Here is a 72,089-nt window from a genome sequence, read left to right as displayed (position 1 = left end):
GTGCTCTGGGGATCAGAGCAGATGATTTAAAGTCTCTTTCTATATAACTGTGTGTTCTTTGGGAGAAAAATTGGGGTGGGGGAGCAAACTGATTTCCAAAAATCTACACTAAAGAAAGTTAAACAGCTTTCTTTAGCCTTTAGTATTCTGGTTTGATTGCAAATCTCTATGAGGGGGAAATAAAAAGGAGCTTTTCCGAAATGTTTTTCAACTGGGATTCTCTCTTCACTGGGAATCACTCACATTTCAACATGCACCAATGCCCTCCTATGCCCCCGCCCCAACCTTGTTTGGAAAATGCCAGCTGGAGAAGTCAGGGAATCTCCCACTGTCCAGAGTTGCTGGCTCTGCTGAGACTCAGCTCCCAGGTCAGTGGGAGTCAGCTCCCAGACAGTCCAAAGTGGTCGCCTTCACAATTGGACCCCCACAGGCATGGTGGTATGTGAATACTTGCTAAGGTTACATCAATACATGGATTAAAAATAAATTGAAGATCCACAGCCTGCCTGTGCACCCTTTCCAAAGGTTGCTCTGCTGAGAGCTGAGTAGCAGTGAGCAGTCCCAGGTGGGCGGAGAGTCTTGCTTTCTACAAAGACCTCTCCATAAAGGAGAGACCTGCCCTCTCTCCCTCTGCTTACTATGATGAGTTTCTCCAGGGCCCACAAATTTTTTGAGTGCCAGACAAAATTGTGTTTTTTGAGAAAGTGAAAGTCTGTTGATTTAGTATTAAGTCTTTTTCCAACTCAGATGATTTCTAATACTTTGCTTTTATTAAATTTGAGGGAAGACCAAATTGAGCTCTGTCAAAAGTTAGATCATTAAAAATCATTTTGATGATAGATCACCCTATCAGAGGGAGCTAGGTAATGGACATAACTATGATAAAGTTCCTTTCATTTTCATGAAAAATGTTTCATAGTGTGTATAATAACTGTAACAACAATAATTATAAAATGTTGGTGAGGATTGCCATCTATTTTAGGAAATAGATGCATCTTAATTTAGCAAGTCTGATGAAAACTGGTTTTTCCAATAACATTGTACTTTTTATATGTAATAATTATTTATGAAATCCTGTTGTGATAAATTACATATTAATAGTACCTATAATGACAGTTCAGTCTGGAATTATTTCTTTAATATCTAGAGCTACTTGGTTACAGGATTTAAACATTACCTTCAAATTAAAATGTACAAAATTAAATTCAATTTATATACATACTTTTGCTGCAGATAAATGTGAGTGATCAATGAAAGGATTTTAGGCATAAAATGTATCATATTAACATAAAATTATGTGAAAAAGTACAGTGGAAATACAACATTAAGGAGTAAATGAAATAACTTTTGCCCACTAAAGATGAACTTGTAGGTGTATATTAAAACGAATTAAGGTGGATCTCAAATTGCTGTGGCATTAGATTGTCCTGGAAACAGTGAAGAAGTCATATTAGGATTTTACTTTTAAATGTTTCCTACTTCTGTTTCACCAGAGATTATATCCTTGGCAACTACTTAGACTGAGGAAGAAATGTTTTAGATGTTAACTTAAACACGTGTGAAATGTCATATAGTGTTTTTTTGTTGTTAAGATAGTGTTAATATGTATTTTGAAATATGCACAAATGAATAATTTGAAAAGAAATATAGTTTAAAGAATTATTTTAAGGGGTAACCAAGCAGGAAATTGAAGGTCTCTATATCCAAAAGCACATAAGGAGAATGAAAAAACAGGGGTCTAGAAATGGCTCCATTTGGTCTGGTTCAAGCTCTTTCCACACTTCCTCCCACTGCCCTCCTTCTAGTGCAGGATCCAGGTCTAACAGGTCCTCAGCTCCAGCTTGATTTCCCACGTTACCACTACTCTCCTCCTCCCATCCGTGGCACTCATTTCTTTCACACTTAACAACAATCATGTTGACTTGGCCCTGGGACCACCTCATGGAATATCCAGGCAGTCATCGTCTCCTGGCTCACACTCCCTCCCTCACTCTTGCCTCAAATCCCAGAAACCCTCTTTATGCTTCCCTCTTTATACTTCCTCTTTTCTTCTTTAGCACAACCTGCTGTGATAGATGAGGGTAGAAGATGGATGGATGGATGGATGGATGGATATGTAAGTATGTAGAAAGAAGAAACTGGGGCTCAGAGAATTTAAATGGTTTGACTGTGAAGACACAGCAAGAAATGGTGGAGTTAGTATTTGGAAGCAGGTCACCTGTCTTCAGACTCTTTGCCTTATGCACGACATCACTGAACCCAAGTCCAAAGTCAAAGAAAACCAATTGGAATCTTTCGAGCCTGGGGTGGCCCACTCAAACCTTACTGATCATGTAACCCTGGAGACAGTGGTGGGTGTTAGCATGTGGTCCTTGTCCGATGGCCACTGTCTGGGGCCTTCACACTTCATCTAGGTTCCCTGCCAGACATTTGGAAAGGACTTACAGCCGGGGAAATGAACACGTATGTGTACTTCCACGTACTGTGGGACAAGATTACTTAGAACAGGACATGATGGTGTGGAGCTAAGAGAGCTGAGTATAAACAAACATTCACATAAAAATGGGCAAGTTTTGCTGCAAGTGGTGTTTTAGTCTGGATAGTTGTACCGGAAATAAAACTTGGTTGGATGTCAAAACACCAGTCATCTAACTTTAGCTTTATTTTTAATTAAAGACACTGACTTTTTTTTTTTTTTTAATTTTATTTTATTTTTAAACTCCACATAATCGTATCAGTTCTGCCAAACATCAAAACGAATCCACCACAGGTATACATGTGTTCCCCATCCTGAACCCTCCTCCCTCCTCCCTCCCCATACCATCCTTCTGGGTCGTCCCAGTGCACTAGCCCCAAGCATCCAGTATCGTGCATCGAACCTGGACTGGCAACTCGTTTCTTACATGATATTTTACATGTTACAATGTCATTCTCCCAAATCTTCCCACCCTCTCCCTCTCCCACAGAGTCCATAAGACTGTTCTATACATCAGTGTCTCTTTTGCTGTCTCGTACACAGGGTTATTGTTACCATCTTTCTAAATTCCATATATATGCGTTAGAATACTGTATTTATGTTTTTCCTTCTGGCTTACTTCACTCTGTATAATAGGCTCCAGTTTCATCCACCTCATTAGAACTGATTCAAATGTATTCTTTTTAATGGCTGAGTAATACTCCATTGTGTATATGTACCACTGCTTTCTTATCCATTCATCTGCTGATGGACATCTAGGTTGCTTCCATGTCCTGGCTATTATAAACAGTGCTGCGATGAACATTGGGGTACACATGTCTCTTTCCCTTCTGGTTTCCTCAGTGTGTATGCCCAGCAGTGGGATTGCTGGATCATAAGGCAGTTCTATTTCCAGTTTTTTAAGGAATCTCCACACTGTTCTCCATAGTAGCTGTACTAGTTTGCATTCCCACCAACAGTGTAAGAGGGTTCCCTTTTCTCCACACCCTCTCCAGCATTTATTGCTTGTAGACTTTTGGATCGCAGCCATTCTGACTGGTGTGAAATGGTACCTCATAGTGGTTTTGATTTGCATTTCTCTGATAATGAGTGATGTTGAGCATCTTTTCATGTGTTTGTTAGCCATCTGTATGTCTTTTTTGGAGAAATGTCTATTTAGTTCTTTGGCCCATTTTTTGATTGGGTCGTTTATTTTTCTGGAGTTGAGCTGTAGGAGTTGCTTGTATATTTTTGAGATTAGTTGTTTGTCGGTTGCTTCATTTGCTATTATTTTCTCCCATTCTGAAGGCTGTCTTTTCACCTTGCTAATAGTTTCCTTTGATGTGCAGAAGCTTTTAAGGTTAATTAGGTCCCATTTGTTTATTTTTGTTTTTATTTCCAATATTCTGGGAGGTGGGTCATAGAGGATCCTGCTGTGATGTATGTCGGAGAGTGTTTTGCCTATGTTCTCCTCTAGGAGTTTTATAGTTTCTGGTCTTACGTTTAGATCTTTAATCCATTTTGAGTTTATTTTTGTGTATGGTGTTAGAAAGTGGTCCAGTTTCATTCTTTTACAAGTGGTTGACCAGATTTCCCAGCACCACTTGTTAAAGAGATTGTCTTTAATCCATTGTATATTCTTGCCTCCTTTGTCGAAGATAAGGTGTCCATATGTGCGTGGATTTATCTCTGGGCTTTCTATTTTATTCCATTGATCAATATTTCTGTCTTTGTGCCAGTACCATACTGTCTTGATAACTGTGGCTTTGTAGTAGAGCCTGAAGTCAGGTAGGTTGATTCCTCCAGTTCCATTCTTCTTTCTCAAGATCGCTTTGGCTATTCGAGGTTTTTTGTATTTCCATACAAATTGTGAAATTATTTGTTCTAGCTCTGTGAAGAATACTGTTGGTAGCTTGATAGGGATTGCGTTGAATCTATAAATTGCTTTGGGTAGTATACTCATTTTCACTATATTGATTCTTCCAATCCATGAACATGGTATATTTCTCCATCTATTAGTGTCCTCTTTGATTTCTTTCACCAGTGTTTTATAGTTTTCTATATATAGGTCTTTAGTTTCTTTAGGTAGATATATTCCTAAGTATTTTATTCTTTCTGTTGCAATGGTGAATGGAATTGTTTCCTTAATTTCTCTTTCTGTTTTCTCATTATTAGTGTATAGGAATGCAAGGGATTTCTGTGTGTTGATTTTATATCCTGCAACTTTACTGTAGTCATTGATTATTTCTAGTAATTTTCTGGTGGACTCTTTAGGGTTTTCTATGTAGAGGATCATGTCATCTGCAAATAGTGAGAGTTTTACTTCTTCTTTTCCAATTTGGATTCCTTTTATTTCTTTTTCTGCTCTGATTGCTGTGGCCAAAACTTCCAAAACTATGTTGAATAGTAATGGTGAAAGTGGGCACCCTTGTCTTGTTCCTGACTTTAGAGGAAATGCTTTCAATTTTTCACCATTGAGGATAATGTTTGCAGTGGGTTTGTCATATATAGCTTTTATTATGTTGAGGTATGTTCCTTCTATTCCTGCTTTCTGGAGAGTTTTTATCATAAATGGATGTTGAATTTTGTCAAAGGCTTTCTCTGCATCTATTGAGATAATCATATGGTTTTTATTTTTCAATTTGTTAATGTGGTGTATTACATTGATTGATTTGCGGATATTGAAGAATCCTTGCATCCCTGGGATAAAGCCCACTTGATCATGGTGTATGATCTTTTTAATGTGTTGTTGGATTCTGATTGCTAGAATTTTGTTAAGGATTTTTGCATCTATGTTCATCAGTGATATTGGCCTGTAGTTTTCTTTTTTTGTGGGATCTTTGTCAGGTTTTGGTATTAGGGTGATGGTGGCCTCATAGAATGAGTTTGGAAGTTTACCTTCCTCTGCAATTTTCTGGAAGAGTTTGAGCAGGATAGGTGTTAGCTCTTCTCTAAATTTTTGGTAGAATTCAGCTGTGAAGCCGTCTGGACCGGGGCTTTTGTTTGCTGGAAGATTTTTGATTACAGTTTCAATTTCCATGCTTGTGATGGGTCTGTTAAGATTTTCTATTTCTTCCTGGTCCAGTTTTGGAAAGTTGTACTTTTCTAAGAATTTGTCCATTTCTTCCACGTTGTCCATTTTATTGGCATATAATTGTTGATAGTACTCTCTTATGATCCTTTGTATTTCTGTGTTGTCTGTTGTGATCTCTCCAGTTTCGTTTCTAATTTTGTTGATTTGATTTTTCTCCCTTTGTTTCTTGATGAGTCTGGCTAATGGTTTGTCAATTTTATTTATCCTTTCAAAGAACCAGCTTTTGGTTTTGTTGATTTTTGCTATGGTCTCTTTTGTTTCTTTTGCATTTATTTCTGCTCTAATTTTTAAGATTTCTTTCCTTCTACTAACCCTGGGGTTCTTCATTTCTTCCTTTTCTAGTTGCTTTAGGTGTAGAGTTAGGTTATTTATTTGACTTTTTTCTTGTTTCTTGAGGTGTGCCTGTATTGCTATGAACTTTCCCCTTAGGACTGCTTTTACCGTGTCCCACAGGTTTTGGGTTGTTGTGTTTTCATTTTCATTCGTTTCTATGCAAATTTTGATTTCTTTTTTGATTTCTTCTGTGATTTGTTGGTTATTCAGCAGCGTGTTGTTCAGCCTCCATATGTTGGAATTTTTAATAGTTTTTCTCCTGTAATTGAGATCTAATCTTACTGCATTGTGGTCAGAAAAAATGCTTGGAATGATTTCTATTTTTTTGAATTTACCAAGGCTAGCTTTATGGCCCAGGATGTGATCTATCCTGGAGAAGGTTCCATGTGCGCTTGAGAAAAAGGTGAAATTCATTGTTTTGGGATGAAATGACCTATAGATATCTAGGTCTAACTGGTCTATTGTATCGTTTAAAGTTTGTGTTTCCTTGTTAATTTTCTGTTTAGTTGATCTATCCATAGGTGTAAGTGGGGTATTAAAGTCTCCCACTATTATTGTGTTATTGTTAATTTCTCCTTTCATACTTGTTAGCATTTGTCTTACGTACTGTGGTGCTCCCGTGCTGGGTGCATATATATTTATAATTGTTATATCTTCTTCTTGGATTGATCCTTTGATCATTATGTAGTGACCTTCTTTGTCTCTTTTCACAGCCTTTGTTTTAAAGTCTATTTTATCTGATATGAGTATTGCTACTCCTGCTTTCTTTTGGTCCCTATTTGCATGGAAAATCTTTTTCCAGCCCTTCACTTTCAGTCTGTATGTGTCCCCTGTTTTGAGGTGGGTCTCTTGTAGACAACATATGTAGGGGTCTTGTTTTTGTATCCATTCAGCCAGTCTTTGTCTTTTGGTTGGGGCATTCAACCCATTTACGTTTAAGGTAATTACTGATAAGTATGTTCCCGTTGCCATTTACTTTATTGTTTTGGGTTCGAGTTTATACACCGTTTTTGTGTTTCCTGTCTAGAGAATATCCTTTAGTATTTGTTGGAGAGCTGGTTTGGTGGTGCAGAATTCTCTCAGCCTTTGCTTGTCTGAAAAGCTTTTGATTTCTCCTTCATACTTGAATGAGATTCTTGCTGGGTACAATAATCTGGGCTGTAGGTTATTTTCTTTCATCATTTTAAGTATGTCTTGCCATTCCCTCCTGGCTTGAAGAGTTTCTATTGAAAGATCAGCTGTTATCCTTATGGGAATTCCCTTGTGTGTTATTTGTTGTTTTTCCCTTGCTGCTTTTAATATTTGTTCTTTGTGTTTGATCTTTGTTAATTTGATTAATATGTGTCTTGGGGTGTTTCTCCTTGGGTTTATCCTGTTTGGTACTCTCTGGGTTTCTTGGACTTGGGTGATTATTTCCTTCCCCATTTTAGGGAAGTTTTCCACTATTATCTCCTCAAGTATTTTCTCATGGTCTTTCTTTTTGTCTTCTTCTTCTGGAACCCCTATGATTCGAATGTTGTAGCGTTTAATATTGTCCTGGAGGTCTCTGAGATTGTCCTCATTTCTTTTAATTCGTTTTTCTTTTATCCTTTCTGATTCATTTATTTCTACCATTCTATCTTCTAATTCACTAATCCTGTCTTCTGCCTCTGTTATTCTACTATTTGTTGCCTCCAGAGTGTTTTTAATTTCACTTATTGCATTATTCATTATATATTGACTCTTTTTTATTTCTTCTAGGTCCTTGTTAAACCTTTCTTGCATCTTCTCAATCCTTGTCTCCAGGCTATTTATCTGTGATTCCATTTTAGTTTCAAGATTTTGGATCAATTTCACTATCATTATTCGGAATTCTTTATCGGGTAGATTCCCTATCTCTTCCTCTTTTGTTTGGTTTGGTGGGCATTTATCCTGTTCCTTTATCTGCTGAGTATTCTTCTGTCTCTTCATCTTGTTTAAATTGCTGAGTTTGGGGTGTCCTTTCTGTATTCTGGCAGTTTGTGGAGTTCTCTTTATTGTGGTGTTTCCTTGCTGTGTGTGGGTTTGTACAGGTGGCTTGTCAAGGTTTCCGGGTTAGGGAAGCTTGTGTCGGTGTTCTGGTGGGTGGAGCTGTATTTCTTCTCTCTGGAGTGCAATGAAATGTCCAGTAATGAGTTATGAGATGTCTATAGTTTTGGGGTGACTTTGGGCAGCCTGTATCTTGAAGCTCAGGGCTGTGTTCCTTTGTTGCTGGAGAATTTGCTTGGTATGTCTTGCCCTGGAACTTATTGGCCCTTGTGTGGTGCTTGGTTTCAGTGTCGGTATGGAGGCATTTGATGAGCTCCTGTGAATGAATGTTCCTTGGAGTCAGGAGTTCCCTGGAGTCAGGGTTTGGACTTAAGTCTCCTGCTTCCGATTATCGGTCTTATTTTTACAGTAGTTTCAAAACTTCTCCTTCTATACAGCACCATTGATAAAACATCTACATTAAAGATGATAAGTTTCTCTACAGTGGGGGTCACTCAGAGAGGTTCACAGGGTTACATGGAGAAGAGAAGAGGGAGGAGGGAGTTAGAGGTGACCCAAATGAGATGAGGTGAATCAATAGTGGAGAGAGTGGGCTAGCCAGTAGTCACTTCCTTATGTGCACTCCACAACTGGACCACTCAGAGATGTTCACGGGGTTATACAGAGAAGAGAAGAAGGAGGAAAGTAACAGAGGTGGCCAGAAGGATAAAAGGGGGGAATGAAAAGGAGGGAGACAGATCCAGCCAGTAATCAGTTCCCTAAGTGTTCTCCACCGTCTGGAACACACAGAAATTCACAGAGTTGGGTAGAGTAGAGAGGGGTTAGGGAGGAGACACAGGCGACCTGGTGGAGAAAAAGGAGGGTCCAAAGGGAGAGAGAGCAGTCAAGCCAGTAATCTCACTCCCTAGTGAAAAATGGGTCCTGAAGATTGGGTCCCTAAAGGTACAAAATTGGTAACAAATACATAAAAGCAAAAATTAAAAATCTAGAGTAGAGTTTGGAATTTCAAAAATACGATGTTAAAGAAAAGAAGAAGGAAAAGAAAGAGAGAAAGAACGAACAAACGAAAACAAACAAGGTCGCGAAAATTATAAAGTACAGGTACAAAATTGATAACTAATACCAGAAAGCGAAAATTAAAAATCTAGAGTAGAGTTTGGAATTTCAAAAATACGATGTTAAAGAAAAGAAGAAGGAAAAGAAAGAGAGAAAAAATGAACAAACAAAAACAAACAAGGTCGCGAAAATTGTAAAGAAAGTACAGGTACAAAATTGATAACTAATACCAGAAAGCAAAAATTAAAAATCTAGAGAAGAGTTTGGAATTTCAAAAATATAATGTTAAAAAAAAAAGAAGAAGAAAAATAAAGAGAGAAAACAAACAAACAAATATGAACAATGTCACAAAAATTATAAAGAAAATACAGGTACAAAATTGATATCAAATACCAAAAAGCATAAATTAAAAATCTAGAGTAAAGTTTGGAATTTCAGATATACAATGTTATATAAAAGAAGAAGAGAAAGAAACAGAGAAGAAGAAAAAAAAAAAGTCACAGAAATTATATATAAAAAAAAAAAAACTATAGGTACAAAATTGATAACATATACAAAAAAGTGAAAATTAAAAATCTAGAGTAGAGTTTGGAATTTCAAAAATACAATGTTAAAGAAAAGAAGAAAAAAACAAAAACAAACAAACAAAAAAACCAAGGTCAAAAAATTATAAAATATATATATATGAAGTTTGCTGAAGAAGAAAAAAAATAGGGTCTTTTTTTTTTTTTTTGCAAAGTAATAGGTTATAAAAGTGAAAATTAAAGGAACAATAGAGGACTTAAAAAAATTTTTTTTTAATTAAAAAAAAAAGAAAGGATGATCGTAAAAATAATAAAAATATATCTAGGACTTTTTTTTTTTTTTTTTTTTTTTTTGGGTGTTGTGGGTTCAGTTCATTTTTGGCTAGTTCCTTGGTCAGATTTATATTTCTCAAGATCTATAGGCCCCTTCCTATGTAGTCCGTAGTAACCACAGGGTTTTGATCTATTGCCTGTAGCTTCCAAGGCGTTTCCCTCTGTTATATCTTCTTCTGTTTGCTAGTCTCTTCAGTATCTGGTTTCCGCCCTGACTCAAAGGGCACGGTGGAGGACGCTTTTTTTTTAGGCTTACTTGTTCAGTTGCGCTGTGGGGAGGGAGGGAGGGATGCTGCAAACAAATAACACTGGCGTGGGCTCGCAATGCCTCAGCCACCCTGGGTCTGCCCCTGCTCACGGCGCGTGTAGCTTCCCTGTCCACACTGCTCGGACTCTAGGTTGTTCCGCCGGGAACAATCCGAGGCTGGCCCTGGGCTGCATGCACCTCCCAGGTCCAAGCCGCTCAGGTTCAGGCACTCGGGTAGTCCTCAGAGGCGCAGACTCAGTTGGGCCTGCGTTTTGTGCTCTTCCCAGGTCCGAGCGCCAATTTGCTCTTCCCAGGCGAGCGCCAATGCTGCGACTTATCGCCTCCCCGCCACTCGGTTATCTGGATGTAAAACCGGCGCACCTTCTCAGGCAGATGTTGACCGTCCAGACCCCCAAGAAGTTTTAGTTAGCAAAGAAGCCTGCTTACAATTTTATAGATAATGTCTCTCTGGGGCTGCGATTGCCCCCTTCCGGCTCTGGCTGCCTGTCACCGGAGGGGGAAGGTCTGCAGCCGGCTATCTCTGTTCAGTCCTTTGTTCCGTGCGCGGGCCTGGCGGTCTTAGGTTAGGGCTGGCTTTTCGCGTGGTAGGTATCCCACAGTCTGGTTTGCTAGCCCAAATTATTTCGCTCAGATAGCGCTCAGGGTATTCAGGCCAGATTCTTACTCTCAGTGATGCAGCCCACGCCGCGCCTCCCTGCCCAGCCCCGGTTTGCTAATGGCGGATGCAGGCGTCTGCGCTGCTTCTCTGCTGGGGGAGTTACCGTAGGGCTCACAATCTGCGAGTTTTAAATTGTTTATTTATTTTTCCCCCTGTTATGTTGCCCTCTGTGCTTCCAAAGCTCGGCACAGATTCGGCAGTGAGAAGGTTTCCTGATGTTTGGAAACTTCTCTCTTTTTAAGATTCCCTTCCCGGGACGGAACTCTGTCCCTCCCTCTTTTGTCTCTTTTTTTTTGTTTTTAATATTTTTTCCTACCTCCTTTCGAAGAGTTGGGTTGCTTTTCTGGGTGCCTGATGTCCTCTGCCGGCATTCAGAAGTTGTTTTGTGGAATTTACTCGACGTTTAAATGCTCTTTTGATGAATTTGTGGGGGAGAAAGTGTTCTCCCCGTCCTACTCCTCCGCCATCTTGGCTCCTCCCCCCGACACTGACTTTTAGAAACCAAGAAAATACTAAACCTGTTTCAACTTACCGCAAATTTCCCAAATTAATAGTTATTTCTGGCTAAGTTGACTTCACCTATGCTTTTGGGTCATTTTTTGGAAAACTTTTGAGGATACTTTTTTTTTTTAAGTGCATTCAGACATACAATTTAAAAAATAATTACTCCTACTATGGAGCTTGATATTTTTATTCTTCATTGTGATGTATTTCATTTGAGGCTGAGCCCTTAAAACGTTTTAAAGTTAGTTGGGATTCAGGGTCACAAAAACTTCAGACAGAACTTTAGCAACTAAACAGCAACTGAACGACAGAGTAATTGATTCCCTAGAAGTTAAAGGAGTCCATCTGTAAGTCAGATACACAGTGAATAATTTTAGTTCACTTAGCACACACAGAACATAATTTGCTAAAGAAAGGACTATGGCTTTATAAACAGCCGAAGGTTGCTCTCCAAGACCACATGGAAGTTCAAGTGTGCAGATGGCCAGGAGTTTAGCAACCTGGACTTATTCTACCTGTCCTCGTGGATTGGCTCCAGTTGTTTCCTTCTAAGCACAACTCAACTTGTGAGTAGTCAGGCTCACTGTCAGTGACCAATGTTCGTATATTGTCCAACAGGAAAGGGTGGAAAAGACCAGTGTAAATGACCTCCCCTGGCATTTAGGGCAGGAAAATCTATTTCTGTGAAACTTTGCTGTACAGGAGAAACAGCATCCAGACCCTTGGTGTCTACATATCAATAATGCTTCTGTTTCTATTAGGATGAATAAAAGTCACCTCTCCCAGCATTTCAAATACTGAGGATCATTTTATTTTTAGTTGCCAGTGCTGCATACAGAGAGGACACAGGGTTCCAGGGAGGTGGAGGGGCTTGCCTGAGATCATAATGCAAATTATTAGTGGTAAGTCAGAATATTTTCTGTTATCTCTTGACTCTAAACACCCACCTACTACTATCCACCTGTGAACTTGGAATCAATTCACAGATTAATTTCCTATTCGTGGCCAGTGTTTGTGAAGTGTTGTAATGTCCTGTGCCAAAGATACTTGTGTGCATGCTCAGTCGCTAAGTTTTGTCCAACTCTCTGTGACCACATGGATTGTGGCCTGGCAGGTTCCTCTGTCCATGAGATTTACCAGGCAAAAATACTGGAGTCAGTGCCCATTCCCTCCTCCAGGGCATCTTCCTGAGCTCTCTTAAATCTTCTGCATTGGCAGGCAGATTCTTTACCATTCTGCCACCTGGAAAGTCTTCAAAGATGCTAATGGTATTTTCTTAGTATGATTTGATATCTATTTATAGTGTAAGGCAGTAGCAACAGAATATAAGCTATAGAAGAAAAATTTAAGTTGGAATCCATTCTGAAAATAGTTGAAAAAAAAAAAAAAGAAAAAAATAAGAGATGGATAGAACACAACTGTGCCCAGACAGACAGCTTTGGGAGGAGTGGGATATTCCAGTCTGGAGTATTCTGGAATATTCTCCATGTACCCCAGTGCCAAGCACCAAACCTTGGCTCAAACTGACAGCCAGCCAGCATGTGTTCATCCAGACTGAAGCACGTGCATGTTTGCATTTGAGCTGCTCTCTTAGCTCATCAAAAGGAGTATCTTAGAGTTTTTCATTTCTGGTTCCTCCAGGGGTTCCTATCAGGCTCCCCTGGATTATTGGGAGGAAACTGGATCCTGAAAGTAGCCCAGGTGAGTGGGAACTCAGAAGGCATGAGTTCTTGCCTTGAAGTTCAGAACCTTGAAGCAGCCATGCAAGATGTGGCCAGGACGAGCTGCCAGTGCTGCTGGGCTGGTGTGTAGAAGAGGACCCCTGGCCAACTCATCAATCCTCATGCCCAGGAGCTCTAGCATCCAGAGCAAGGTGCTGGCTCCCAGGTGCTCCGAGCTGTGGGCACTTCATCCATATTATTGTTTCTAACCTGCTGATGCAGGCTGCGTGTAAGTACAAAGAAAGGAGCAACTTGGGTTCACACAGAAATCCACCAGAGCCCCCCAGCCTGCTGCTGCCTTCCAAGAAGAGATGTGGCAGCTCTGCTGCTGAGCCTCAACAAGTCCTCTACATGTGTTTGTGATAGGAGCTTCCTCTTCCAGAACACAGACACTGTTGGCTGTTTGTTTTCCTGAGACAATCAACTTTTGTTCTTTCCCAGCAGAGCACCTACACAGCCCTAGACTTCTGTTTCTATGGATTGTGGGAACACTACTCTCCTTTTCAGCTCTCCTTGGAAATCCATTAGGGACCTCCTAGAGAGGAAAGCTATTGCTTGGTGTTCTAAGTGGATCCAGGAGAGGAGTAGGGTGGTGTGGGCACAGATGATACATGCATCAGTTTCACCAAATGAGACAATGAAGACTGTCCACAATATCAAATGTTACGCCTCTGGAAATCATAGCTGGCCATGGGATTCAGTTTAAGAAATGGCTTTGAAACATGTTCAAAATGTGGCAAGTCCTTCAGTATTCTAAGCCCAGTATTTTCTAGCTACTCAATGACATGGGAAAGGAGGGGGAAATGTTCTAATGTGAAAGAAATGTAAAAGAGACCTAAGTCACATAATAGTAACTCTATATAGTGTCTCAAAGAAGCCTATGGTAAGAAAAAGTTTTTTAGGTATTTAAGGAACTTTTGGATATTTGAGAACAAATTGGAATTTGTCTGTATATGCTAGCTTTTCAGATATTTTGATATATAATTGTTCATCAAAGTCTATAATGATCCTGTTCTTGTATCTTATCATTTGTAATGTCTTCTCCTTCATTTAGAATTTTATTTCAGTCCTTTGTTTTTCCTGATGAGTCTAGCTAAAGATGTGTTTATATTTTTTTATAAAACAGAGCTTATTAGTTTCATTGATTTTATGTTATTCTTTTAGTTTCTATTTCATTTATTTCCATTCTGTTCTTTGCCTTTCTAATATTAACTTTGGGCTGGGTATGTTCTTATTTTTCTGGTTCCTTATTAGGTTGCTTATCTGAGAGAATTCTTTTTTCTTAATGTACACATTTATTGTTATAAACTTTCCTCTGAGAACTTCTTTTGCTCCATCCCTTAAGTTTTGGTGGTATTAATTTTGGTGGTATTAATTTTCTTTCTCTCTCTCTCTCTCTTTTTAATTTAAATTTCTAAACAATATCTTGATGAGCACTTGTATAGTGTTTCTAAATTTGTAGATAAATCAAATATTTAAAAATTGTAAATGAAGCTCACTTTTGTCTTTGTCTTGACATCACCTGGATGAATGATGACTGAGATAGCAATGATGGAGAGTCTTTAAATTGCAACTAGTTTTCATTGTGTAGTCATTGTGATTAAAATATCCATTTCTGTCAGTGCACACGGGTTTATCATTTTGATAGTGTTTTCATGATGTTTATGGTTCAGATAGGAGAAGGCAATGGCACCCCACTCCAGTACTTTTGCCTGGAAAATCCCATGGATGGAGGAGCCTGGTAGGCTGCAGTCCATGGGGTTGCTAAGAGTCGGACACGACTGAGTGACTTCACTTTCACTTTCCACTTTCATGCTTTGGAGAAGGAAATGGCAACCCACTCCAGTGTTCTTGCCTGAAGAATCCCACGGACGGAGAAGCCTGGTGGGCTGCAGTCCATGGGGTCGCACAGAGTCAGACACGGCTGAAGCGACTTAGCAGCAGCAGCAGCAGCATGGTTCAGATAAAAGTAGCCCTTTTTAAATGCAGTCTCAACCTGTTTTCTCATTTGACTTTTTGCCATCATAGAAGAGCAGTCTAAGGTTTCTTCAACAGCACTGCAACTATGTTGGGTCTTATATGTGAGAGTCATGAAACTGGAGGAAGTGCTTTAGCTGTGCGGTCACAGCGGGCCTCTGAACACTTCATCCCAAGTCAGACACTTCCTCATGCAGGCCTAAGGGGAGGAAGCAAATACTTGACCCCTGTCCCAGGGGCAGGCTGCCTACTGCACACCCAAGTTCACGGTGCCGTGGGCACCTACATCTTTTCAAAGAAGAGATTTGGAACCAAGCAAGCACTTCTTAGTTCCTTGTCCCAAACTCACCCGTTAGATAAATCTCCTCTCTTCTCATATGGAGGGTAGGAGTATAAGTCCTCCCCTTGAAACTTCAGCCTGAAGAAATGAAGTTCAACTGTAATTTCTGACCAGATTTAGATTATTAATTGAGATTACACTCATGCTTTTTGTATGTATCAACTAATGATGAGAGCTTTGGATAGAAGTATGCTAGACAGTAAAGAGAGATCTGTTGCGTGTTTTAAATTTTATCCTAAATAACCCAAAATGTGGATAATTCATTTGTTGACTTATTTTAAAAAACCAGGTTTTATCTGGAGGGAGCAAACATCCTTTTAAGGATGAATCTCTTCAGTTTTGGCCTGCTTGATTCAAATAAAGATTTTCTCCTTCAAGTTCCCTTTCCTGTGTTAAAAAAAAAAAAAAAATTCATGCTTTATAGATTAAATATATCCACTTCTCCAAAGGAGTTTGAGAAATGATTGACTGATCACAATGTATTACATACAATGAATTTTGAATACCACAGAACTAATTGAATAAATGAACGGAAATATTAATATTGAATTAATAGGAATGATCAGAGTGAATTAAACACAGCGGGCCAAATTCTGCCCCTGGATATGCATGTACAATTTCCATTGACTTCAATGGGAGTTTTGTTGTGTGTATCCAAGGGCAGAATCCAGCTTAATGAATTTTTTTTAACCGTTTTTAAATGGTGAATGAAAGCACCCGAGATGATTCTGTAAATATTGCATATATTTCTGTTTTTTTTCCCCCATATGCTTGAAATCTTATGATTCACCACAAATGTCAAATTTTAAAGTTGGAGAAAAAATATAGGGAATAAAATCATTGCTGTTACATCTTCTTCGTAAAAGGCTAACACATACACATTGCTGCAGGCTTCTATTTCTGTATATTAAATTATAATACTTTCATGTATTAATAAACCACTGAAAGAAATCTGAAAAAAATAATTTATTCTAATTCATGCCTTTAAAACATATGATTTAGTTAGAAAGTTACTACGTCATGTCATGCCATAAGCGTTATTGAATTTTAAACAAGGTTTTACATATTCATTTTCTCTATGTTATAGTTAAAAATCTATGTGTTTTTCTTAATCTGAGGAAGTAGCTGGAATAGGACTCAGTAAGAAGGCCATTGCCTTTGTTACTTCTTTTGTAGAATTCGGAAATTTGACTAAATCAATGTCTCGTACCTTACAAAAAGTTTTTTTTTTTCCCCCAAAGAAAACAACCTTTCTTTCAAAAAAAAAAAAACTTTTACATGGAACCATATTATATAAAATAGAGACAAGTATAGAGCCTGTTAGCTAAAGGAACGACCAGAGACCCTGCAGCTGTGATTTCTCTGTTCTTCCACTCTGCAGTGACCCCTGTGGGACCTTCTACTTTTATGGGACATAGTTTGGAAGCTAACAGTCATGAGAGAATCCTTCTTACTAAACATCTTTAGAATTAAAACTTGCCGGTACCTTGTTTTCTTGTGTATAATTTTCTCGCCATTCTGTGTTTTTGTTAAATGGAAAAGTTTAAAGAAAATCACAGATGTGTTCTCCTTATTAACAGTTTGATTTCAAACTACTTCCTCCATTTGAACTCGATCCTCACCTAGAAATCAAAAGAAAGGCCTCAGAAGTATATATTTAGGGCAGGAGCTTTTAGGGGAGAAATAGTAATCTTGTGGGTCATTTCTAGGACTATGCATGATTCCCTAATTCTCTGAAACTGTGTGTTCTCAATAGACTGGTATTTATTGTACATTTTATCAGATTAAATAGCATTCCATATATATGTTCTCTGTTATCTAAAAGCAGAATAAGTGGGAATTCATTTTCTTTTATTTATGTGATTATTTTTCTACTTAAGTAATCTTCAAGTTAGGTCTAGTCTCTAAAAGTATTATTTAAATGTCACATTTAGTCAGTTCTGTGTCATTCCTATGACAATATCTCTTGCTTAACTTAAATATAAATAATATTTGACTTATTTCAGATGCAGCAGGAATTAGCCAGGAGTATAACTAGAGAACTAACAAAAGGTATGTTGCCAAAACTTATGAATTAAATTTAGACATTGATTTCTGAACTACACTGAAAACAGTAAATGGAATCTTTTGCCATTGTTTGGATAACAGATGCTATATTAAGTGATTTTTCTTATACATAGCTAATGAAAAATGTGAACGCATGAACAGTCATAGTAAAAAATATCCTTCTTCCTCATTTACTCATCATGTTCCATAGCTTTAAAAAAATCTCAAAAGGTCTGTGTAGTGCTAGTTTTTTTTTTTAATTTTTTTTTAAAATATTTATTTATTTTAATTGGAAGCTAATTACTTTACAGTATTGTGGTGGCTTTTGCCGTACATCGACATGAATCAGCCATGGGTGTTCATGTGTCTGTCCGTCCTGTATCTCACCCCCCAACCCCCACCTCCAAAGGACTCCCTAGAGTCTTCTCTAGCATCACAATTTGAAAGCATCTTTCCACTTTGAGGAACTTCAGTCTTTGCTCTGATAGCTGTTAACTGATGATGCCCCTGGACATTATGAAGGGTAATCAGTTGTATTCAAAGTTACTGATTTAAATATAAATCACATATAAAATATACCTTCACAGAAACATCTAAACTGGTGTTTGACCAAACAGCTGGGATCATATTCTAGCCAAGTCGACAGATTAATTAACCATCACACTGGGCTGATAATTAAACTATCAATTTTAAGGAGAATATTGAAATCGCCTAGTATTTCTCCAGTTCTAGGCTAGGTTTTATGGAGAACTTATACCACAATCTATTCATTCCTTCCTGTCCTCCTGCAGGAGTTGGTTATTGATTTTGTTACCCAACCAGACTTGGGTCCACTTGCCCAATAGACAGTCAAACCAATCTTCTGACACCAGGTTGTGATGAAGGAAACTGGTGTTTCCTGCAAGGTGCCCAGTGTGGGGCCAGGCAAGGAGAACAGAGGGTTCTTTCTCAAAAGACCCAAAGTCTCTGATGGCTTCCAGGGAAGGGTTTCATTGTCAGTGGTGTTTTTTTTTTTGTTTGTTTGTTTGTTTTAATGTCAGTGATTTATTGTTAAGCAAGGCAAGCTTCAAAATACTACACAACATATTTCCAGTATGGAGAAATAGCTAGATATAGACACACATAAACACACACACAGGAGTAGATATAGAGATAGTGGTATAGAAATATATGTCCCCAAGTTTTGTATTATACTGGAGGACATATATTTGTATTAAGTAAGGAGGACAGACTAGTTAATGAGAGAATTAACAAAATTTTAAACATTTCCAAATAGTTAGAATACTTGGAAAAAAATGAATGCACCTTTTGGTAAACTAGAATAAAGAAAAATATGTGGCTTAGGTTTCCTAAAGATGAAAACAATTTTTAAAAAGATACTTATTTTATATTGGAGTATAGCCAACGAACAATGCGGTGATAGTTTCAGGAGCACAGCGAGTGACGCCGCCACACACATACATGTATCCATTCTCCCCCAAATTCAGGGAAGGGTTTTTAATGGCAGAGTTAGGGGTGAGAGTGTGTGGTGCCTGATGGCTGGTGTACATCCTTCTGGACTGGGTGGTGGTGAGGTAACTGGGTGACTTTAGGAGTCAGTATCATCAAACATCAGGTTTCAACTCGTCTGGGGTGTACATAGGTTTAGTCAACATGCAGTTAACTTCTTCCAGCTGGTGGGCATTTCAGTATCTGCAGAAGAATTCAAGGATATGGCTCAGAATGTTATCTACAGCCCTTGAGGAGAAATTAAATGTCCTTGATTTTGTTTGAAGTTTTACCTATCCATTATTTTGTCTTGCTCAACTGTTTTTGTTTCAGCATTTTCTCACTTCTCTGATTACATTTGCTCTTTGGTCAAAGCCTCAGAGGCTAAAGCTTTTCTACAAACAAAAGGCAGTGTTTGTGGGCAGATCCTCACAGGGTCCTACTCCGTTTCCATTGGTTTTTCTTTTTAGTGTGTCCTCCTTTATTTTTAATAGATTTAAGAGGTGGAGAGAGGGTTCCAAGTTAGGAGTTTTTCACTTATAACCCACCTAGGCTGGAACATCTAGAAAAATCTCTCTTCTTAAAATAATCTGTGTGTCATAGTTCTCCGCCTCATATATTAAATACACATGATGTGCTTCAAAAACCAAACAACCAAAACCAACCAATTCCAGAGTCCAGTCTCTGTGCTGGATGCTAGAGATGGAAAAAAACAAACAAAATGTGACTTCTTCTCTCACACTGGTTGTTACTGGTTGCCACTGGGCCCCTCAATGCTCATGACTCTTTGGACTGAATAAAGATACTTTATGAAACAGCAAAGAAAATGGAAGGAAGTCATAGGAAAGACCCCTTAGCTTCTGAGATATTTATTGGGAGTTGTAGAGATTTGTTCTAAAGGGATATAAAGCCTTGTCCCAGCAGGAGATAATTTTTAAAAATTTTTTATTGGAGTATATATGATTTACAGTGTTGTGCTAGTTTCAGGTGTACAGCAAAGTGAATAAGTTATATATATATAAAACTTATATATGTGTGTGTGTGTGTGTGTGTGTGTGTGTGTGTGATTCACACATATATACCCCTTCTTTTCAGATTGTTTTCCCATATGGGTTATTGAGTTAATTCCCTGTAATATATTGGTGGTCCTTATTAGTTATCTATTTCTATTTTATGCATAGTAGTGTATATATATTAATTCCAATCTCCTAATTTATCCCTCCCTCCAAATTTCCCCTTTGGTAACTATAAGTTTGATTTTGAGATCTGGGAGTTGGTTCCTGTTTTGAAAACAAACTTATTTTTATTAGATTCCACTGTTAAGTGATATCATATGGTATTTGTTTTTCACTCTCTGAGTTACTTCATTTAGTATGAAAATTTCTAGGTCCATCCATGTTGCTGCAAAAGGCATCATTTCATTCTTTTTATCACTGAGTAATACTCCATTTGTTCAAGCTGGTTTTAGAAAAGACAGAGTAACCAGAGATCAAGTTTCCAACATCCACTGTATCATCGAAAGCAAGAGAGTTCCAGAAAAACATCTATTTCTGCTTTATTGACTATGCCAAAGCCTTTGATTGTGTGGATCACAATAAACTGTGGAAAATTCTGAAAGAGATGGGAATACCAGACCACCTGATCTGCCTCTTGAGAAATCTGTATGCAGGTCAGGAAGCAACAGTTAGAACTGGACATGGAACAACAGACTGTTTCCAAATAGGAAAAGGAGTACGTCAAGACTGTATATTGTCACCCTGCTTATTTAACTTATATGCAGAGTACATCACGAGAAACCCTGGGCTGGAAGAAGCACAAGCCAGAATCAATATTGCTGGGAGAAATATCAATAACCTCAGAAATATCAATAACCGCAGATGACACCACCCTTATGGCAGAAAGTTAAGAGGAACTAAAAAGCCTCTTGATGAAAGTGAAAGTAGAGAGTGAAAAAGTTGGCTTAAAGCTCAACATTCAGAAAACGAAGATCATGGCATCTGGTCCCATCACTTCATGGGAAATAGATGGGGAAACAGTGTCAGACTTTATTTTGGGGGGCTCCCAAATCACTGCAGATGGTGACTGCAGCCATGAAATTAAAAGATGCTTACTCTTTAGAAGGAAAGTTATGACCAACCTAGATAGCATATTCAAAAGCAGAGACATAACTTTGCCAACAAAGGTTCGTCTAGTTAAGGCTATGGTTTTTCCAGTGGTCATGTATGGATGTGAGAGTTGGACTGTGAAGAAGGCTGAGCGCCAGATAATTGATGCTTTTGAACTGTGGTGTTGGAGAAGACTCTTGAGAGTCCCTTGGACTGCAAGGAGATCCAACCAGTCCATTCTAAAGGAGATCAACCCTGGGTGTTTTTTGAAAGGAATGATGTTAAAGCTGAAACTCCAGTACTTTGACCACCTTATGCGAAAAGTTGACTCATTGGAAAAGACTGTGATGCTGGGAGGGATTGGGGGCAGAAGGAAAAGGGACGACAGAGGATGAGATGGCTGGATGGCATCACGGACTCTATGGACGTGAGTTTGAGTGAAATCCGGGAGTTGGATGGACAGGGAAGCCTGGCGTGCTGCGATTCATGGGGTCGCAAAGAGTCGGAGTCGACTGAGCGACTGAACTGAACTGAACTGAACACTCCATTGTGTGTATGTGTGTGTGTACCACATCTTTATCCATTCATCTGTTGATGAATATTTAGGTTGCTTCCATATATTGGCTATTGTAAATATTGCTGCAATGAACATTGGGGTGCATGTATCTTTTTAAATTATGGTTTCCTCTGGATAATTGACCAGGAGTGGGATTGCTGACTCATATGACAGCTCTATATTTAGTTTTTCAAGAAACCTCCATACTGTTCTCCACAGTGGGTGTACCTAGTTACAATCCCATGAACACTGTAGGAGGGCTCGCTTTTCTCCGCATCCTCTCCAGCATTTACTGTTTGTAGATTTTTTATGCTGGCTATTCTGACTGGTGTGAAATGATACCCCATTGTAGTATTTCTGCACTTCTCTAATAATTAGGGATGTTGAGCATCCTTTCTGAGCATCGTTCCATGTGCTTTTTGGCCATCTGTAAGTGTTCTTTAGAGAAATGTCTATTTAGATCTTGTACTCATTTTTTGGATGGGTTGTTTGTTTTTTGATATTGACTCTTTGAGCTGGTTGAATGTTTTGGAGATTAATCTGTTAGTTGCCTCATTTGCAAATATTGTCCCCCATTCTGTGGGCTTTCTTCTGTCTTGTTTATGATATCTTGTGCTGTGCAAAGGCTTTTAAGTTTAATTAGGTCCCATTTGCTTACTTTTGATTTTAGTTTCATTATTCTAAGGGGTGGGTCAGAAAAGATACATTGCTGTGATTTGTGGCAGAGTGTTGTGCCTGTGTTCTCCTCTAAGAGTTTTATATTGTCTGTCCTTATGTTTAGGTCTTTAATCCATTTTGAGTTTATTTTTGTGGATGGTGTTAGGGAGTGTTCTGATTTCATTCTTATACATGTAGCTGTCCAGTTTTCTTAGCACTGCTTATTGAGGAGGCTGTTTTTCTCCATTGTACAGTCTTGCCTCCTTTGTCCTAGATTAATTGACCACAGGTGTGTGGGTTTCTCTCTGAACTTCCTATCCTGTCCCATTGATCTATGCAATATATTTTGGTTTTTGTGCCAGTACCAATGTTTTGATTACTGTAGCTTGTAGTGTAGTCTGAAACCAGGGAGCCTGATCCTGTCAGCTCCTGCTCTTCTTTCTCAAGATTGTTTTGGCTCTTCAGAGTGTTTTGTATTTCCATACACACTGTAAAATGTTTTGTTCTAGTTCTATGAGAAACAGCATTTGTAATTTGATACAAATTGTATCGAATCTGTAGATTGCTTTGGTTAGTACAGTTATTTTGACAGCAGGAAACGGTTTATTCAGAGTGGTTCTAGGTATGGGGTGGCCACCTTGAATTACATCAGATTCAATCAGATCTGATTTTCCCAGCATCTGGCTCTTTGTGTCCTGCAGAAGGTGCCAAATGACTGGTCCAGGGCTCTGATGCTTTGGAAAACATGAGATGTAATTCTAAAAGGGCAGCATCTTAAAGCATTCAGTGGTCTGTCTGCGACCCTTCCTTTTGCTTCATTTTAGTGTCATGTGGGTCAAAAGGAGAAGCAGACAGGAAAATGGTTGCCTCTCCTGGAATGTGGTAATATTGTGGAATAATAAAATGTGAGTCAAACACAGAGACAGCCCAAACAGCACCTAAACACAGAGCTTGTATGGGAACTTGTGTGTGTGTGTGTGTGTGTGTGTGTGTGTGTGTGTGTGTGTGTACACTTGTGCTTCTGAGAAAGATTAAACAGTAAAGAATGGAAATGATGAAACATACTCCAAAAAAACAAAAGGTAAAAAGAAAATATTGTAGAAAAACCTATAAAAAGAATAAAAAAGTGGGTCATGAAAGAGAGAGAAAGAGAGAAAGGAAAGCTCAAGGGGGCATGAGACTGGGGAAGGTGGATAAAAGTACTGACAAGGGAGCTCCAGGAGGCAAGATCCTAGTCCTCTCTTTCTTGCAGTTCTAATAATAGTTGAATTTCAAATGACTGTCATACAAGTAGAGGATAAGAAAAAACACACCAAGTCATCTGGAACAAATTCAGTGGAATTCTTTATTTCAAGGACTCTTTATAATTTCTCTATATTTTACATATATCTTACATATTATATTTTACATATTTTAAATAATGTATATAATATTTTTATATGTGAATGACAATGTCAGGTGGTAAGTTTTGAATTTTCAGTGATAGCAAAGAGAGTGTGGCAGGAATTTAGGAGGAAGTTGCATGGAAGTGAGCTAGTGTGGTCAGGAGAGAAGACTAGGTTGGGAGGGCTGGGACATGGCCTGGGCCCTGATTGATGGCAATGAACAGGATATTTGAGATGAATGAACAGAATTCGCTTCCTAGAACAGTTGTTAAGCAAGGATGTTATGAACATCCATAAAGCTAGAGTAAAGATGGCAGAGTGGCAAAGGGATTAAAAGAATAATCTTGTTAACAACCTTCAGTTATAAAGGATGAGAAGCCAGAAGTTCCTAATTTAGCAACATCATCTCCTTGGTTTTTCAGTGTTCTCGCATCAATTGTACCATATTTAAAAAAAATTAATAAGTTGTTAATGGTAGGAAAGCTTGACATGACATATTTATTATATGCTTTTCACAGATCCATATTTATGTCATGCAGCTGCTTTAAAGAGTTAAAATTATGGTCATAAGACACATGAAGGACATAGACAATGAGCATATTAAGAAGAGGATCAGGATGATTTGAAACCATAGGAGGAATATTAGTGTAATTAAAAGTTGCTGCTGCTGCTGCTAAGTCACTTCAGTCGTGTCCAACTCTGTGCAACCCCATACATCTTGTTTAATAAATAAAGCTGTATTCCTTAAGACTTATGCTTAGACATATTATTATTTGAGGTTGTATTTTGCCTATCTCATTACACAGAATAAATTTTAATCTCGGTACTTTGTTTTCCTCACCCAGCTCTTCTTACCAGTCCTCCTACAAAGCATTAAAAAAAATATTTAAGCCAAATTTGTCCAGGAGGTTTCACTGAGCATGTAGATTATCCTGCTCACAGACTTTCTGTGTGGTGTTTATTCCCTGGCACTTCCCTGCAGGTTTCTCTGAACCTTAATATCTAGAACCCATGACCTGAAATGCTGAAAGCTCCCCCCCTTCACCTGTAGGCAAACCATTTGACCCTTGTCTTCCCATAAAAAGGAGTTTGGGAGCCTGAGTTCCCAGGAAATCCCCAGTGGTTTTAAGATGAAAAGCTAGTTGTGATGCCTTATCTCATTTCTTCCAGCTGTTTTGAGTTCTGTTCTTGGTTTGCAGAGGCTTAAAGAAATGCATTGGTTATTTTGCAGCTTCACAGGTGAGAGCAGAGGCTTCCCAAGGGCCAATCCAGTTCCATTTGAGGCTGGACCAGTCATCCATGTGGTTGGCCTCTGGTTCTCATCAGCTGTCTTGTTCTGTGTAGAGTGAAGATTGTGTGCAGAGTGAAGGTACCGTCAGAACGCTTCACAGTTCCTGTGTTCCAAGAACAGAGATGCTCCACTCTCCAACCTTGTTCCCGGAAGGTATGACAGATTTGTTTGAGTTCTGAGTTGCTGTCAGAGTGGAAAGTCTGGTTGGATCTCCATGCTAACCAAAATGTTCAGCACTGGTGCACTGTATGTTGACTGATTTCTAACTTGATGTCCTGGGGTCTTCCTGGAGGAAAGGATAGCAGGGACTTGTTCTTGTGTACTGTCAGTGGTGGTGTCTTAGATCAAATGCCTGCGAAGTTCCAAAATTTGACCCAAGTCAGGTGACCCAGCCCTCTTTCGCATGCAGTGAACAGCCTCAGGGACATCTCTCCCCAGCGGATACTTGAACTGTGTATTCTCATCTTCATCATGGTAATGTAGCGAACTCTTCATGCTTGGCAATGAAAAGATGGACAATTCAAACAGGATGATTATAATCCACGTGGCTCTGGATGTTAAAAAGACAGTCATTTAATAAGACACAGTCTCTTTCTCACACACACATTCCACTCATATATGTTTGAGTTTAATTTTATTCTGCATCTAATTATACTCCACTCTTGACTTGGCGCACACCATCATGGACCATGGGGTGCAGAAAGACAGCTAGGGAGGCACCAAACTGACCCTCCACTGGTGGTTATGTGAGATCTGATCATAAGGCTTCAAATTCATGGCTGCAGTGGGTGCTGCCCCTACATCAGTAGCACAGAAACCTTCCTGTTGTACTAGAACGTCCATCTAAAAACGGATAACATCAGTAGGAAGACTGGGGCAGAGGGTAACACTGCCCTAGCAAGTTAACAGCCCTTGAAAACCAACCAATCTCAGGTCCCCTGGAAACTAGAGAGGCCTGTAGCTGTCACGAACAGGTCAGACCACATAAACCTCAAAGGAGACTCAGTCTGGCACTCTGGGGATCAGAGCAGATGATTTAAAGTCTCTTTCTATATAACTGACCAGGCTTCCCTGGTGGCTCAGAGGTTAAAGTGTCTGCCTCCAATGCGGGAGACCAGGGATTGATCCCTGGGTTCGATCCCTGGGTTGGGAATTTCCCCTGGAAAAGGAAATGGCAACCCACTCCAGTATTCTTGCCTGGAGAATCCCATGTTCGGAGGAGCCTAGTATGCTGCAGTTTCTGGGGTTGCAAAGAATCGGACATGACTGAGCGACTTCACTTTCACTTTCTATATAACTGTGTGTCCTTTGGGAGAAAAGATTGGGGTGGGGGAGCAAACTGATTTCCAAAAATCTATGCTAAAGAAAGTTAAACAGCTTTCTTTAGCCTTTAGCATTCTTGTTTGATTGCAAGTCTCTAAGAGGGGGAAATAAAAGGGAGCTTTCCCAAATGTTTTTCAACTGGGATTCTCTCTTCACTGGGAATCACTCACATTTTCAACCAGCACAGATGCCCCTCTGTGCCCTTGCCCCAACCCTGTTTGGAGAATGCCAGCTGGAGAGGTCAGGGAATCGCCCACTGTCCAGGGTTGCTGGCTCTGCTGAGACTCAGCTCCCAGGTCAGTGGGAGTCAGCTCCCAGACAGTCCAAAGTGGTCGCCTTCACAATTGGACCCCCACATGCTTGGTGGTATGTGAATGCTGGCTAAGGTTACATCAATACGTGGATTAAAAATAAATTGAAGATCCACAGCCTGCCTGTGCACCCTTTCCAAAGGTTGCTCTGCTGGGAGCTGAGCAGCAGTGAGCAGTCCCAGGTGGGTGGAGAGTCTTGCTTTCTACAAAGACCTCTCCATAAATGTGAGACCTGCCTTCTCTCCTTCGGCTTACTATGATGAGTTTCTCCAGGGTCCACAAATCTTTTGAGTGCCAGACAAAATAGTGTTTTTGAGAAAGTGAAAGTCTGTTGATTTAGTATTAAATCTTTTTCCAACTCAGATGATTTCTAATACTTTGCTTTCATGAAATTTGGGGGAATATCGAGTTGAGCTCTGTCAAAAGTTAAATCATTAAAAATCATTTTGATGATAGATCACCCTATCAGAGGGAGCTCGGTAATGGACATTACTATGATAAAGTTCCTTTCATTTTCATGAAAAATGTTTCATAGTGTGTACAACAACTATGTCAACAATAATTGTAAAATGTGATTAATGTTGGTGAGCATTGCCATCTATTTTAGGAAATAGATGCAAGTTAATTTAGTAAGTCTGAAGAAAACTTTTTTCCAATAAAATTTTACTTTTTATGTTTTATATTAATAAAATCCTGTGTTATAAATCACATATTAATAGTATCTATAGTGATAATTCAGTTTAGAATTATTTCTTTAATATCTAGAGCTATTTGGCTATAGGATTTTAAACATTACCTTCAAATTAAAATGTACAAAATTGAATTCAAGTTATATGATATTTTTGCTGCAAATAATTATGGATGATAAATGAAAGGATTTTAGGCATAAAATGTATCACATTAACATAAAATTATGTGAAGAAAGTAGAGTGGAAATACAACTTTAAGGAATAAATGAAATAATTTTTGCTTACTAAAGATGAGCTTGTAGGTGTATATTAAAATTAATTATGGTAGATATCAAGTTGCTGCTGTGGTATTAGATTGTCCTGTAAACAGTGAAGAAGTCATATTAGGATTTTATTTTTTAAATTTCATATTTCTGATTCACCAGAGATTATATCCTTTGCAACGATTTAAGTTGATGAAGAAATGGTTGAGATGTTAAACACATGTGAAGAGACATATAGTGGTTTTTGTTTTTTGTCAAATGATAGTGTTATTATGCATTTTGAAAGATGCACAAATGAATAATTTGAAAAGACATACAGTTTAAAGAATTACTTTAAGGGTAACCAAGCAGGAAATTGAAGGTCTCTATATCCAAAAGCACATAAGGAGAATGAAAAAACAGGGGTCCAGAAATGGCTCCATTTGGTCTGGTTCAGGCTCTTTCCACATTTCCTCCTACTGCCCTCCTTCTAGTGCAGGATCCAGGTCTAACAGGTCCTCAGCTCCCAACTTATTATTTCACGTTACCACTACTCTCCTCCTCTGACGTGTGACACTCATTTCTTTCACACTTAATGACAATCATGTTGACTTGGCCCAGGGACCACATCATGGAACTATCCAGGGAGTCATCGTCCCCTGGCCCACGTTCCCTGCTTCACTCTTGCCTCAAATCCCAGAAACCCTCAGACAATAGAAAGCCAAAGTTTAGGCCTAGGCCCTAAGCCCTTGTCCGTCTATCATCATCTGAACGATTGCTGTTAATTTTTGCATTTGCAGTTTTCAAAGTGCCTCCCTCTTTCTATTTCCTCTTTTCCTCTTTACCACAACCTGCTGTGATAGATGAAGGTAGAAGATGGATGGATGGATGGATGGATAGGTAGGTGGGTAGGTAGAAGGAAGAAACTGGGGCTCAGAGGATTTAAATGGTTTGCCTGTGAAGACACAGCAAGAAATGGTGGAGTTAGTATTTGGACGCAGGTTATCTGTCTTCAGACTCTTCGCTTTATGCACGACATCACGAGAAAGTCCAAGGTGAAAGAAAACCAATTGGAATCTTTTGAGTCTTGGGTGGCCCATTCAGAAACCTTACTGATCATATAACCCTGAAGAGTGTGGTGGGTGTTAGCATATGTTTCTTGTCTGATGGCTACCGTCTGGGGCCTTCACACTTCATCCAGGTTCTCTGTCAGACATTTGGAAAGGATTTACAGCAAGGTGAAATGAACACGTAAGTGTACTTCCACGTACCGTTGGACAAGATTACTTAACTTAGAACAGGACATGATGGTGTGGAGCTAAGAGAGCTGAGTATAAACATTCACATAAAAATGGGCAAGTTTTGCCACAAGTGGTGTTTTAGTCTGGATAGTTGTATCGGAAATAAAACTTGGTTGGATGTCAAAACACCAGTCATCTAACTTTAGTTTTATTTTTAATTAAAGACTCTGACTTTTAGAAACCAAGAGAAATACTAAACCTGTTTCAACTTACACCAAAGTGCCCAAATTTATAGTTATTTCTGGATAAGTTGACTTCACCTATGCTTTTCTGTCATTTTTGGGAAAACTTTTGAGGATACCTTTGTTGTTGTTTTTTAAGTGCATTCAGACATACAGTTTAAAAAAAAATTTACTCCAACTATGGAGCTTTATATTTTATTCTTCAATGTGAGGTATTTCATTTAAGACATCCCTTAAGAACCTTGTAAGGTTATTTGGAATTTAGGGTCACAAAAATTCAGACACAACTTAGGGACTAAACAACAATTGAACAGAGTGATTGATTCCTTAGGACTTAAAGGAGTCGATTTGTAAGTCAGATACACAGTGAATAATTTTAGTTCACTTAGCACATACAGGACATAAATTACTAAATAAAGGACTGTGGCATTACAAACAGCCGAAGGTTGCTCTCCAAGACTACCTGGAATTTCAAGTGAGCACATGGGCAGGAGTTCAGCAACCTGGACTTATTCTACCTGTCCTCGTGGATTGGCTCCAGCTGTTTCCTTCTGCTGCTGCTGCTGCTAAGTCACTTCAGTTGTGTCTGACTCTGTGAGACCCCATAGATGGCAGCCTACGAGGCTCCCCCATCCCTGCGATTCTCCAGGCAAGAATACTGGAGTAGGTTGCCATTTCCCTGTCCAATGCATGAACGTGAAAAATGAAAGTCAAGTCATTCAGTCGTGTCCGACTCTTAGCGACCCCACGGACTGCAGCCTACCAGGCTCCTCTATCCATGGGATTTTCCAGGGAAGAGTACTGGGGTGGGGTGCCATTGTCTTCTCCAGTTTCCTTCTGAGCATAGCTCAACTTGCTGAGTAGTCAGGCTCACTGTCAATGATCAACTTGCATAGATTGTACAGCAGAGAAGGGTGAAAGAGACCAGTGTAAATGACCTCCCCTGGCATTTGAGGCAGGAAAATCTATTTCTGTGAAACTTTGCTGTACAGGAGAAACAGCATCCAGACCCCTGGTGTCTACATATCAATAATGCTTCTGCTACTATTATGATGAATAAAAGTCACCTCTCCCAGAGTTTCAAATACCGAGGATCATTTTATTTTCAGCTGCCAGTGTTGCATACAGAGAGGACACAAGGCTTCAGGGAGGTGGAGGGGTTTGCCTGAGATATTAATGCAAGTTATTAATGGTAAGTTAGAATTTTTTCTGATGTTTCTCGAATCTATACACCCACCTACTACTATCCATCTGTGAATTTGGAATCAATTTACAGATGAATTTACTACTCATGGCCAGTGTTTGTGAAGTGTTGTAATGTCCTGTGCAAAAGATACTTGTTGCTAAGCTTTGTCCAACTCTCTGCAACCTCATGGACTGTAGGCCACCAGGTTCCTCTGCCCATGTGAATTTCCAGGCAAGAATACTGGAATAGTGGGTTGCCATTACCTCCTCTAGGGCATCATCCCAAGCTCTCCTGCATCTCCTGCATTGGCAGGCAGACTCTTTACCACTCTGCCACCTGAAAAGGCTTCAAAGATGCTAATGGTATTTAATTAGTATGATTGATATCTATTTATAGTGTAAGGCAGTATCAAGAGGATTATAAGCTATAGATGAAACATTTAAGTTGGAATCCATTCTGAAAATACTTGAGGAGAAAAAAAAAAAAAAAAAAGATCAGGGATGGATAGAACACTACCGTGCCCAGACTGACAGCTTTGGGAGGAATGGGATATTGCAGTCTGGAGTAGTCTGGAATATTCTCCTTATGCCCGAGTGCCGAGCACCAAGCCTGGCTCAAAGCTGACAGCCAGCCAGCATGTGTTCATCCAGACTGAAGCACGTGCATGTTTGCATTTGAGCTGCTCTCTTAGCTCATCAAAAGGAGTATCTTAGAGTTTTTCATTTCTGGTTCCTCCAGGGGTTCCTATCAGGCTCCCCTGGATTATTGGGAGGAAACTGGATCCTGAAAGTAGCCCAGGTGAGTGGGAACTCAGAAGGCATGAGTTCTTGCCTTGAAGTTCAGAACCTTGAAGCAGCCATGCAAGATGTGGCCAGGATGAGCTGCCAGTGCTGCTGGGCTGATGTGTAGAAGAGGACCCCTGGCCAGCTCATCAATCCCCCTGTCCAGGAGCCTTAGCATCCAGTGCAAGGTGCTGGCTACCAGGTGCTCCGAGCTGGAGCTGTGGGCGCTTCATCCATATTATTGTTTCTAACCTGCTGATGCAGGCTGCGTGTAAGTACAAGGAAAGGAGCAATCTGGGTTCACATGAAATCCACCTGAGCACCCCAGCCTGCTGCTTGCTGCCTGCCTTCCAAGAAGAGATGTGGCAGCTCTGCTGCTGAACCTCGGAAAGTCCTCTACATGTGTTTGTGATAGGAGATTCCTCTTCCAGAACACAGATACTGTTGGCTGTTTGTTTTCCTGAGACAATCAACTTTTGTTCTTTCCCAGCAGAGCGCCTACACAGCCCTAGGCTTCTGTTTCTCTGGATTGTGGAAACACTACTCTCCTTTTCAGCTCTCCTTGGAAAACTGTTATGGACCTCCTAGAGAAGAAAGCTATTGCTTGGGGTTCTAAGTGGATTCAGGGGAGGAGTAGGGTGGTGTAGGCACAGATGATACATGCACCAGTTTCATTAACTGAGACAATGCAGATTGTCCACAATATCAAATGATACACCTCTGGAAATCCTAGCTGGCCAGGGGGTGGTTCACAGCTTAAGAAGTGGCTTCATAACTTATTCAGTGTGGCAAGTCCTTCAGGATTCTGAGCCCAGTTTTTTTTCAAGCTACTCAATGACATGGGAAAGGAAGGGGAATGCTCTCATGTGAAAGAACTGTAAAAGAGACCTAAGTCACATAATAATAACCTTACATAGTGTCTCAAAAAAGCCTACAATAAGAAAGAGTGTTTTAGGTATTTGAGGAACTTTAGGATATATGAGAACAAAGAGGAATTTATCTGTATCTGCTAGGTTATCCGACTTTTTGGTATATAAATGTTCATCGAAGTCTCTAACAATCCTTTGTTCTTGTATCTTATCATTTGTAATGTCTTCTCCTTCATTTAGAATTTTATTTTAGTCCTTTCTTTTTCTAGATGAGTCTAGCTAAAGATTTGTTTATATTTTTTTAAAAACAACAGCGCTTATTAGTTTCATTGATTTTATGTCATTTTTTATTTTCTATTTAATTTATTTCCTTTCTGTTCTTTTCCCTATATTAATTTTGGGCTTGGTATGTTCTTATTTTTCTGGTTCCTTATTAGGTTGCTTATCTGAGAGCGTTCTTTTTTCTTCATGTACACATTTATTGTTATAAACTTCACTCTGAGAACTTCTTTTGCTCCATCCGTTAAGTTTTGGTGGTATTCGTTTTCTTTCTTTCTCTCTCTCTCTCTCTTTTTTTTTTTTTTTTTGGTGCCTAATATCTCCTGTCTAGCTGCTGTGCTATAAATCCCATCAGAGTGTCATGCCAAAAGGTGCGAGTTTCTTTATCTGACTTTCAGGAAGCTAGTAGAGAATTAATGTAAGACATGCTGGAGCAAAACAGGAGCAAAAAGCACTGAAGCTTGCAGAGGCCACTTCCACCTAGTAAAGTCCCTACATGTAAGATTGCCACCCAGAAATAGAGAGAGCCATGGGGTGCTCTACTTGGGCATCCTGAAAGAATACCAGAGCTGCATGTTACAGAGATTTCCTTCTGTCTTTTCTGTTTGTAACTCAAATGTACAGAATGAAACTAGTTCCTCAGGCAGTATCAAAGCAGCTTTCCTCATGTCACAAAAATTTCCAGAAGTTTGAGACTTAAAAGTGGATCCCCAGTGGGGGCAGTGGTGTCAAAGCCTACAGCAGGAGCCTGGGGAAGAGGCTTAAAAGCCTCCACTCTCATCCTTGCTTACACACCACAAACCTTGTTTAGAACAGGTTACTCTAAATTATCAGGAAGTTCTATGCATGGTTAGATCACACAATGACCCATTCACTGTCTGCTGAGTGCTGACAGTGTGGCCACCACTTTTCAGGGTGCAGCGATGTTGCAGGGACTGAGATACCATGCTTCCTGTCATTGTGGCATTTATAGTCGAGGAATGTCTGAAGTAACCTCATTTATAAAGAGGCGGAAACCTGGTTTTAGTAGATTTGATTGTCAGAAAAAGAGATAGTACCCTTTACACTTTACTGTCCTTGTATTTTATGTATTTGTGTTTTTGCATCAATTTGTCCTCCTAGGACTCCAGCTCAGACCAGTTATGTAGTAGTCTAAGAAACCAACAGAAGTCCACAAGTTGGCTCCAATACCCCCCGCCCCCCCCCCTTTTTTTTTTTGTGGTGGCTGAAGTAGCATAATCCACTAAATCCCTCAAGTTTTGGTACTTCTCTGTCATCTGGGAGTGCTTTAGGAACTGTGAATTAGAGAAAAGTTGACAAATAAATTAGAAATCCCAGTGAGGTTGTTTGGATGTCTGGGTCACATGTGTTCCCAATTCTGTTCTGAGCTATTCCATTGACTATTAATGCTGAGACACCATGTCTTATGTTGACCTGGCCTTTGTAAAGCAGGTGAAAGTGAAAGTGAAGTCACTCAGTCGTGTCCGACTCTTTGTGACCCCATGGACTGTAGCCGACCAGGGTCCTCTGTCCATGGGATTTTCCTGGCAATAGTACTGGAGTGGATCGCCATTTCCTTCTCCAGGGGATCTTCCCAACACAGGGATTGAACCCAGGTCTCCCACATTATAGACAGGTGCTTTACCATCTGAGCCACCAGGGAAGTCCTCTTGTGAAACAGGGGGGTCCTGGTCAAAAATGTGGTCAGCATTCCACTGCAGAATCATGGTATCTCTCTAAGAGGAATATTAACCTTGGTTTCCATCACTCATTGAGAAGATAGAATAGAAGATTTAAATGCTGGCTCCAGCATTTACTAGCAGTATGACCCTGAGAACTTAAGCAAGTTAGTATAACCTCTCTAAACTATTGCTTTAGTTCATTATCAATAAATGAGGCTAATAACATTTACCTTGCAGTGCTGCAATGGTTAAATGATAAAGTCCGTGGTAGAGGGTTCATATACACTGTGGGCTTCCCATGTGGCTTAGCTGGTAAATAATCGGCCTGCAATGTGGGAGACCTGGGTTCAATCCCTGGGTTGGGAAGATCCCCTGTAGGAGGGAAAGGCTACCTCCTTCAGTATTCTGGCTTGCTTTAAATTTGTACCCCAGGCATCCCCTCACACACTGATTCTGGACTTGGCCATGTGATGAGCCTTGAGCAGTGGAGCATTAGCAAGAGTGATGCAAGTGAAAGCCTGGTAAGTCCTTGCACATTGGGCTCTGTTTTCTTGGAATCCATCTGCTATGCTGTGAAGAAGCATAAGCAGCCATGTGGAGAAGCCCACTTGGAGGAGAATGGAGGCCTTAAACCAACTCCAACTGGGCTCCCAGCCTGCAGCCAGTACTGATTTCCATCCATCTGTATGAGTCTATTTTAGATCTTCTAGACATCCAACTCAAAGCCAGCAACATTCTTGAAGCCTAGTAACCTTGAAGCCTAGTAACCTTGTGGTCAACCCCCAGAGCTGTAAGAAGGACTAAGAAATTGTGAGAAGCCATTAGATTTGGGGTGATGTATTATGTAGCAGTCGTTAGCTAAAACAGAGCCATGTGGACTCCTGCAACCACAGGTGGCATTGATTTTGTGTCTGGTGGAAGAGTGGAGAAGTTTGGAGGAATGACGAAGAGACTGGTGCAGGCTGAAACACAGTGGAGGCCATCCTATTGGAAGCTGAAGGAAAGAGAACTTGAGTTCTATAGCCACAGAACAGTTACCAGAACTATGCTGGTGGAAATATGGGAACTAGAAGAGGTGCCTCATGAACTTGGGGTCTGGCTAAGGATTTTCCTGGACAGGATGTTGAACATGTCATCTGCCTCCTTTTAGACACCTGTGATAAAGTCCAGGAGGAGCTACTTGAGCTAAAGAAGGGAATGTTTAGATTTCAAGCAAATTTAGAAGAACTGAAAAGGCACTAGACCTTGTGGGTTTGATAATAAATTGCTTTCATCTCTCCAAGGAAAATTTCTCAAAGTGAAAAATGGCCTTGGTTTGAAGATGAAATCCAGAATGCTGTTAGTAAAACATGACCTCAGGGTCAATGTCTCTGTTAAAACATGAGCAAGATTTAGAGTATCTCAGTGATCCTCTCAGCTAAACAAGAATTCTAAGAGTCTTAAAGGTACCATGTAAAGCAGAACTACCAGATCATCCAGAGGAATGGGGAGAACTGTTACATTGTTATTAAGTCTTTAAATATATGGGTGGTTTCTTATGTAGCAATAGATCAGCCAAACAGGTCACTAATGGTTTTTAGATGCACTTGTATAATGGTAGGATAAAATATTTTTGACTTCACATTTGACTTTTGCCATATAGTCAGAAAAGGGCTACTTTTGCAAAAATATTCAAAATGTTAATTTTTACCCATGTGCTCTGTATTTTTGTCAACATCTTTATTTTCTCTTCCTAAATTGTTAACTGGTCAAGTTGTATATAAGGGCCTCTCTACTAAGCTCAGTTGGTAAAGAATCTGCCTACAATGCAGGAGATCCGGGTTTGATCCCTGGGTTGGGAAGATATCCTGGAGAAGGAAATGGCAACCCACTCCAGTATTCTTGCTTGGAGAATCTCATGGACAGAGGAGCCTGGCAGACTACAGTCCATGGGGTTGCAAGAGTCGGACATGACTTAGAGATTAAACCACCACCTTCACAAGCTGTGTGTATTCTCATTTATTATTGGCTTGATATATTTCAAGCAGTTCTATGATATTGCTTTCATCAACTTCATGAAATCCTGCACCTTTTGCAATATTTACAATTTCTTTTCACTTTTACTGTCCTTGAATTTATTATCTGCTATAATGTTAGTAGGATGGATACTAATGTCTTGAAAGAATGGGTCTTCAGTTAGACATTAATTTTATAAGTAGTTTATTAATGAATATTTTTTCTTTAAGAAGTTTTGCTTCTTTTAAATAACCCAGACATTGAATTCTTATATAATGAGAGGCACTCCGGTACCACTCAATTTATAACTGAACAGGCCCTAGGACCAGACAGGGCTTAATGTTCTGGTCGAAGCTGAGTTGAAGTATGTGGTTCAGGCTCACCATCTACAAGGAGCTTATGTTTTTCACGCTGAATCTAAATATTGTTGCAACCGACTTAGATGTAACTTTGGAGTGCGAGAGAACTAGAGAGAAGTCTGGCCCACTTAGCATGCCACTGTAAAGTGTGGAAGAGGTGGAGAAAAGAAATGAATGCTCTGTAAAGAGAGCTTCTGCACAGTGTGCAGAAGGATGCTGACAAGAAAGCTCTCCCCATCCGTGTAATCCTCCAAAGCACCATGAGCCTGCTCCTGGCAAATGTGTCCTGAGGCATGTCTAGGGTGCTGGGCAATAAAATCAGTACATCTTCATCTCTTGTGGGAAGATAGAGGAAGGAGTGGGTAAAGAAGTAGTAAAGCAGGAGAAAAGGAGTAAAGAATCTCCTGTCTCTACAGTGTCCTTCATACTGGAGAGAATCCATCCATTAGGTGATGGGAGGCTGGTTGGTCAGAAAGTAGTAAAAGGAGGTAGGTATTGTACTCAGAGGGCAGATCCCTCTATATTTCCCTCTCACGTTTCCCCTTTGGAAAGGAGATAAGAGAACTGAGCAAAGGAAGCCACACTTCTGGGCGGCATTGATTTAGCAACTGTGATAGGAGTTGGTTACAGGAATGAGCTCTCCTCCAAATTGAAGTTCAGAAGTTATTGCTAAAAAAAGCCATAAGAGTTTTTAAAAGCCGATTTTTCCCAAAGTCTGTTACTAGAAATCGGAGGGAATTGACTCCAGGAAAGGATTGAAGTGGAATGAGAAGCTCTGGAGTGAAGATCTAGAGATTCGTGTCAGATTAAGCTGAGATTGAGAAGAGGAGAGAGATCCAAAGGAACGTATTGTACATCAAATGGAATTCTTTAAAAGAGTTATTCCAGAAGAGTTACCTGCTTCTATTGCTGAGTGTTAAGCTTAGGTATTTCCACAACGCACTCCTTTTTGTAAATAAAGAGTAGAACATGTATAGCTATATTATATTATAGTTATAATCTAATCCCAAAGCCCACATTTTTTTTCTTAGTTTGAACACACAAATTTATTACAAGAAAAGATGACATTTAAACTGAGTAAATTGTTTCAGTGTTGGATAAACTTTCAGCTGAGGTTGTACATTTATAGATACAGAACATATATATTTGTCCATTCATTTAACAATTATTCAGTGCCTGCTCACTGCTTGTCATTACGTGTAGTGTTCATATTATTAATGCAAATTTAGAAAGCTTATTTTTAAAGGCTGTAATGTGTAAAGAAGTTGCACTGGCAGTAAGTCATAGAATTTTTAAATGGAAAAAAGTCAGTAATGGAAAATTTGGGGAAAAACAGATATTCTTCTGCAATGTACTTTATCTTAGAAGTAGAAGTTGCTGAAATACTGACCATATTATGCCTTTGCAATGAGAGCACAGATAGAAAGGTTAATACGTGCCAAAGGCAACTGAAAAAAAAAGTCAGGTGGAAAAAAACATTCTAACTGTGATGCCTTTGGGGTTTTGCTATAAATGAACCTGTTGGACTTTTTCCTGATGCCAGAAAAGGGGCTGCAATCTAGCATTATTTATGTTTCAGTTATATTTATTAACCCTATTATTCCAATGCTTTCACAGTAAACATAAGAATCCCTGAACTGCTTCCAACTTTTCTATTCATTTCTCAACAGTCATCACAGTGTCCCATCAAGCCAAAAATCCTGTGAGATCCTTCCTCTGGAATAAGAGCCTTTTTCACAGCAAGCTTTCCAACAGGATTTTAACTCTTCTATGTAGCTGGCCAAAACATGGAACCAGCAAATTGAAAACACAGAGTGGTATGTATGCTTGGGTCTTAATGAAATTTCCCATGTGTGCTATTGAGTCAGCTTCATACATCCTCAGGACAGGTACTGAAGAACTGAGGACTCAGGCAAGTGCTCAGAGGTGAGAATTGGTCCAGGATACACAGTGTGTGAGTTCACAGTCTAGAGAGTGGACCCAGCTGTGGGTCTTCTCTTTAGCAGGAGGGCTCTTCCCTTTTAAGAACTGTGTCCCATTCAGCCTGCCATGGCTTCTACTACCTCCCCGGGAGACTTCACTTCCTGTGGGAAAGAACCACTCATTGATAATATCTCAGGGAAAGTCAGAGCAGCATTAGAATAATCACATAATCACACAGATACCCTCTCTCCACTTCTCATCTATGGCTTATTTCTATTTGCTTCCAAGGACACTGATGTGAAAGGGAACAGTGTGATACTGACGTCAATGAAACCCACCTTGCTCTCAGTCTGAGGGTTGGTTATGCTCTGAAATATAAAGGGGAACTTGGTTCCTTAGAGACTCATCTGAGCCCCACCATGCTAAATCTTAACCGTGGTCAGTCCCATGGACTCTATTTAAGAGAAGGTGTTTCAGAGGACGTTGAACAAGGTTCTCAAGCCATTCTTCTGCAGGTAAAGGCTGTGTCTTCCAAGGCAAGCCTTTCTCTCCCCAACCTGTTGATGGCACCAATTTGACTTTTGGTGGATATTACCCCCAAAATGAGGATGCTCTGTTTTATTCACTTCTGTATGCCCAGAGCCTAGAATAGTGCCTGACACATGGCAGTTGAAGGGGAAATGTTGCAAGTTATTTGTTGAAATGTACATGTGATTGATGACAGTGTCAAGATGCTCAATCTATGCATAACCACTTCCATTTGGCATCTAGAAACTTACACAAGAGGATGGTGGGGATTCAGTTTGATAGACTTAAAATTGCAACAGGAATTCTTAGACCCTCAGCTCAGCTTCTGGAAAAATCAGCTAGTCCCCCTGTTTCTGTTTTGCCAACTGTGAAAAGGGGTCTGGCCAAGTCTTCACTGTGACAGAGTGAGGAAAAAATGTGAGCACAGTGTTTAACACCTAACAGAGCAATGCATTCCAGCGAGGTGCTTGTCAACTCCACTCTTAGCTCCTTCTTTTTCTGAAATGCAGATATGGAAAACTATAGAGTGAGATGTCTATCAAGAGTCCATCCCTCTTGTTTCTATCTTCTCCTGATAGAATTGTCATGGATTCAGCACCAGAGTGTTTGTTTAGGCTAAATATTGGTTCCCAGATTGGATGGATTGAAGCTATTATAGACAATGCCTACATGTTCTAAACCTGCCTTCTGAAAATGTACTCTGTATGAACAGGCAAGGGAAGGACAATGCATGTGGCATGTCAGCAGTCCCATAACTTCTCTGTTACAGAGGAAGATTCCCACAGAGTTTGAACACAGAATTATCTTTAAGGGAGCCACTGTTTGGGAGCCAAGGGACCCCAGGCAGGGATTCCTAACCCCAAGCCCCATTCCCAGCACCCCTAACTGCCTGTAGTTATGTGACTGGGGCAAGGCATTTAACCCTTGGGACTCAGCTTCTTTGTCTGTGAAATAATACTGGCTTCCTGCCTCCCAAGGGGACAGAAGGAAGAATGATTTAATATTTACATAGCGCATTGAGAACCTCCAAGAAAGGCACCATACAACTGGGAAATATGATATAATGGGAAGAATGTCTTTTAAGTTGTTGGTCTCTGCTCAGCCTTTCCATATGTCTCTGGTCAGCCCTGTTCCACATGTACAATATTAAAATGACAGGTGAAGGAGTTTGATTGGATAATGTGCTAGTCAGGCATTGTCAGAAAAACAGATGAAGATATATATATATATATGTATATATGTATATATATAATATATATAAGGACATATCTATATTTATATATACCTAGGATATAGGCATGTATTTTTTCATTATGCTTCACTTCATTGTACTTTACAGATATGTTATTTACAAACTGAAGTTTTGTGGTTAAACTTGGTGTGTGCCTGGTGTTGAGCAAGTCGGTCGGAGAAGGCAATGGCACCCCACTCCAGTACTCTTGCCTGGAAAATCCCATGGATGGAGGAGCCTGGTGGGTTGCAGTCCATGGGGTCGCTAGAGTCTGACACGACTGAGCGACTTCACTTTCACTTCTCACTTTCATGCACTGGAGAAGGAAATGGCAACCCACTCCAGTGTTCTTGCCTGGAGAATCCCAGGGACAGGGGAGCCTGGTGGGCTATGGGGTCACACAGAGTCGGACACAACTGAAGCGACTTAGCAGCAGCAGCAGAGCAAGTTGGTTGGCACCATTTTCCCACTAGTATTTGCTCACTTTGTGTTTCTGAATTTATCTTACTAAGGTCAGCCTCACTAACCCCAAGGCTGAGGGCTTACTCTGTCAGTAGTTGGGACCTATACCAATGCCTTATTATGGTCCCAGGAGCTGCCTGTGGCTCAGATCATGAATTCTTTATTGCAAACTTCAAACTTAAATTGAATAAAGTAGGGAAACCACTAGACCATTCAGGTATTACTTAACTCAAATCCCTTATGATTATACAGTGGAAGTGACAAACAGATCCAATGGATTAGATCTGATAGACAGAGTGCCTGAAGAACTATGAATGGAGGTTCATAAGACTGTACAGGAGGCAGCAGTCAAAACCGTCCCTAAGAAAAAGAAACACAAAAAGGAAAAATGGTTGTCTGAGGAGACCTTACAAATAGCCAAGAAAAGAAGAGAAGCAAAAGGAAAATGAGAAAAGGAAAGATATATCCATCTGAATGCAGAGTTCCAAAGAATAGCAAGTAGAAATAAGAAAGCTTTCCTAAGTGATCAATGCAAAGAAATAGAGGAAAACAATAGAAAAGAAAAGCCTAGAGATCTCTTCAAGAAAATTAGAGATATCAAGAGAACACTTCATGCAAAGATGGGCATAACAAAGGGCAGAAATGGCATGAATCTAACAGAAGCAGAAGATACTAAGAGGGGGCAAGACTACACAGAAGAACTATACAAAAAAGATCTTCATGATCCAGATAACCATTATGGTGTAATCACTCAACTAGAGCCAGACATCCTGGAATGTGAAGTCAAGTGGGCCTTAGGAAGCATCCACTATGAAGCTAGTGGAGGTGATGGAATTCCTGTTGAGCTACTTCAAATCCTAAAAGATGATGCTATGAAAGTGCTGCACTCAATATACCAGCAAATTTGGAAAACTCAGCAGTGGCCACAGGACTGGAAAAATCTGTTTTCATTCCAATCCCAAAGAAAGGCAATGCCAAAAAATGCTCAAACTACCACACAATTGCACTCATTTCACTTGTTAACAAAGTAATGCTCAAAATTCTCCAAGCCACACTTCAACAGTACGTGAACCATGAACGTTCAGATGTTCAAGCTGGGTTTAGAAAAGGCAGAGGAACCAGAGATCAAATTGCCAACATTTGTTGGATCATAGAAAGAGCAAGAAAATTCCAGAAAAAAATCTACTTCTGCTTCATTGACTCCACTAAAGCCTTTGACTTTGTGGATCACAATATACTGTGGAAAATTCTTAAAGAGATGGGAATAGCAGACCACCTAACCTGTCTCCTGAGAAATCTGTATGTGGACAAGATGCAATAGTTGGAATCAGACACGGAACAATGGACTGGTTCCCAATTGGGAAAGGAGTACGTCAAGGCTATATACTGTCACCCTGCTTATTGAACTTATATGCAGAGTACACCATGCGAAATGATGGGCTGGATGAAGCACAAGCTGGGATCAAGATTGCCAGGGGAAATATCAATAACCTCAGATATGCAGATGAGACCACCCTTATGGTAGAAGGTGAAGAGGAACTAAATAGCCTCATGATGAAAGTGAAAGAGGAGAGTGAAAAAAGCTGAAAAGGCTTAAAACTCAACATTCAAAAAATGAAGATCATGGCATTCAGTCCCATCACTTCATGGCAAATAGATGGGGAAACAATAGAAACAGTAAGGGACTTTATTTTTGGGGGCTCCAAAATCACTGCAGATGGTGACTGCAGCCATGAAATTAAAAGATGCTTGTTCCTTGGAAGAAAAGCTATGACCAACCTAGACAGCATATTAAAAAGCAGATACATTACTTGGCTGACAAAGGCCCGTCTAGTCACAGCTTTGGTTTTTCCAGTAGTCATGTATGGAGTGAGAGTTGGACCATAAAGAAGGCTAACAACCAAAGAATCGATGCTTTTGAACTGTGGTGTTGCAGAAGACCCTTGAGAGTCCCTTGGACTGCAAAGATCAAACCAGTCAATCCTAAAGGAAATCAGTCCTGAATATTCATTGGAAGAAATGATCCTGAAACTACAATACTTTGGCCACCTGATGTGAAGAACTGACTCATTTGAAAAGACCCTGATGCTGGGAAGGATTGAAGGCAGGAGGAAAGGGGGATGACAGAGGATGAGATGTTTGGATGTCATCACTGACTCAGTGGACACGAGTTTGAGCAAGCTGTGGGAGTTGGTGATGAACAAGAAAGTCTGGCGTGCTGCAGTCCATGAGGTTGCAAAGAGTCAGTCACAACTGAGCAACTGAAATGACTAAAGTGACTACACTGAACCTCTTCCATCTTGGAGGGAACAGAGACTTGTCCTCACTGGAGTAGATACATTCTAGGTGTAGATCTGCCTTTCCTGCCCCACAGTGCTTCCTCCAGGAACTCTGTCCACAGAACCCATTTTCCAGCATCATGGTACTTCCTGTAGCATTGCTTCTGATCAGTGATTTTCATAGCATTTCTTCTTTGATGGCAAAGGGAATACAGCAATGTGCCCTTGGCCATGGAATTAACTGGTTTTACCGAGGACACCATCACCTAGAAACAACTGGGAAAATTTTGAAAGCTTACTGAGACAGTGTGACAGCTAATAAAGACTCAAGTGTGTCAGATGGGAATCAACATCCTGAAAAGGTGGGGTGCAGTTTTAAAGGGTATTGTACATGCTGTGAAGGATATCGTGTATATTTGAAGTATAATGGTGCTATCTTCCCCCCACAGCCAGAACATACGGGTCTTGTAATCGAGGGGTGGAAGTGGCTTATTTCACCAATGAACCCACAGCTCAGTTGTAGAATTTTTGCTTCCCATCCTGGCTTCCTTGAGCTCTGCTTTCTTGAAGATCTTGGTCCCCAAAGGGGAGCTGCTCACCAGGGGATGCTCACATATGTCCAGGGCTCCAGGTGAACAACCCCAATCAGGGAGGCACTTTGGCAGACCTTCTAAAGAAGCAAAAACATGACTGATGTGTCTGTGAAGAATCCAGGAGAAGGACAACCCTCACAGGCCCCTGCATCCAGAAAATGCATTCTGGGTAGTACTGGAAGAGTTTTGATTCTGTCCAATTTATACAACAACAGATACATCAGTTGTGTATACTGATTTTTATTTATTTGTTCATCTAAATGGAAAGAATTATCAGGTTCTTCAAGTCTGCAGAAACAGAAAAAAATTTTCCAGCCCTCTGAAGCACTAGATACAATTAAAAAAAAATTTCCTTATTCTCTTGTCTGCATAAGTTACAGCACTAATTTAAAATAAACTTAACTTAAAATAGAGCAGGGCTGCTGGTGAAAACAAAATTAATGTTAGTCCGGTTACTCCCTCATTTGGCCATCACTGGTGATTCTGCAAAGGTTATTACTATTTATAAACTCAGCTTCTTTTTAAATATTCATTTACTTATTTGGCTGCACCAGGTTTTAGTTGTAACATGTGGGATCTAGTTCCTGGATCAGGGATTGAACCTGGGTTCCCTGAATTTGGATCATGGAGTCTTAGCCACAGACCACCAGGGAAGTCCCCTCTACTTGTTTCTTGATAAAGGGCCTACCTGTGCCTTTAAAACATTGCTTGTTTTGTCCATATTTTAATGCTGTAATTAAGAACATGAACTCTGAAATCTGATGCTGGTGTTTGAATCCTGGCTCAGTTCCTTTCTGGCTATGTGATCCTGGGTAAGTCAATTAACCTCTCCATACCTAAGTCCCCTGTCTCTAACCTGAGGATGGTAACAGTGTCCATTTTGAGTGTTTGGAGCATTCATTACAATAACATAGGCAATATGTTACAATAGTGCTTGGCGCATAGTAAGCAGTGAATCAGATCAGATCAGTCACTCAGTCATGTCCAACTCTTTGCGACCCCATGAATTGCAGCACGCCAGGCCTCCCTGTCCATCACCAACTCCTGGAGTTCACCCAGACTCACATCCATCGAGTCAGTGATGCCATCCAGCCATCTCATCCTCTGTCGTCCCCTTCTCCTCCTGCCCCCAATCCCTCCCAGCATCAGAGTCTTTTCCAATGAGTCAACTCTTCGCATGAGGTGGCCAAAGTACTGGAGTTTCAGCCTCAGCATCATTCCTTCCAAAGAAATCCCAGGGCTGATCTTCAGAATGGACAGGTTGGATCTCCTTGCAGTCCAAGGGACTCTCAAGAATCTTCTCCAACACCACAGTTCAAAAGCATCAGTTCTTCGGCACTCAGCCTTCTTCACAGTCCAACTCTCACATCCATACATGACCACAGGAAAAACCATAGCCTTGACTAGACGAACCTTTGTTGGCAAAGTAATGTCTCTGCTTTTGAATAAGCAGTGAATAAAAGTTAGCAGTTGTTATTGTTAATATTATAATTTGGCAATGCTTGCTCTAAGTTAGTGTTCCAGATATATAAACCATTTTATACCCCCTCTCTCTCTACAGACCTGCAGAACACCTGCTAAATGACTGTTATGGATTGAATTCTGTCCCTTGTTCACATCCCCTCCTCTCTGCCCTGTATTTTTCTGTTCAAGTTTTAACACGCAATGAGACTGTATTTGGAGATAGCACCTTTATGGAAGAGATTAAGGTTAAATGAGGTCACAAGAGTGTGGTCTAATCTGATAGGCCTGGTGTTCTTAGAAGGGCCAGACATTTCTGTCTCTCTACATGTACAAAGAAGACAGGCTATGTGGGGACACAGAGGAAAGGTGGTTGTTTACTAGCCTGGAACCAATCCCATTGACACCCTGATCTTGGACTTCCAGCCTCCAGCACTGTGGGAAATAAATGTCTGTTGTTTAAGCCCCTCAGGCTGTGGTATTTTGCCATGGCACCCTGAACAGACTAAGACATTATGAAACATTTTAACTCATATATTGAAGGAGAGACAAATGGGCAGTCCTAACGTAGCACGTCTGATGTCATCCTCAAATGCCATTTCTCCTTGTGGGAAAAACTTAACTCTATCATCTCCCATGGTGGTGGTGGGGTTGTCGGGAGGAGTCATATACCATCAGGACTACTGTCCACTTGCTTCCCTCAATATAACTGTTTTCTACAGAATTAATCAAGGCTCCAGGATGACTTTCAGCTATGTAGAGGATAGTTATTGTCCGTGAGGAGCTCTTACTCCTACTTCTTTCCTCTTCCAACACAGATGATCTTGTAGGAATAAGAATCTGGTCCATTGAGTCACTGCTTCCCTGGTGGCTCAGACGGTAAAGAATCTGCCTGCAATGTGGGAGATCTGGGTTTGATCTCTGGGTTGGGAAGATCCCCTGGAGGAGGGCATGGCAACACACTCCAGTACTCTTGCCTGGAGAATCCCATGAACAGAGGCTCCTGGGAGGCTACAGTCCCTGGGGCCGCAAAGAGTAGGACATGACTGAGCGATTAAGCACACATCTGTCCATTGAGTCACCAGTTGGGTTCTGGATTGGTGTGACCCCATGGATCTTTAGCCTTCATTCCCTCATAAGCTGAGCCACACTGGCTGGAGTCCTGGCCATTTCACTTCAAGGCATGCCCAAAGCCTTGCCAGGGTCTTCTGGTTCCCTGAGACCATGCTGCTCATGGCTTCTTCCTCCTGAGTCCCTGCCTCACGCCATCTGGATTTCTGCCCTGCCACAAGAAGCGTGCATGAATTTAATTGTCCTAACTGAAGACTTGGGGATCTCAGGAAGATTTGGTTGTCACGGGATGTGAGGCCTTGGAATTTTCTCTCTCCCCCACTCCCGCCCCCCCTGAATTTTGTCCTTACCTTTACTTTCCAAATTCCCTAAGAACTCTTCCTTTCAGTCAGAGAAGACTTTGGCTGAGTTCTAAGACTTAAACTTGCAGAAAGCCTGGTTAATAAGATGCTTGCAGAACAAAGAGCCTTCCATTTTACAGCAGTTTTGCTTATCAACTTATTGTAAATATAATATGTATGACATATGTACGATGATATGTATATTATATCCATGCTATTTCATATATATGATGTTTTGACTATACAAAATATTTACACTTATAAATAATCTTTTTTTTTTTTCTTACTACATGAAGAATAATAAGGCAATTGGGAGATAAAAGGAACTGCCTAATTTAGAAATAAAGATTTAACTGTGGAGTTTAGGTCTCTTCAGAGTCACTCATTGACTTGTGAAAAGCTCTTTGGAACTTCTGAATCTATTTCTCAGGTGTAGGGTGTTCAGAATCTGAAAGTATGAATGAGGTTAATCATGAGGCCATGTAGCTGTAGGAAAATCCAAGCAATGTGGCTTTGGCTTTTCAGATGTTGAAGCCTTTCCTAAGAGCATCGTTAAAACATAAGAGATGGAAAGGGAGAGAGAGATTCGGAAAAGTTTATTAGATCACACAATTTCCAAGGTAAACTCTGGGACGGTAAAGTTAGATTTCTGTGCCATTTGAGTGTAAATGAACTACTCAGAAAATGCAAAAACGTACGCTGAGTACTCATGACAATTGATGGCAATCATTCTAAGAAGGCCATGTCTGGAGCGCGCTTTGTGCCTGCAAAGCTTCCACCTGGTCGGTGCGCAGGGCTCCGGAAAAGGGCTGGGCCGTCTCTTCCCACACTGACTTTTTGGCCGCGGACCTCTGCGCTGGCGCAAACACCGAGTTCGGCCGGGGGACTCCCGGTCCACCGCCGACTGCTCTGTCTCCCCAGCACCGCGCGACCCTGGACGGCTTCCCGCCTCCGCCCCAGCCACGGTGGGCAGGAGGCGGCGGTGGCCGGCCCTCTCCGTGCCCTTTTTTTTTTTTTTTTTAATTTTATTTTATTTTTAAACTTTACATAATTGTATTAGTTTTGCCAGATATCAAAATGAATCCGCCACAGGTATACATGTGTTCCCCATCCTGAACCCTCCTCCCTCCTCCCTCCCCATACCATCCCTCTGGGTCGTCCCAGTGAACTAGCCCCAAGCATCCAGTATCGTGCATCGAGCCTGGACTGGCATCTCGTTTCATATATGATATTTTACATGTTTCAATGCCATTCTCCCAAATCTTCCCACCCTCTCCCTCTCCCATAGAGTCCATAAGACTGTTCTAAAAGCCTCCCAAGCGAGGCCCCGCAGGAGGATCCCGGCGGAGGAGGGAGCAGCACGCTGAGCTTCCGCAGAGGTGCGCGGAACCGAGGTCCTAGGGCTGCGCCTCCCGCTGGTGGGGCCTGGCACTTCGGGTTCCCTAACGCTCTCGCTCCCGCCGCGGGGCTCCCCGCCTTCCCTGGCCATGCGCCCGGGGTAGCGCGTCTGGGGCACAGAGCCCACCCTGCGGTTCCCGCCGCCCGCCCTAGCCGCCAGCGTGCTGCGCCCGCTACGGCTCCCGGCGCTCTCGAGGCCGCCCGTGGCTGCCAGCTGCCCTCCGAGTGGAGAACCCTGAGCGAGGGCTGCCGAGCTGAGCTGGCCGAGATCATCCTGCACGCCAAGGTGCTGGCGCTGCACGAGGAGGTACACGGCCTGTACAACTACCTGCCCTGGCAGTATGAGGCCAGCGACGCCGGGCTCTTCTACTCTGCTGAGATCGAGATGCTGTGCGACCAGGCATGGGGCAGCATGCTCGAGGTGCCCGGGGGCTCCAGGCTCAACCTCACTGGCCTGGGCTACTTCTCCAGTCACTCCCACACCGTGGTCCAGGATTACTCCTATTTCTTCTTCCTCAGGTGAGCCTGCCAGCTCTCGCCCATACCATCCCTTCGGCCACTTGGCATGGCCAGCAGAGGTACTTTTATCCCCAGCAGGCTCAGGAACTCCTCCAGAATCCTGTCTGGGCGATGTTAAGTGATGCCCTGGTCTCCTTCCCATTTTCTGCTCTTTGGTGCTCCTCGTGTTGAGTCTACAGAGATCTTGGGTGCCTCTGGCTAACACTGTTGGAAAAACAGGGATGGCTCCCGTGCTTGACCAGGGAAGAGTGTTTCAGGCCAAAGCTCAAGGTGGTTTCCAGCAACAAACAGCCCATTTTCAATAGCAGAGGTTTATGCGGGGAGTAATAGGGGAAGAAGGCCCTGGTCACAGTGCTCTCAGGAGTATGAAGGGCAATCGGACAGGAGCCCTCTCTGGCTGAGTTCCATGCAAGTTGGTCTGTGGTGCAGATGAGATTCCTGTGGATAAGAGTTCAGGCAATGGCATCTCCTGGAGTTTGAAATAAGAAAATGGAACCCGAATTGAGGTGGAATCCTTATAGAGGAGGAAAGCTATATTTTAAAGTGGATGTCGTGGGAGTTGTTTGGGATGGACAGTGGTCAAAACCAATCCAAACACCTTTGGAATCAGATGGTTTTTGGAATTCTGGCTCCATTCTTCCTGTCATTTTGAGCAAGTTACTGACCTTGTTAAGAACCTCAAGAGCCTCCCCTTCATAATGTGCCAAACAAGGTTGGTTGAGATTAAATCCTAGTAACTGATGCAGAACACCTGGTGCAGGTTAGATGAGGGATGTGTAGTTACTCAATCCTGCACACCTGCTTAAATGCCAAGATGGGACTGGTGTGGACAGCCCAGCTGTCCTCTTGTTTCACTCAGATTCACTCATATCAGCTGCCAGCAGACCTCAATGCCAGGCTCTTCCAAATAGCAAAAGTTTATAGAGGAAGGGCCTGGGGGCAGGGGCATTAAGGGATTGGGAAGGTGCTCACAGGGCTTTGAAGAACAGAGAGGTGAATTAGACCAGGCCTTGTCTGTTGGGAGACTCCTGGAATCTTGTGAAGTTCCATGAAAGTTTGTCGGGTGGTCACGACGAAATGCATGCAGATAAGGGTTCAGGTTATTGGCTCAACTGAAATTTACAATACAAAACAGCAAGTGGAACCCTAATGCATTGGTTCTCTCCAGCTCGAGGAGGAGGCTGATACAGAGGAACTGGGAGGAACCTCAAAATGGAATCTAATGGATAGTGATTGGACAATAAGTCCCATCTTCCCAGTATGTGGCATAGCATTAAGGATAGTTGGAATGGCCATGACCTTGGTCTACAGACTAACTCTGAGCTCTTGAGATTTCACATCACTGAGAAAGAAGACAGGTTCCACAGAGGGGCGTTCATAAGCTCACGGTAACACCTGTTTTCCATATTAAAGCCAGAATATCTAAGTTTAGAATACATGGCGTGCTTTTTGTTTGCTTGGGTGGTTTAGCCAGATTAAGTTGAATTAAAAAAAAAAATACTGGAGAAGTTCAGTTTCTAAATATAACTGGCAAGGAATGAGGTAGTACCTTCTTGATATGGAGAAACCTAGATTTTTACATGTCTTTATTTAGGGAAACCAGCTCTAAAACTATTCATCAAGAAAACTTTATTTTCCAAAGTAAAAAAAGCCACAGTAATTAAGAAGACATTATTTTCTTTTCCGATTTTATAATGAAATACAGTTTTGTCCACTGGCTCTCTGGTGGTCAGCCAGCTCTTTCCTCTTTTTCTCTGACATATTTATAAAACGTTAGGGCAGAGATACAGAGTCAAATGGTAGTCTGACAAGATTTCTATTTCACAGGGCTGTGTTGCCCTGATGTGTGTTAACAACCACATACAAATCATTCCTCTGTTATTCTGGGCCCCTCGGAGAGAAGAACAGATTCTGGTCAGTGTCACAGGAGAAAGTGGCAGTGGCGACTCCCTGGTGAGCTCCCAAATGCCTACTTTGGGCTGGAGTGCCGTTTCCATCTCTCATTTTCCTTCTCTTGACTTCTCTATCTTGCCAACAGGTACTTTATGCAGGGTTCTGTACAAATGTTAAGTTTTATACTGTGCTTACTCTTTGCCAAATACTTTACTCACTTTTAAAAAAATGCACTCTTTACACCACCATTAAACAAAGAAGGATGCTGTTTTCATCCTCGTTTTATAGATTGTACATTTAAGCTTAGAGAATTTAAGAAATCCATTGTGTGTCAAACAAGAGATAAGTAGCAGTGATAGGACTTGAATCTTGGGTCATTCCAATTAGCTTTCCTTTGCCCAGGAAACAAGGAGCACTCCACTAGGAGAAGGAAGATGGCTTGGGAGATACACAAATGTTCACCCGCACCCATCCCCCAATTCACATGTTTTGAAAAACTTAAGAATAGATACATGCAGTGTGAGGTAGAGAAACAATTAGAGAGAGTGACTCCTCTAATCTGAGCCGTGTAGATGTATAATTGGAAGTTCCATGTAAATCAGTGAAGATAGAATATGCTCTCACACTGCACAAAAATATCTCACAATGGTTTAAAGACTTAAACATAAGACATGATGCCATAAAACTCTTAGAAGAGAACATGGGCAAAATGTTCTCTGACATAAATTGGACCTTTTTTTTCTTAGGTCAGTCTCCCAAGGTAATAGAAATAAAACCAAATATGAACAAAGGGGACCTGATCAAACTTACAAGCTTCTGCACAGCAAAGAAAACCATTAAAAAAAAAAAAAAAGACAACCTAAAAAATGGGAGAAAATATTTGCAACTGATGCAATAGACCAGGGCTTAATTTCAAATATACAGACCATATAATTCAACAACAACAATAAAAAAACCAATCAAAAAATGGGCAGAAAACCTTAATAGACAGTTCTCCAAAGAAGACATGCAGATGGCCAGTAGACACATAAAAATATACTCAGTGTTACTAATTCTTAGACAAATGCAAATAAAAGCTGCAGCCAGGTACCATCTCCTATCAGGTAGAATGGCTATCATCAAAAACAGAACAAATAACAAATGTTGGAGAGAGTGTGGAGAAAAGGGAACCCTCCTACACTGTTGGGGGGAATGTAAGTTGGGGTAGCTACTATGGAAAACAATATGGGGGATCCTCAGAAAATTCATAGGTCCACCATATGACCCAGCAGTCCCCCTCATGGGCATATCCCCGGACAAAACTGTAATTCAGGAATATACATGCACCCCCATGTTCATAGCAGCACTATTCCCAACAGCCAAGATATGGAAACAGCCTAAATGTCCCTTGATAGTTGAATTATTAAAGAAAATGTGGTACGTATATATGAATATTACTCAGCCATAACAAGAAAGAAAGAATGCCATTTGCAGCAACATGGATGGAAATAGAGATAATTATACTAAGCAGAGTAAGTCACAAAGAGAAGAATAAATACCATATTATATCACTTATATGTGGAATGTAAAATATGACACAAATGAACCTATTTACAAAACAGAAACAGACTCATGGATACAGAGAATAAACTTGTGGTTGCCAAGGGCAATGGAGGGAGGGAGACGGATGGACTGGGTGTTTGGGATTGGCAGATGCAAACTGTTACATTTGGAATAAACAACAAGGTCCTACCTTAGCACAGGGAACCATATCCAATCTCCTGGGATAAACCATAATGGAAAAGATATTAAAAAATGTATGTATATGTATAACTGAGTCACTTTACAGCAGAAATTAGCACAATATTGTAATTAAACTCTACTTAAAAAATAAAAAAGACGTTGTATAACTGGCAACACTGTCACAGTCTTCTGTTGACTCTCGATTCAAGATGGTAGACCCCATGGGTGTCCAGTCTATAGCTCTTGCCTCCTTTTTTTCCATTAGGATGGATGAGAACTATAACCTCTTGCCTCATGGAGTCAATTTCCAAGATACCATCTTTCCAGACACTCAAGAGAACACAAGGATGTTTCCTAGCCTTTTCCAGTTTTCAAAATCTTCACAAGGGCAGCAGCTGGCATCTTTCTCCAGTGACTGGGAGGTCCGAGAAGACACTAGGGTAAGAATTGGCTGTACCCTGTGCAAAATAATAAGATAGCTATGACTCATATGAATGTTGTGAGCAAGGGAGTCAAGAGTCCTCTTTCAAAGTCCAGATCAAGAAGTATTTTTCACCCTCTCCACAGCCCTCCCAGAAGTTGACAAGCGCTGCTCATAAACTCTGGAGTCCTCAGGCTGTACTGTGTGGCATGAGGTTCCTCAGAGTGAGGAACCTTCTTGTCCCCAGAGTGAGGGGACAAGATGGTCTGAAGGTTGACATGCTGTGCCTCAGTTTCCCCTTCTGTAAATTGGAAGCCATCGTAACATCTGTATCTCAGGGCAGATGCAACATGATTTAATTATGTAGGGAATGTCAATAGGTAAAGCCTTTAGTGAGGTGTTTGAGAGTAAGCATTCAATACACTGAGCTGTTATTGACTACTTCTGTTGTTGATTTCAAATACTTATGTATGTTTTTACTTGGCCCTGCTGGGTCTTAGTTGTGGCATGTGGGATCTTCAGTCTTCCTTGCAGCATGCAGGATCTTCAGTTGTAGCATGCAAACCCTTAGTGGCAGGATCTAGTTCCCATGGAACAGAAGGATCCGGATCACTCTAGGCATGAAGATAGAAAAGGCATCTTTCAGTGTGAAGCAGATGCCTGAGTTGTGGGGATATTTCGAGGACTATCGCTTTCTCTGTGCACTGGCATTGTTGCAACTGAGCCAGGGGAGCAGGGAGACCATGGCCCATTGCTCCCAGTCTCCCACCAAGGTGTTTATAGGACCATGTGACAGACCACAGGAGACAGTTCTGATGTGGGTTAATGAACCAATGTGCATGTATTAGGTGGTTTCCTTCTTTCCCCCATCTGTGGTGCCCTTGGTGGGGGCGCTGTCTTTCCCTTGTCTGGTGGGTGGGCCTAGGGGAGTGGCCTTGTTCTTCCAAACCTCCTGCCCAGGGCTCCATGGCACCTGGAGGCTTTCTTCATGTTCTTTGCACAGAAACTGGTCTCATCATGGGCAAGTACATCTGACTGAGGAAAAGTGTTGATTCTTCCTTTCCATACATTATCCAGGGTTCCTTCCTTCAGCCTGCCCTACTGACAGTTCTCAACTCCCTGACCCCTCTTCAAGATTTGCCAAAATTTTCTGAGTGCTTGTCATATATTTCACTCCCCACATGGATCTAAGCACCTTTCTTTCCCCCTGCCCCACTCTTTTTTTTTTTTTTCCTACCCGACTCAATCTGTGCCAGCGCCCACTCCACATTGAACTGGACCCACCAAGTATAAGCCTGAGATCCCCAGCCTAGGTCAGACCATAGCATGTTCAAATTAAATCTTTTTAGCCTTGGTCCTGTGGTTCTCCATTTTGTTGGATTTTTGTTTCATGTCCTAAATCCTTGGTAATAGTACATTGATGTCAAGAGATCAGATATTGATCCAAAAATTCCTCACAGCTGAGCCCCAAACTCTTTAGAAATATAGCTGATTAGCCCTGTGGTCACACAATGAAGCTATTAACATTTTACTGCAATTAGATTTTCCATCATTTGAAACAAATAGAACAATGGAACTGTGGAAAATTGTTTTAATGTGAAGGCAGTCCTATTTTGGGTGGTCAGATGTTGATCTTGGGGAGAATTCCTTTTCCCTTTCATCATCCTGGTCTCTTAGATAACAGAGGGTGGGTATGTGTGTTTGCACTGAGTCAGAAGCTTTTGGGGAAAGAGAATTAATTGTTCCAGGTTGCTGAACTGTTGCAGAGCCAAAATGAGGTGTTGATGGACTTTGTATGTATCACATCTTGGCTCCTTCTTCTGCCCACTTTGAAAGGTACCACATCAGAGCTGAGTTAAATTAGCTAGTTCATTTGAGAATTTAGGTTTAAAATAAAAGTAAGGTGCCTGCATTTATATTTTATGATATTCCTTGAGAAATTTTTACTTTCTCTGCAGTGATTAAAATTGTTGTGAATTCAAGGTGTCAGAATTAGATGAAGAGTTATGGACAGTTACTTGTTCCTTTCTTGAAAAAAAAAAAAAACTAAACTAAACTAAAATTTAAAATTATCTGCTTAAAACAAAACAAACAAACAAAAACTTACGTTCAGTTGCACTGGATCTTTGTTGCCATGAGGGCTTTTCTCTAGTTATGGCAAGCAAGAGCTGCTCTTTGTTGCAGTGCACAGGCTTCTTATTGCAGTAGCTTCCGTCATCACAGAGCACAGGCTCTGAGCACATGGGCTTCAGTAGTTGTGGGTTGTGGGCTCACTAGTTTTGGCACATGGGCCTAGTTGATCTGCAGCTTGTGGAATCTTCCTGGACCAGGGATTGAAGCAATGTCCCTGCTCTGGCAGATGGATTCCTATCCACTTTGCCACCAGGGAAGTCCTCTCTGCTTTTTCTGTGTGAAGATGAGTATCCTGCTTTCTCTCCTATGCAGGGTAAATAAATCATGTTACAACACAAACAGTCTGTTTTTCCTAAGGTGATGGGTCTTCCATCTTAGATGGGGTCAGAGGAGCTTGTTTGGGTCACCTTTTTATTCCAGTTAGACTCTTGCTAATGGGAACATGTGAATCCTTCATTTGTTCTGAGACCATTATGAATGGCCTTGGATGGTGCACATTACACAATTTCCCTATATCACATGCCGTATCTTAGATGACGATGAATTCAGGGGGCACACTGATGAATTCTCATCATTTCCACTGTTGCTGCTGCTCTTCTCTAAGTCCCCAGTCATCTCGAACAGTGTGTTTAGATCGTGGTCGTGAAGGGTGCATCTCCTCCTTCTCATTCTCTTGCAGTATCACATGAATCTGGGACTCTAGGGTCAGTCTGGAGGTTAAGAAATTGAACCAGAGGAAAAGCTGATGTAGGGAAACTTTTTGTGATACATACCCAGGACAGCCTGCAACTCCGTCCTCAGCAGCCAAATCCTCCCATTCTCTAATTCCATTCTTAGACATCCCACCACTCCCCCCTCCCCTCACCCCCACCCCCACCCCTTGCTTCAGTCAGTGGAAACATAAGCTTGCTTTCAAAAGTTTCCAGGGAATCAGCAGCACTCCTAACTGTTCAGCATCTCTCTGGTTCAGTATCATGGTGTTAATGGGGCCTCCGGGGATGTCTTTGGCAAGTTAGAGCATCCATCTCATTTTCTGGCAGGGTTCTCTCCATGCCAGCCAAGAACATTTTCCTTTCCTTTTTCCTTCCCTGCTGGGTGAGTGTAACAATCAAAACAAAAGTTGGCTGTTTTCCTCTCTCAGCAAGTCCTGTCCCCCGGGACCGCGACTCAGACTGACCCACACATACATCAATCTGACCTAGAGTGTCATGGGACTGACATAAAATCTGTGGAAGACCTCCTGTCATCTTTCTTTTCCCCCTTTTCAGAGTTGGGAAGGATGGTGAGGGAGGTGCCATCCTCATCAGGCAATCAGGATTGGCTGTGTCATTTTCAGAGGCATGACCTCAGGCAGAACCTTTAATTTCCCAAAACTTCAGTTTTATCCTTCCCTGATAGCTCAGTTGGTAAAAAATCTGCCTGCAATGTAGGAGACCCCAGTTTGATTCCTGGGTCAGGAAGATCTGCTGGAGAAGGGATAGGCTACCCACTCCAGTATTCTTGGGCTTCCCTTGTGGCTCAACTAGTAAAGAATCCCTCTGCAGTGCAGTAGACCTGGGTTCTATCCTTGGGTTGGCAAATCCCCTGGAGAAGGGAAAGGCTATCCTCTCCAGTATCCTGGCCTGGAGAATTCCATGAACTCTATAGTCCATGGTGTCACAAAGAGTCGGACACCACTGAGCGACTTTCACTTTCAAAACATATAAACTGTCTCAGGTTGTCCTAAGGACCCAATTAGATCATAGGATTAAAAGCACTTTGTCAGTTGTAAAGAGTGATGGACGGGTTTATGACTATAAATGGATAGTTAGAAAGTATGGCTTTAAAACTTAAAGATGATGAAACTTTTAAAAAGCTTCCTGTGTCTTCCCAGGGCAGTGGCAGTGGGAGCAATGGTGACAGGGTAGGTGGTGGAGAGGGGAATAAATGATGGGGAAGCTCTCATGTGTGTTGTAATTCATTCAACAGAATTTACTGTGTTCTGGTCACAGAGCACTTAAAAATTCATATACTGAGTTATAAACCATGTTCATGTGGATTCCCAAATCTGAAAGTATAAAATGGTAGTCAGTAGAGTTTTTTTCTCCCACCTCTGACACCCATCCACCCAGTTCCCACCTACCCTCCAAGTAACCACTGTTAATAGTTTCTTGTAAGCTTCCAATGAGTATTCTTGCCCAACAAACACTTCAGTCAAGATTCACTGTCTTCTTTAAGGGCATGGCAGCCCACTCCTATATTCCTGCCTGGAGAATCCCATGGACAGAGGAGCCTGATGGGCTTCAGTCCATGGGGTCACAAAGAGTCGACATGACTGTGTGACTAACACTCACTTTTGGTACCAGTGGCACTGCAATGTGCACATGTGGTTGTGCCCTGCTTTTTTCACAAGTGGGTACATGTAAGTAGACATGTAAGTTTCTATATCTAGACATGTATGTTGGTTTAAACAGCTGTGTCATATTCCATTGTATTAATGCCTTACTGTGTATTTAATCAAGTTCCCTGTTGATAGGTAATTACACTGTTTCCAGTCCATGGATATTACATGGAGTGTGGACATGTATGACATTATATCAATACACACCTCATTTTGTGAAATTGTTGAGTCCAGTCTTTAGCAAGTGACTGTTGAGTGACTGCCATGAGGCAGCTGCTGTGTTAGATGCCAGAGTTTCAATGTTGAGAAAAAATTTTAGAATATAATAATAATATATTTATAAAAATATAAATTTTAGAGTATAATTAGTTTATATTTTATCTAAAAGCTCATATTATATTTACATTTTTTTTAGTTTTTTTTTTTGTTGTTATTGTTTAGAGGTACTTTCTTGTTGACAAGCTTGTGACAGATACAATATAGCAGTTTTTAACTTATACTAAACCTAGGCACTAGGAAAATTTTGTGCTTAATGTTAATGACTTTTAGATATGTCTATAGTAGAGTAGTTAAAAAAAAATACTAGATATTTAATATTGACTATTTCCCAGTTCACGTGAATCTGAAATTCATTTAGGTCAATGCTTTCTTATATTTCCAACTGTTTGATTTGTAAGAGCTTCCTTTCTTGAGACCATTTAAATAAGAACTCAGAACTTGAGCAATATTATCAAAAAACAGAAGACTCACACTGAGACATACATAAATCCAGACAGACAGACAAGGGATCTTCTAGTTTTCCACCTGAGATTTAAAAAATATCTTTGAGCTGCTTTTTTTTAGGGGGGTGAGGGTGGGGGGAGGCGGGTGGTGGAAAGAATACTGGAGTGGGTTGCCATTCCCTTCTCCAGGAGATCTTCCCGACCCAGGGATTGGACCCAGGTCTCCCACATTGTAGGCAGACACTAGGGAAGTTGTTGAATTCTGTGGCAAGGATTAACTTCAAGCGTTGCCCTAGGCAGGCCTTTGTAACAAGCTAATTGTTTTTCATTGCATATGCAAAAGAACCAACTTTACGGTTTCCAAGTAAAAAAGAAGTTTCCTTGTAACCAATTTTGTCTGGTTCTATAGAATATCATGGCGGTCCTAGGTCGGGTCATCTTTCCTTTCTGTAGTCATAGTTTTATCCCTGAATCATAGACAGATCAGCTGATAAAAAGCTTGGATTGTCTCTGTGGGGTGGATTTGCTTGTCCTTGTATTTCACCTGGAGCAGTAGCGAGGCCCGTGTGCCTCTCCTGGAAGTGGGCATGGGGGCGAGGTGCACCAGGAGTGCGTGTTGGGGTGGGGGTGGGGGGCACTGGGAGCGCATCCGGGGCAGGGGGTCACAGTTGTGCTCTCAGGGGTAGCCATTGCAGCTGGGAAGGCCCATTTCGTGCACTCCTGGGTCCCCAGGGATCGGCATCCAGTGAGCAGAGTGGAGGGGTGCGGACCACAGGTAAGGGAACTGAGATTCGGTGGAGCAGGGAACTACGTATTCTGCCCTCTCTGTTGGCACAGTCTCGGAGCCCCCTAACCTGGTGGTCGCGGAAAGGCCTCGCCTTTGGAGTCAAGGCCTTTACTTACCGCTTTACCCCTTCGCATAAAGCTCAGACCCCTGTGGATTTTCTAAAGCAGCTTAGTGCCTGCTGGAAGTCCAAGGGATTTATCCTTCCTGGTGATTTCACCTGCGGGGACTTCATAACCCTTACTCTGGCTGGCTGGCCCAGCCCTGCTTCTGCCGCTTTGCAGCCCAGTGGGCCCTTGACCACCTGCTGGAATGGGAAAGGGAAGGGGCCACCAATTGCACCCTAGAAATATAGTAGGGTGGATGGATTTAAACATCTGGTGGCCACCCAGGCAGAAAAAGAAGGGAGGAGGGCACCTTGCTGCCATTTCATGGTGGAATCTGTGGCTGTCCTGCTGAGAGGGGGCCTTTCCATGGGGACCCTGTGCAATAAGTTTGGGGTTTGGGAACTGAATAATTAGAATGTGTAAAATTTTTAAATTATGTGGTGCTTTAATTAAAAGAAAAAAAAAAAAAGCTCCAAATTATTTGCAAATTGAGGTCTAAAAATTGAAGGCCTATTTTCCTTCCACTGTGGCATTCTATAAAGAAATGTGTGTTTTTTTAAGAAAAGAGTCAGAAAAGTGAGGGAAACAGAAAACCAAGAAGTGTCCCTGTAGTTTGGTGAAGGCCTTAGGAGGTCACTTGTAAATACTGCTGACTGTCTGGAGGCAGTCTCTTCCTGTGGCTGATGGGCACAGAGCTATGCAGGCTTGTCCTTTGTATGGATGTTCTTGTTGGTGGAAATCTGGCTTGGATCCATCTCCTGATGTGTAAGAATTTCCCAGACTAGACCCCTAGGCAAATCCCGCAGGGCCAGGAGCTCCTTCCTTCATTGTATCTGTTTGACTAAAAACCAGCAATGACATATTTTCTTTCAATCTGGTCTCTCATCCAGGCCTTGGAGTAATATTTCCCCCTCCCCCTCAATGGGTTCCAGGGATGAATTATAGTCAGTTGTCCATGATTTTGCAGATGAGGAAACTGAGAGCCAGAGAGGGTGGAGGACTGTCCAAGGGAGAATGGGATATCCTTCCAGGAACCCTGGCTCCTGGGTTTTTAATGAGCTTCCCACCCAGCATGGTCATTAATTGGCAAGTGTTGACATTGAGAATAAACTATTGGTGGAAATGTAAAAGGCTTTTTTAAAGAATGTGCCTACCAGCTGTGCATCTTATGGAGTATTTTCATTGTACTCCCCAACCCTTGGAAAGTGCTGGGCACAGGGCAGATGCTTCATCATTTTTATTGAATAACTTCAATTTCACATAATTATACCCATATTGTCAGCAATACTATGAGGTATATTAGAACAGTGATTGTCACAGTTGGTACTTCACATATCAGTAAAGAAATAAAACATTTTATTAGGAAGACGAAGAGAATTTCTAAGTTTTAAGTTTATCCCACTAGGATATTAAAAAAAAAAAATGAAACAAATCTCTCCCTTCATCACCAAGGCTATCGGAGGTCTGTTAAGGACTCCACGCAAGGGAGGTTCTACCTCTTGGAACACCCCTGCTTCAGCATCTCCCTAAGCCAGCAACCTGGGACAGTTGAGTACACTTGAAGTTCCTTCCTTGACCTCGGGAGTTTTTTTGGAAGACAATTTTTTGACAGACAGGGGTGGGGGAAGGTTTTGGGATGTTTCAAGTGCAGTCCATTTACTGTGCACTCTATTTAGACTTTTGTTCCCTGGTGGTTCTGTTGGTAAAGAGTCTGCCCGCAGTGTGGGAGACCCGGGTTCAGTCCCTGGGTGGGGAAGATCTCCTGAAGGAAATGACAGCCCACTCCAGTATTCCTGCCTGAAGAATTCAATGGACTGAGGAGCCTGGTGGGCTACAAAGGGCTGGACACCGCTGAGTGACCGAACACCTATTTCTAGTATGATTTCATCAGTCCCACCTCAGATCATCAGGCATTAGATCCTTGAGGTTGGGGGCCCCTGCTTTAGTTCCCTCTTTCATCTTTTACACAGCTCCAGCCTGCTTCCTCCCCTCTTCCACCTGCAGAACTACCTACCAGGCTTCTCTGAGTGTGACTAAGAGTCTCCTTCCCTCACTTCCTTTCCTCTGAGTCCCTTCTCCTAACTGGATTTCCCTGATCTCCTTTTAGGCACTTTTGCCCCAGGTGGTGCTAGTGGTAAAGAACCTCCCTGCCAATGCAGGAATCCGATCCCTGGGTTGGGAAGATCCCCTGGAGGAGGGCAGGGCAACCCACTCCAGTATTCTTGCCTAGAAAATTCCCATGGACAGAGGAGCCTGGTGGGCTCTGACAGTTAGACGTGACTGAAGTGACTTAGCACAGCATACCAGAGGACCTTAGCACTGCAGACTCACATGATGGTTCTGGCTCTTTGGAGTCCCTTGTCATTCCACGTGTATGTTATTTTCAGCTTGTGTATTGCTTCCTAAAGGCCCTGAGAGGGTAATAGGCAGGAAGGCTGAGGGTCTCCAGACAGAGGGAATAGGCTGTAAGTGTCAGATGATTTTTTCTATCTCTCTAGTGTTACATTTTTTCCCCTTCTCCATACAAATTTATTTTTTTTTTCCCCATACAAATTTAAAAGGATGTTTCTCTGAAAATTCTGTGTTGCCGTGATGATTCATGGCTCCACCTGAACTTAACTTTTCTCAAAACTTGAGCTAAGCAATGCATTTTTTCGTAAGGAACTGCTTGTCTTAAGCTATGTTAATATACTACGTATTTCCGCTAGACTCTGTCTTCAGGTCGGTTCCCCCTAAAGGCTCAGAACTGACTTGACAAACCAGTATGTCTTACTCATACCTTGTTCTCCTAATCTATGTTAATGAAATGATATATTTGCCTGGAAATCTGCCTTTCTTCAAGATTCATGTCAATCATTTTATGGCCCAGGATGACTCACCTGCTGCCAATGTTATCTCAATGCATGTTGTGGGTGACAGGCCTGGTGCCATTCTCTGAGACATTGCCTTTCTTTCCTTAGCAGACTGCTAGTGGCTGTATTGGAGAAGGCAATGGCACCCCACTCCAGTACTTTTGCCTAGAAAATCCCATGGACAGAGGAGCCTGATAGGCTGCAGTCCATGAGGTCAGTAGAGTCGGACACGACTGAGCGACTTCACTTTCACTTTTCACTTTCATGCATTGGAGAAGGAAATGGCAACCCAGTCCAGTGTTCTTGCCTGGAGAATCCCAGGAATGGGAAGCCTAGTGGGCTGCCATCTATGGGGTCGCACAGAGTCGGACATGACTCAGGTGACTTAGCAGTGGCTGTATAATATCTGTCTAAAGACCAGCAGGGGGTATTCTTACTGCGCACATCTGAAGTCTATATCAGCAGCTTTCTCTGTCTCTTTTATACTTTAATAAAACCTTATGAGACAAAAGCTCTGAGTGATCAAGTCATATTGGATCTTCATTTCAGATTGAAGATGCATTCCATGGTATTGCCATTTTAAGTCTTTCCATCACTATGGGATATCTGTACATATATTCAGGATATTTTTTCAGCAATCGTGTATAATTTCCAGTGTGCCAGTCTTGTCATCCTCGTTACATCCATGGCAAAGTATTTTATTAATGTTGACATTATTAAAAGGGAATTGTTTTTTTTATATTCCTTTTCAGATTATTATTTGCTAGTGTATACAGATAAAACTGTGTAATCATTCATTTTTATCAGTTTGGACAGCTTGATAATTGTCTTTACTTTCTCATACTTTAAGATTATCCTGTCTCATATATGTACTGCCTCACCCCTAATCTCAGTCATTAATTCAAAGAACTTCTGTCCTTTTATTTCTTTTAACATTGAATTATTTTTGACTATGCTGGGTCTTTGTTGCTAGATGTCTAGTTGTAGTGAGCAGAGGCTGCCCTCTAGTGGCGGTGCCATGGATTCTTCTTGCAGCAGTTTCTCTGCAGAACTTGGGCTCTGGAGCATGCAAGTACTTCAGTAGTTGTATGGGGGCTTAGTTGCCCCTGGGCATGTGGAATCTTCTAGCACCAGGGATTGAAGCCGTGTTCCCTGCATTGGTAGGCAGATCCTTTACCACCAGACCACCAGGGACATTTCCTATTCCCTTTCATTAGAGAATGATATGCAAAACATACATGTAAGAGCTAAATATGCTCAGATGACAATATTCAGAAATATATACATGTATTCCAGCTTACCTTTGAACATATTCATTTAAAGGTAATTTGTGATGATGTCTCCATGGATCTTGGAACCTTTCCTTTTGTTTCTCCGTAACTTCCCATTCCAATGGTAAGATACCTGGCGTCCACCACTTGTCATGTATAGAATTCAGTGCTTGTCCCATGTGGTTACTGAAAAAAACTGTCAGACTGTCTTCCAAAGGGGGCCGTGCATGCATCCCACCAGTATCTTGAGTATGTTTCTGTAGGATAGTTTACTATCAGTATACCCTCCGTGGCCAGGTGTCTATTTCAATCTTTACCAATTATGAATGGGCTTGTTTGCTCTAGTGTTCTTGGACAATTTGAGTACAGATTCTTTGTCAGATACGCATTTTTAAGGAAAACAATTGTATTTATTTTTGGCTGTGTTGGGTCTTTGTGTGTGGGCTTTTCCCTACTTCGGGTGAGTGTGGGCCATAACTAGTGGTGTGCAGGCTTCTCACTCCAGTGGCTCCTCTTGTTGTGGGGCACAGGCTCACGGGCTTCAGTGGTTGCAGTATGTGAGCTTGGCATTGTGTCTTCCAGGATCTAGATAACAGGCTCAGCAGTTGTGGCACATGGGCTCCATAGCATGTGGGATCTTCCCATAGCAGGGATCACACCTGCATCTCCAGCACTGGCAAGCAGATTCTTTACCACGGAGCCACCAGGGAAGCCCTCAGGCATATTTTTGATTCTAGTTTTCCACACATGTACCTGGTGAGAGAGGCCAAGATCAAGAGGCCTGGCTACTGGGAGTCCTCAGCCACAGTTCTGGCTGTGCCATCCAAAGCTCTGGGGGCTTTGGCAAGCACCTCAGCTTCCCTGGGACTGTTTCCTCCCCTCAGAAATGCCCTGCTGTTGGACTGTAGCCCACCAAGCGTCTCTGTCCCTGGGATTTCTGAGGCCAGAATACTGGAGGGGGTGCCATTGCCTTCTCTACAAGGTAGCATTTGGATGATATTTTCTCCTGGATTGTGGTTTTGATGAAGGAAGGAGGATCCCTTCCAGGGCTTGAGAGTGGATTCTTGTCTGACACTTGGAAACAAATTGTCTGAGGAGAGGAGTGCCGTCCAAGTGAGAGACTTCATTGGGAAGGACTGTCGGGGCAGAAGGCAGGAGGGTGAGGGAAACGGAGAGAACTGCTCTGCCACGTGGCTCACCCTCTCAAGGTTTATGGCCATTGGGTTAGTTTCTGGTTTGTCTCTTGCCAGTCATTCTGAACCAGGATCCTTCCTGGGGGCACACACATCACTCAGCCAAGATGGATTCCAGCGAGGAGGGTCCTGGGAAGTTGATAGGACCTCTGGACTGCAGTCTCCCGTCTCTTTTTGACCTCTCCAGAATCCTGGTTGGTGGTAGCTTGTTAATCCCTTGTTCCTTACCAGGACCTCCTGTTGTAAGATGACTCCTGCAAGTGTTTTCTCTTCTCTGTTGCCTGGCAAGGGTGGGTGGTCAGTGGTTCATTTAACAGTTTTCTTTTGGTTCTCTCGAATAAGGTCCTTCACAGAGTAAATGTATAAAATTGTAAAAGTCAATGTTTTAAATAATTTTATTCCTAATTTGGTAAGTTGGATTTTTTGTTGTGTGTTATAACTCATCACTAGACCAAAGGTCATGTAGATCTTTTGTTGTTCTCTAAAATTGTATAGTTTTTTAAATATAATTATGGTGTTAGTTGCAAAGTTTGTGTTTCTGTTCATTTCACTTTTTTTTGACAGTTATTTATTTTTAGTTGATTGATCATTGCTTTACAATATTGGTTCGATTTGTCATACATCCTCATGAATTAACCATAGGTGTACGTGTGTCCCCTCACTCTTGAATCTCCCTCCCACATCCCATCCATCCCCACCTCTCTAGCTAGGTTATTACAGAGCCCCAGTTTGAGTTCCCTGAGTCATACAGCAAACCCCCACTGGTTGTCTATTTACAAATGTTGGTGTACATGCATACACGCTGCTCTCTCCATTCATCTCACCCTCTCCTTCTTGTTCCCCACCCTTGTCCATAAGTCTGTTCTCTATGTCTGCATCTTTGTTGCTGCTATGTGAACAGATTAATCAGATCCATCCTTCTCAATTCCATGTTTTTCTCTTTCTGACTGACTTGCCTGTTTAATACACTCTAGGTTCATCCCCTTAATTAGAACTGACTCAAATGTGTTCCTTTTTATGGCTGCATTCCATACAGGCTCTGATTGTTCCTTAGCCATGTTTTGAGGAGGGTCATGGAGCTATTTTGCTCCATTTCAGTTTGGATTTCCAGTCTGAGTGCTCACAGCAGAGCTGCTTCTGGGTGAGCCCTCTGAGGTCTGTGAGCACCGGGCTGCCCGCTCTTCTCTGGAGGCCCGCAGGGGGCGCCAAAACCCCCTCTGACCCACGGGCGCAGGATGCTTTGCCTTCAGACTGGGCTCGGTGACCAGCTGGCAGCAGTTTTGTTTCCTCAGGGCTTGGGCTCCTGGGTAATGGGGCTGCGTCCCAGCTGAGAGGAGCGGGGTTGCCTCAGTGCCCACCAGCAGGGCGGCGCTGCAAGAGGAAAAATGACGATGAAGTAAATGTTTCCTATGTCCAGCTGAGCGCTGACCAGAGGTCCATCTCAGGACTCAGTGGGGGAAAGAGCTCCATATGCAAAAAGACGGGTTTTCTGTTTGATTTCTGTTAGATGATCTAGAGGATGACCTACACTGATGTCCTTCCGAGTAGGTGGCCAGTTTTCCTGTCACTGTTTCTTAAGAAGACTGTCCTTTCCTCTTCGCTTGTTCCTGGTTTGATTTTCATGAACTGACCACGTACATGTGGGTTCATTCCTGGGCTCTCTATTCTTTCCATGTGTCTGTGTTCCTGCCAGTTCCTCACTGTGGTGGTTACTACAAGTTTGTGATGTAGTTTGAAGTCAGAGAGGAAGACACCTCCAGCTATGTTCTTCTTTATCAGAGTCTTCTTGGCCATTTAAGGTTCTGTTCAATATTAGCAGCCTAATATTAGGAATATTTCTATTTCTGTGGAAAAGGCCATTGAATATTATTTTGTGATTGCAGTCAGTGTATTTCTTGATGGCTTTGGTTGGAATGGACATTGTCATTCCTCATTGTTCCAGTGCATGAGCTTGGAATAGTTTTCTGTTTATTTGTGTTTTCTTTGGTTTCTTCATCAGTGCTTTCTAGCTTTCTGACTACTGGTCTTTTATGTCCTTGATTAAGTTTGTTGCTAGATGTTTTATTCTTTTGGATGCAATAATAAGTGGGATTTTCTTCATTTTTGTTTCTGATTGTTATTAGTGTGTAGAAACACAAATGATTTTTGTATATTGACTGGGATTGTACGTTGTAGTATTTTATATGATTGTAAATTGATCGGAAATTATTCAACTTTACTGAATATAGTCTAACAACTGTTTGTGAAGTTATGGGGAAACTTTTATTTGTAAAGTCTGTTTCTCCTACAATAGGTCATCCAGAGGACCCAAGGCATGGTGGTTACTAATAGACTTCCCACAGTACTTCTTCATTCCATGTGCACTCCTTGAAGGGCAGTGAGCATCAATCACAGCTTCCCTTGAACTTCGTCTGGGTAAGTCTTGACCTCTATAGGAAAGTTTCATGCCTGTCTAATCTGATTTTCTTTTACGGTATTGACTTGTTTGTTTTGAGACATAATTTACTTTCCAGGAATTTAAAATGTACAGAAAACACCTAACAATGGAAAAAGTGCTCGCATTTGCCACATCATCTGAAATACTCTATGTGTTTTATCCAAAATGGGTGCATGCTCCAGCAAAACCTGCACATAATCTCCAAAATCAGGAAATCATATGGTTTGTACAGTATAATGTAATCCACAGCCTCACTTACATTTCAGCAATTGTTCAATTGTATGAATATATCTTTTCTTCCCATACTTTTTTTTTTTTTCTTTTTAAGAGTGTTACTGAGATTTTCAGTGATTTGGGAAAACTTGATGGATTTAAAGCAGACATGGTGAATATGGGATCCGCGTGGCCTTTTTTATATGGATATTTTTCACTGAAAATGGTTTTAATGTTTATTCATATTTATTCATGATACTTGGGGTTCCATTGGAATCGGTGCAGGGGCATAAACCTTATGTCAAGTGGATGGGGAAATCGGTGTCTTTGGCATTGTGGCACGACCCATGAGGGTTCCTGTCGAGTTTCAATGTGAGACTGGCCTCCTCTTGAGGTGCGACGGGAACTTCGGGATTCCTTTCCAGACAAAGCAGAGGAATCGACCCTCATCTCGAGATGAGGAGGGGCAAAGGGGCTCAGATTGAGGTGTGCCAGGAAAATCGGTGTTCCGCTTGAGTGGGGATGGGTATGTCGGGGAACTTCTTGAGTTTCATAAAGGGTGTTGAGTACCGTTCCGAGTTTCAAGAGGGAATGTGGGACTTCTCTTGAGATGCTGCAGTGGGAAAGGGCCTCATCTTGCATTTAGGGGAGAATCCCTTGGTTTTCCTCGAGGCTTGGCGGGAAGTTTGGGGTTCCTATCAAGTTGCGACGTGGACCTCAGGGTCCTGCTCATATTACCTCAGGGAAGTCAGGTCTCATTTTGAGTTGTGACAGGCACCACAGGATTCCACGCAAGTCACTGCAGGGGAAATAGGCCTCATCTAGACTTGGGTCTAGAAACTCTGTGTTCCTCTCCAGTGGCGACAGGGATCTCTGGGTTGCATTCAAGGTTCACCTGGGGAGTCAGGCCTTGTCTCGAGTTGAAGCTAAGCACTCTGCTCTCCTCTCCAGTTTCGACCAGTACTCCTGGAGCCCTTTGAGTGGCCTAAAGGGAGTCAAGCCTTTGAGAGGGAACTCGGGATTGCTCTTTAGGTCCTGCAGGAAAAGAAGGGCCTCATCTGGCAATGACTGGGAAATCTCGTGGTTTTTCTCGAGTTGTGGCAGGAGTTGAAGCAAAGCACTCTGCTCTCCTCTCCAGTTGTGACGGGTATCTCCTGGAGCCCTTTGAGTGGCCTAAAGGGAGTCAAGCCTCCTATGAAGCTTTGAGAGGGAACTAAGGATTGCTCTTTAGGCCCTGCAGGAAAAGAAGGTCCTCATCTGGCAATGACGGGGGAATCTCGTCGTTTCTCTCGAGTTGCGGCAGGAGGCTTGAGATTCCTCTCCAGGTACCATGGGGAACTCAGTCATCCTCTCATGTTTTCTCAGGGAGTCAAGTTGCCATTCGAGTTGTGAGGGCAAGCGCAGGAGTGATCTGGAGTCAAGGCAGGGTATCAGGCTTCAATTCGCATGGAACGGGGAATCTCAAGGTGTTTCTTAAGTTGTGGCAGGAAATGTCGCTCCCTCGAAGTCCAATGAGGACTTGAGGCAGCCTCTCATGTTGTCTCTGAGAAGTCAGGAATCCTTTCACGTCGTGAGGGGTCTCTGGGGATTCCTCTCCAGTTGGTGCAGGCGACTAGGGCCTCATCTCAAGTTGAGGTGTGATACTAAGGGTTCCTCCTCAGCTCTTACAGGGATCTCAGGGGTCCTATGGAGATTCCACTGGGGAAGCAGACATTGTCTCGTGTTGGGGCATGGAACTCCGCTTCCCGCTTGAGGAGGAAAAGGGGTGTCAGGCCTCCTGTCGTGTTGAGGTAGGGATCAGGGGCTATTTTTAGAGGCACCACAGGTCTCTCAGTCCTCCCTTCATGTCGTGAGGTGACATTCGTGCTGTAGAAGGGGAATGAGGCCATATCTTGAGTGTACGGGGACATTGGGGTCTTTTTGAATGGTGGCACGACCCCTGGAGTTCTTCTCCAGTTTCAAGGTGAGACCAGCCTCCTCCTGAAGTGCGATGGCAATATTGGGATTCCTTTGCAAACAAAGCAGGGGAATGGACCCTCATCTCGAAATGAGGAGGGGAAACCTGGGCTCTTCTTGAGTTGTGGCGGGAAACTGGGTGTTCCTCTCGAGTGGAGTCGGGTATGTCAGGGAACTTCTTGAGTTGCCTAAAGGTTGTCAAGTACCCTTTTGGGGCTCAAAAGGGAAGGTTGAATTTCCCTCTAGACGCTGCAGTGGAAAGGGGCCTCATCTCGGGTTGAGGGGCAAAATCTCCTGGGGTTTCTCGAGTCGCGGCAGGAAACTTTGGGTTGCTCTCGAGTTGCAACAGGGACCTCAAAACTGCTCGTGTTGCCTCAGGAAAGTCAACTCACCATTCAAGTTGCAAGGGACCTCTCGGGATTCCTCTGCAGTCGGTGCAGGGGCATATGGCCTCATCTCGAGTTGAGGCCGGAACCTCAGGGTTCCTCTCCAGTTCTGACATGGATCTCGGGGTTCCAATGGAGTTTCAACAGGGGATCAGGCCTCGTCTCGTGTGGAGACATGGAACTCCACTTCCCTCTCGAGATTTCAAAGAATGGACCTGTCAAGTGGACCTAGGCATCTGGGGCTTTTTCTCGAGGTGCCATGGGGCTGTCACACCTCCCTTCATGTTTTGAGTCAGTCCTTGGGGTTCCAGTCGAGTCAGTGCAGGGGAATAAGGCTTATCTGGAGTGGCTGGTGAAATCGGGGTCTTTTCCAATTGAGGCATGTCTCCTGGGGATGCACTCGAGTTTCAAGGTTAGACCAGCCTCCTCTTGTGAGGGCAACGGCAACATCGGGATTCCTTTCCCAATGAAGCAGGGGAATCGACCCTCATCTCAAGTTGTGGAGGGGGAAAACAGGGCTCTTCTTGAGTTGTGACATGAAACTCGGTGTTCCTCTCGAGTGGGGATGGGTATCTTGGGGACCTTCCTGAGTTGCATCAAGGGTGTCAAATACCCTTTCACGTTTCAAGAGTGAACGTGGGGTTTCTCTCGAGACACTGCTCTGGAAAAGGGCCTCATCTCGCATTGAGGGGAGAATCTCGTGGTTTTTCTCGAGTTGTGGCAGGAAGCCTGGGGTTCCTCTCGAGTCGCAAGGGGGACCTCAGGGACCCGCTCATGTTGCCTCAGCGAAGTCAGGTCTCTTTTCGAGTTTCGAGGGGCACATCGGGATTCCTCTCGAGATGCTGCCTGTGAATAGGCCCGTGTCTAGAGTTCAGTCGGGAAACTCAGTGTTCCTCTCTGGCTGCGACACGAATCTTGGGCTTCCTATCAAGATTCAACTAGGGAGTCAGGCCTCGTCTGGTGTTGAGACATGGAACTCGGCATTCCTCTCGAGTTGTCAAAGGGCTGTGAGGCCTCCGATCGAGTTCAGGCAGGGAATTTGGGCTTTTTCAAGAGGATAGGCAAGGCCGACAGGCCTCCCAATCCTGTCGTGAGAGGATACTCAGTGTTTCATTGGAGCCGGTGTGGGGGAATCAGGACTTATCTGGAGCTAAGGCGAACTCTGTCCTTTTTCCTTGTGGCAGGATCTGTGGGGTTCCACTCGAGACTCAGTTGATGACACAGACCTCCTCTTGTGGTGCGAGGGGAAGCTGGGATTCTTCTTGAGTTGAAGCAGGGAATGGGCTCTCATCTCTAGATGAGGTGGGTCACACGGGGCTCTTCTCGAGTTGTGGCAGGAAACTCGGCTTTCATCTCGAGTTGTGACGAGGATCTCTGGGCCCCCTTGAGTTGCATGAAGGGAGTCAAGCCTCCTCTCGAGTTTTGAGAGGGAACTCGGGATTGCTCTCGAGGTGCTGCAGGAGAAAAGGGCCTCATCTTGCGTTAACTGGGGAATCTCGTGGTTTGTCTTGAGTTGTGGCGGGAGGCTTGGGATTCCTCTCCAGGTACCACGGGGAACTCAGGCAGCTTCTAGTGTTGCCTCTGGGAAGTCAAGTCTCCATTCGAGTTGCAAGGGCGAGCATGGGGGTGCTTTGGAGTCACGGCAGGGGAATCAGGCCTCAATTCACATGGAAGTGGGAATCTCAAGGTGTTTCTGAGTTGCGGCAGGAAGTGTGGATTCCCTCGAGTTGCCACGGGGACCTGAGAGAGCCTCTCATGTTGTCTCCGGGAAGTCAGGAATCCTTTCAAGTTGTGAGGGGCCTCTGGGGATTCCTCTCGATTTGGTGCAGGTGACTAGGGCCTCATCTCGAGATGAGGCGGGAAACTCAGGGTTCCTCTCCAGTTCTGACAAGGATCTCAGGGTCCCTATGGAGATTCCACTGAGCAGTCATATGTCGTCTCGTGTTGGTGCATGGAACTCCTCTTCCCACTCAAAGTGGAAAAGGGGTGTGAGGCCTCCTGTCAAGTTGAGGTAGGGATCATGGGCTAATTCTAGAAGCGCCACGGGGCTCTCAGTCCTCCCTTCATGTCGTGAGTTGATACTCGGGGTGACATTCGCGTCTTTGCAGGTGAATGAGGCCATATCTTGAGTGGACGAGGACATCGGGGTCTTTTCAATCGGTGGCACGACCCCTGGAGTTCCTCTCGAGTTTCAAGGTGAGACAGGCGTCCTCCTAAGGTGCAACGGCAATGTCAGGATTCCTTTGCAGACGAAGCAGGGAAATGGACCCTCATCTCGAGATGAGGAGGGGAAACTGGGGCTCTTCTTGAGTTGTGGCGGGAAGCTCCGTGTTTCTCTCCAGTGGAGACGGGTTTGTCGGGGAACTTCTTGAGTTGACTAAAAGGTGCCAAGTACCCTTTCGAGGCTCACGAGGGAAGGTGGGATTTCTCTTGAGATGCTGCAGTGGAAAGGGGCCACATCTCAGGTTGAGCGGAGAATCTCCTGGGGTTTCTCCAGTCGTGGCAGGAAATTTGGGGTTCCTCTCGAGTTGCGACCGGGACCTCAAACCCACTCATGTTGCCTCAGCAAAGTCAAGTCTCCATTCGATTAGCAAGGGCCTCTCAGGATTCCTCTCCAGTCTGTGCAGGGGCATTCGGCCTCATCTCGAGTTGATGCCGGAACCTTAGGGTTCCTCTCCAGTTCTGACATGGATCTCTGGGTTCATATGGAGTCTCAACAGGGGAGTCAGGCCTTGTATCCTGTGGAGACATGGAACTCTGCTTCCCTCTTGAGGTTTGAAAAGTGTCAGGCTTCCTGTCGATTGGCCCTAGGAGTCTAGGGCTTTTTCTCAAGGTGCCACGGGGCTGTCACACCTCTCTTCGTGTTTTGAGTCGATCCTCAGGGTTCCAGTCGAGTCAGTGCAGGGGAATCAGGCTTACCTGGAGTGGCTGGGGAAATCGGGGTCTTTTTGAATTGAGGCATGACTCCCAGGGATGCGCTTGAGTTTCAAGGTGAGACCGGCCTCCTCTTGTGAGGCAATGGCAACGTCGGGATTCCTTTTCCGACGAAGCAGGGGCATCGACCCACATGTCGAGTTGAGGAGGAGGGAAATGGGGCTCTTCTTGAGTTGTGGCATGAAACTCGGTGTTCCTCTAGAGTGGGGACTAGTATCTCGGGGACCTTCCTGAGTTGCATCAAGGGTTTTCAAGTACCATTTCATGTTTCAAGAGGAAACGTGGGATTTCTCTCGAGACACTGCTCTGGAAAAGGGCCTTATCTCGTGTTGAGAGGAGAATCTCGTGGTTTTCCTCGAGATGCTGTGCAAAGCTTGGGTTTCTCTCGAGTTGTGATGGGAACCTCAGGGACCTGCTCGTGTTGCCTCAGCGAAGTCAGGTCTCTATTCAAGTAGCGAGTGGCATGTCGGGATTTCTCTCGAGTTGCTGCCCGCGAATAGGGCCGTGTGTAGAGTTCAGTAGGGAAACTCAGTGGTTTTCTCCCACGGCGACAGGGATCTAGGGCTTCCTATCAAGGTTCAACTAGGGAGTCAGGCCTCGTCTGGTTTTGAGGCATGGAACTCTGCATTCCTCTCGAGTTGTCAAAGGGGTGTCAGGCTTCCAGTTGAGTTCAGGTGGGGAATTTGGGCTTTTTCAAGAGGATAGGCAGGGCCGACAGGCTTCCCAATCCTGTTGTGAGAGGATACTCGGTGTTCCATTGGAGCCGATGGAGGGGAATTAAAACTTATCTGGAACTGAGTGGGAGCTCAGCATCCTTTTTCCTTGCAACAGGATCCACCAGATACACTCGAGATTCAATTGGTGACACAGGCTTCCTCTTG

At 42.3% G+C, this 72,089-nt stretch overlaps 1 protein-coding gene across 1 annotated transcript; it reads left to right on the top strand.

The window, feature by feature from the left end:
* The first annotated feature begins 46,596 nt into the window (after nucleotides 1–46,596).
* Nucleotides 46,597–65,829, top strand: LOC112447010 (uncharacterized). The gene is made up of 4 exons (XM_059890683.1): nucleotides 46,597–46,852; nucleotides 47,186–47,804; nucleotides 51,685–51,859; nucleotides 65,576–65,829. Exons 1-4 carry the CDS (start codon nucleotides 46,597–46,599, stop codon nucleotides 65,651–65,653), a joined length of 1,128 nt encoding a protein of 375 aa, XP_059746666.1. The 3' UTR covers nucleotides 65,654–65,829.
* The last annotated feature ends 6,260 nt before the right edge of the window (nucleotides 65,830–72,089 follow it).

Source organism: Bos taurus, chromosome 1 (assembly GCF_002263795.3).
Source record: "Bos taurus isolate L1 Dominette 01449 registration number 42190680 breed Hereford chromosome 1, ARS-UCD2.0, whole genome shotgun sequence".
In the NCBI taxonomy this organism is placed as follows: Eukaryota; Metazoa; Chordata; class Mammalia; order Artiodactyla; family Bovidae; genus Bos; species Bos taurus.
The sequence above is the reverse complement of the archived record's forward strand: the minus strand, read 5'-3'. Positions and strand labels throughout refer to the sequence as shown.

Bases quoted from the DNA above. Each gene is read 5' to 3' on its own strand.
- LOC112447010 (XM_059890683.1), top strand. From the start codon at position 46,597: ATGACAATTGATGGCAATCATTCTAAGAAGGCCATGTCTGGAGCGCGC. The intron at 46,853-47,185 runs GTGGGCAGGAGG...AGAGTCCATAAG, and splicing joins CCGCCTCCGCCCCAGCCACG to ACTGTTCTAAAAGCCTCCCA. The intron at 51,860-65,575 runs GTAAGAATTGGC...CTCCTACAATAG, and splicing joins AGGTCCGAGAAGACACTAGG to GTCATCCAGAGGACCCAAGG.